At 41.5% G+C, this 72,089-nt stretch overlaps 1 long non-coding RNA gene across 1 annotated transcript; it reads right to left on the reverse strand.

Annotated features, from left to right (window-relative positions):
* Positions 1–20,616: 20,616 nt before the first annotated feature.
* LOC132328062 (uncharacterized) lies at positions 20,617–40,164 on the reverse strand. Its single transcript, XR_009486670.1, has 3 exons — positions 40,067–40,164; positions 24,207–24,290; positions 20,617–20,666 (listed from the first exon to the last, which is right to left on the reverse strand). It is a non-coding gene; the product is annotated as an uncharacterized LOC132328062 (long non-coding RNA).
* Positions 40,165–72,089: the final 31,925 nt, after the last annotated feature.

Here is a 72,089-nt window from a genome sequence, read left to right on the forward strand (position 1 = left end):
GCTTTAAGATTAAAACAGCTGACATGGAGAAAACAGGATTCATCCCAAGTAGAGGTGGTTTTCTGTGCCTTTAGGAAAAAACTCCATAGGAGCTGGTTTTGTGTATTACTTACACTTAATAAAGCTGCAGATGCATTAATTAATAATAATTAATTACTAATATTACTCTATCTGCAGCCATACCAAGCACATTTTTATGCATGTTATTGGACATTTTCATACCTACAGAACTTGTGACTCACCTCAGCCTCACACAAACAATGGCAAATTGCACTAGCAACATCTCATGCCTACTTCAGCAAGTCACACCTATTTATTTTGAACTTTAACAAATCAGTGTTATGATCACTGGATAGCAAAGACTGGATTGCAATATCTGTAACCTGCACTGTTCTCAACTTAACTGCAATTAAAGTTCAAAGATCTTTCCACAGACCACACCTACACTCAACACAAGGTGGACCTTGAGCTAGGTAAAATTTATCCCCATAAAAAAGAAAATTCATATTTTCAGGATTTATGAGGCATTTACATCATAAGGTTTGTGCTGAGCCACTGTACAGGGGTGTGTTTGACCCTTGGTCTGCTTGAGGGTGTGTGCTACAATTCAGAAATCTCAGGTCAGGGGTGGATTTAGTTTAAGGCCTTGAAATCAATGGCAAAATAAAAAGGGAACTCAGGGAAAAACCACATTTGGTCCTACCACAGAAAAAAATGGAAGAGAAGATAAATGATGGGGTTTTTTTCACTGAAGGCTCCTTGCTATGAATATCAATGCTATAAGGAGGAGAGAAAAGAAACAGTACATGGCAAGATTTTGGGACTTTCAGAACAAGGGCTGCAAGCTCTGTTTCAGTCATTCCACAGCCTCTCTTTTGAGGGATACCAAAGCTTGCTCCTATAACTGCTTCACACTTCACATCCTACAGTTCTACACTACAGAAACTCAGCACAGGAGAAAAGAGGGGTCACAGTGAGAGAAGGGAACAGTGCTCAAGGAATTCATTAGTGCTGTGCTGATTTGATTTGCACAGGGTAGCACAAAACCACCTGTACTGCTCATCAGTTCACAAAGGAAATAAGCATTAAACCCAAAGCACTGCTTTGTCAAAAAGAAAAATCAAATGGCAGCAAGGCAGAAGAGTTTTGCAGTATAAAATATTTGTAATGGAACTTGTCATTTTCCAAAGATTTTATTTGCATGTATTCCAGATAGAGACTCTGCAGGAAGATCTACAGCTCCCATCCTTGTGGATTTTCTATGATGAGACAAAAGCAATAAACTGTAGGGATCTGTAGCCTTCTGGGCAGAAAACGTGCACTTGTAGCATTGAGGGAGGATAATTAGCACAGGAATTCTTAACAAGACCAGTCTGGCAAGCTGGGTTGTTGCCAATACATTTGTCCATTTGTTCCCTAAGAGCACAGAATCTGCCTAGTGAAATAATACCCTAAAAAAATCAAGTTTGAAAAAAGTAAACTCTGATTCCCTTACCACATTTTAGATTTAAGAAAAAAAAAAGGAGGATAGCAGAAAAGTGGACATGATTGCTTGCTCTACTTTCTCATTCAGGCTGATGCATTACAGAGCACAAAGAACCAGGAATTGCTCATAGGGATTTGTCTTGACACAGAAAGAAGTAGTTAATCAGTGGTGTTTATTTTGTTGGAGAGAACAGTTAATTGTACACTTAACTGTAAACCAGCCAAACCTCCATTGTGTTCAGCTATAGCAAAGTGTACAAAAAACACACCACAACGTTCAGGCAGAGACGTCAGCAGAACCACTGAGGTGTTATGTGCAATAGAACTGAAAATCAAGAAGGCTGGGAGCAAATTAAGCTTCCACTGAAGGAATGTTCTTTGCTCAGACCTTACAGCCTGACTTTTAGTTGACTTCACAGTACAGCTGGTCAGAGCTGAAATAAAGTGCAAGGAAAATTGAAATATATTATAGAGAGGTTAATAATATATATATTTTTAAAACATTTTTTGCTTCCAAAAGGAAACAAATGATGGTTCCATGAAGAGCCATGCTACAAAATTTTGCTGGTAAGAATCTAAAGAGATGCTTAAAGAACCCTTACAGCATCTTGAAGGATTGTAAGTGTTAAAACTACATGGTTCAGGTACAGTTTGTCCTGCCTCTAATTTTTCTTCAAACACTGAGTTAAGTTTTACTTGCTTCATTAATTAAATCTTATTGGCTTAATATTTAATATACTTGGCCTTATACTCTAGAAGTTTCTAGTGTTTCTCTAATAATGATGTTTAACATCTCCTAAAAGGGAGTTCTACAGGTGTGCAAGCTTTAATGAAGTAAAGATAGTTTCCTATAGCAACAAAAAGCAGGGGCTGACTCCTGCAGAAATAAAAGTGACCCCAAAAACAAGGCTTTTCACTTCTAACACACTTAGATTCAATGCTAGCAGTCTATAGAATATTCCTAAGGTACACAAAATAGCCACAAGTAATTGGTCTAAATCCTGCAGGTTTCTACCTCCACCAGCAACCTAGATTTTAAAAGCTGACAGTTGAAAAAGAATGAAAAATAACAGTTAGTTCCTTTTGACCTTGAAACTCATTGTGTTTCTTTATTTTAAGTTATTAATATCAAATGCCACAAAAAAGAAATACCACTCCAGAAAAGCTGAAGTCTCTCTGTTAAATTGTTGGTTTAACTCCCAAATTTTGGAAAATAAAAAAATTTCAGGAGTAGATATCAAGTCACATATGAAACTGAGCTAAACAGAAACCTTTGAAGCACATAAAGGTAAATCTTATAGAATTATTAAGTTTGTTGACCAGGAGAAAGACTTCCAGAATGAACCCTGGCCAGCTGGCAAAAAACATATTCATTATTCTTGTGATGGGAGGGATGTGTATTGGAAGATATTTATCTCAGATGAGCAGAGACAAGATCAGCTGTGTACTTGTGAGGAGAGAGGGAAGGGTTGCAGTTCACAGCAGATGTGAGCACAGACCTTGAACATTTCTGCCTATTTAAGCTTAGAGATGGCTGCACAAGCAGCCCAAGTGTACTTCTAACAAGGGAATGCTTTAACAATATCACAATAAAAAGGCTTAAAATTGATCATTTAGTCCTGCTTTAATATCACATCAGTTCATACAAACATAACGAGCATCCCATTTAGGGTCCCTTTGCAGGACAGAGCTGGGAGAACTAGAGCCCAGCTCCAAAGGCTGGCTAGCATTCCAGGGGACATTTGGCAGGTTAAGATCATATCACCCAGTAATGAAAGGTGTGAATAAATCACATTCCCAAACTGGGCTGAGACCAGCCACTTCCAGCGTGGATAACAATGTGCTCCAGGGAGAACAGAGCATTTTCTCCAGCATGGGTGCAGGCTGTGCACAGGTTTGATAACAGTGCCAAGGGATTTGGTTTAAAGCCAGGTAAGCCTAAATGAGGTGCCTTCACATCTAACTGCAGCAGACACAAGGGTGCAGAGGAGAAACAAAGCCTGCACAATTCAGTATGTTCAAAGAAACCCAGAACCCCATGGAAATGTACAGTGGTGCCTTTCATGATGGAAGTGTCACTGCTCTAACAGTGAAGAAGCTTGTGAAAGAGAGCCTAAGTGTCAAAGATTAGCTAAAAGCTCTACCATGTCAGCCTCAAGCATAAATCCTCTAGCTCAAAGCCCCACTGAAATCACAGACAAATTGCATTGTTAAGTTGAAATTACTGTTGGACTCGATGGTCAACAATTCCCCATATTCACAGCAGATAAAAGTTTTCCTCTTTCTACAGAAGAGATGCTAGAAATGTGCATTGTGCTGTTTAAATGCTGTTGAAACTGATGCCAAGAAAAACAGTTGTGCCTGGCTGACACTCGAGGTAATTTGGCAAGTTTCAAAAGGTTTTACTGTGTGCCCCAATTTATTGCTGTGGATACAAAGCCACCCCATAAGCCACGCTGAGCTATGACACCCTGGTATTCTCTGCAGAAGAGTAGAAGGTGACAATGAACCAGTGCATTTTTCAGTATTAAAGCAGATGATGAGAAACTGTTTTCCACCAGAGCACAAGCATCGGAATGCTTTTGTGGCAGAGAACTTTTTGTTTTGGTAAGTTTTAAAGCCTGTAGGTCATCTGGAGACTGTTTCCAGCTCAGGAAGTTTTTGAGCATGTGGTTAGACCACAAAGTGATCTAAAACACTTTAAGAAAATGTGGTTTCTTTTTCCTCCTAAATTTCTTTATGTCACATTTGTCAACAAACACATCACAGCACAAAAGGCATGTGATCCCACAGCAAGCTGCCTTCAGGAGCTGGCATTCTCATCCAAGAATCCCCAAAACCCCATCATCATCTTCTCGATGACCCACACATCCCTTACCATGAACCTACATCTGGTTATTACCACACAACTCCAAAACAGTGCAATTAACTCCAGGGTTAATGAGGCAAAGGCAGCAGGGCATTGTTTCATGAAGCTCAAAAATCAGTGAAAGCCTCCTGAACTCACCCACCAGCAGAGTTGCACCAGAAATGTTTCATGAACACAAGGACAAGTAGAATACTTGGTACTGCAGGCAGAGTGAGGGAATTTTTAAATTTATCCCTTGACCAGAACACCTGAATTGCTCTAGGAAAGACTGGCTGTGTTCTAAGCATCATAAGAAGCAGAAAGCAAGGAAACCTTTCCTGTTGTCAAAACAATTTGGACCTCAGAAATATTCTATAATCACTATCCCTGGTGAAAAGCCATTTCGCTAAACTCAGCGACTCCAAAATTATGATCAGGGCTTCTAAAAATTATGGGATTGAAAAATGGCAAGACTGTAAGAAAAACATCACTGAACACTGAGGTCATGGAAGTTGGCATCACCAGTGTTGAAGCATTGCTTTCAAGTCTGAGGGAGGCCAGGCAAGCTGGAGCAGTACAAGTCCCTGCTGCCCTGATCACCATCTGGTTCAGCTTCTGAGATCAAATCTTCTCTACAATTAACTCCTCTACTTAAAAAAAAAAAAAAAAAAAATCAAAATAACTTGCACTTTAACTGTAACATTGAAACTAGTGAGGATAAATAAGATTTCTTTCCTATAACAGATAAACAGAATAATTTTACTTTCTCTTTGCATATCTATTTATACTTATAAGGAGTTACACTATCTGTTGTTTCTCATAATGACTTCTGTTGTTTCTCATACAGACTCAAATTAATGATAGATTCACTTTATAAAATGCAACTTAATTCTCTCCATAACAGAAATTTGGTTAGGATGATGGAAGTTGCCAAACTCAGCTGTACATACAATCCAAATATAGAATATTAAAAATTTGCTTGTTTTAAACAAAGAAAATAAAACACTGCTCACAGAAACAGAAAACACAGACACTGAGTACACAAATGTATTTTACATCTAACCAGCTGTATAATAATTTGATGAATCCCAGATGCTGCAGTAAAGCAAGGCAAGAGCTTAACTATGCAACTTATTTGACACAGATATCTATTATTTAAATTTATTCCTGTAATAACAGGGAAAAGGACAGGTTATGAGTTTCAGCCTGAATTTCCTACATACACCAGAAACCACAGTCCTGTCAGCAAGCCACTTCAGTGGTCAAAAATGAAAGGTGCTCTGGTATTTACTGTGAGAAAGTAAGACTTTCCCAGATAGCCTACAAGAGAAGAAATCCCACCTCTTTTCTTCCAAAGTACAGCAATTATAAAGGGCCCTGAAGGAGGAGCTGAACTCCTGGTTTTGCTCAGGATGCTCTGAGAACTCTCACGGAGCAATCTTCACACTGGAGTTATGTAAACAAATCAAATCCATCAACCACTCCAGGCCTGCCAGGGCTACAGGACAGCAAGGGTTTGAGGTAGGAGGGTCAAAGATTCACTCCCACCTACAGCCTGGTCTAGCAGCAATAAGGCAGGAGAACAGGAAATAGGAGAACATGGAGAGTGGGAATGGGGAAGGAAGAACATCAGATTTCTGAGAAGGGAAATGTTCCACTTTTTCTCCAGGTGACAAAAGTCAGAGACACCTGGCGTGCTCTCTGAACATGGCATGAAATGGATTTACAGAAGTAGAGTAAAGCAAGGTTCCCCTGAGTGGGAAGAAATGCCAAGGAGAACTCACTTCATGATGCCAGAGGGCTAATTAATTACTTTATTATACTATATTATTCTATACTATATTACACTACATCTAATCTGAATCTGCACAAGCACCCAACTCAACCAAATCTCGTGAGTGTCCCAAGAGTCTTGACACACTCACCTGGATTCAATTGGTCAGTGAACCAAAACACTCACACCAGAATCCAATCACCAATTCCCTTCAGCTAAACAGTTCTGCTCAGTGCATTCCACTTGTGAACAAACACAGCACAGCAAATGAGATAAGAATTGGTTTTCCTTTCTCTGAGGTTCCTCACTGCAATTCCCAGAAAATATCCTTGGGAAGTTGTGCCTTGCCTTTCTCTGGGAAGAGAAATGCAGCCACACAGAAGGACCAGGCTTATCTAACATTTGGTGTGACCATGAAGTCCTTCAGACTGCAGTCTGTTTGCTGTAGCATGTCCTGCTATGTGCAGAGTTCTCTTTGTGCTACATCTCTGCACAAATTCCAGTGGGGTTTGCTGAAACTAATCTGGAGGAAAGCACTCAGCTAAGGCAAATCTTAAATCTGTTATAAGATTAATCTGTAGGATCATGTAGCTACAAAATTAAGGGGTCTTCTTCAGGCCACTTGCCCTATGCTGGAAGCAGTGTTGGTAGCACAGGGATGTTTCAGTTCTTGCTCACACAGATCCAAGGTGGGTTGGAATTGTGCAGGGAGCAGTGCTGGTAGCACAGGGATGTTTCAGTTCTTGCTCACAGAGCCAAGGTGGGTTGGAATTGTGCAGGGAGCAGTGCTGGTAGCACAGGGATGTTTCAGTTCTTGCTCACAGATCCAAGGTGGGTTGGAATTGTGCAGGGAGCAGTGTTGGTAGCACAGGGAGGTTTCAGCTCTTGCTCACACAGAGCCAAGGCCTTTCCTGCCCCTCACCCACCTTGGGGGGCTGGGGGTGCACAGGGGTTGGGAGGGGACACAGCCAGGACAGCTGAGCCCAACTGAGCAGAGGGATGTCCCAGACCATATGGATCATGCTCAGCACATAAAACTGGGGAAGAAGGAGGAAGAGAAGATGTTCACAGAGATGGCTTTTGTCTCCCCAAATAGCCATCACACATGGTGGAGCCCTGCTCTCCTGGAGACTGCTGAACTCCTGCCTGCCCTCGGGATGTGGGGAAAGAATTCCTTGTGTGTACAACATTCACTCTAACTCTTAAATCCATGAGTTTTCTCACTTTTACCCTTCCAATTCTCTCCCCTGCCCCCCTGGGAATGAGTGAGCAAGCAGCTGTGTGGTGCTCAGTTGCTGTCTGAGACTAAACCATGACAGGTCTTTTCTCCTTTAGCCTATTTAATTAAATTAAATAATATCACATGACAACAAAAATCTAATACCACACCTCCTTTAGGACTCCCTAGGGGAGCAAAGTGCTTTTAGTTGTGCTCCTTAACAGATACCTGCAGAGTTGTCATTTCCTCAAGTGCAGCTCACAGATGTTCTCAAACTAACTTCAACCCCTTGCATCACATTTGGCATTGGGACAACTACAGAAGTCATCACTCCCTGACTCAGGTTACCATAATCCCAGCAAGGATGAGGCTGAATAGGATATGTGTTCTACTACCAGAGTTCTGGAATTATTAATATTATTTTTGCTGAAACAATGTGGTAAGTCCAAAAGCAAATTGCAGATGCTCAGGTGCAACTTTGTGTGCCAAAAGTGCTGGGTAAGTACCCAATCAGCTGGCACACACCCAGCTCTGCACCAGCACCACTATTGCTTCCACTACTCCACAGTTTAAGACAGCAACTGAATAGCTCTGCATACCCTGCCAAGAGCTGCTCAAGCTATGGATTTCCAGTTCCACAAGAAAAATAAAAAAAAGAAAATGGGAAATTTAGGAGTGAAAATATAGGGAATGGTTAAAACAACACTTCAATTGAATATCAACATTAAAAACACGTGAAAATACCAGTGATTACTCATCATTGCTACATTGTCTAGTTTACAAGGTTTGCTAAAAAGTCTCTAGCTAGTTGAAGACTTCATCCTCATAAGATATAAACCAAGGTCCTGCACATTTGTTAATAAGTTAATCTTGGTTGAGAACTTACATCAAACTTGGTTCAAAAACCCAGAAATTCACCCATAACCCAGGACTCAAAGATTCTTCTGTTTTCCAGATTTGTCATTTTTGATAGGAAACTGTTGCAGCATAAGTCACAGCACATGTCACAGCTGAGATGGCCACAACACACAGAGTGTCACCACACAATTTCAGAAAGCTTCACCCCAAACCCAGTAACACCAAACTCTGCAGAAAGCTTCACCCCAAACCCAGCAACACCAAACTCTGCAGAAGGCTTCACCCCAAACCCAGGAACACCAAACCTCTGCAGAAAGCTTCACCCCAAACCCAGGAACACCAAACCTCTGCAGAAAGCTTCACCCCAAACCCAGTAACACCAAACTCTGCAGAAAGCTTCACCCCAAACCCAGTAACACCAAACCTCATCAGAAGGCTTCAGGCACCTGCCCACACACAGTACCACCACTCCACTCAGCAGGCTGCAGCTTCTGCCCTCCTTGTCCCCCAGCCCAGCCTTTGATGCCCTGCAGCAGCAGCAGGGCCCCTGTGTGCCCTCTGTGCCCTCTGGGGTTGGGCAGTGCCCCTGGGCACTCCAGGGCTCCTTCCCTGCAATGCTGCTCACCTGTCCTGCACACCTGGAGCCAATTGGGGATGGCTGGGCACAGCCCCACCCCAACCACCACTGACTCTGTGCCTACAGGAAACTCATGCTGTCTATTCTTGTCATAATTAATTAGACAGGTTCATAAAATGCTTTTCTTTGTTTCAAAAAGCAGTTTATACATAATTTCTAAACACAAATAATTTTAAATTCAAAGCCTTTCTACACCTAAACTTGTCTGCAATTGTACTCTGAGGCTCTCACAGGAGAGCCTCTGTCAGAAGATCCAAAATCTCATTCCCTCTAGTTATCCCATCAGCAGGATGGGATAACTACAGAGAATAAGATAACATAATATTTGTCGTGTTATACACCCGGTTAAGTCTTTTGTAAAATGTGAAAATCCAACATTAAACCTTTCATGAGAAGTGAAGAAAAGAGATCTCAGGTGAGAATGAAAAAATAGAGGGATTAGCTAAAAGGGTTAGTGGCAATCTGCTGTATATCCCGCTACCATTGTTTGAGAACTTAGTCATGCTGCCATTCCTAAAAATAAAAAATAAATTTCCTTTCCAGAAATCATTAATTTGGAGTCCTCAATGGAGAAGAAAATATTTGTGTATCATTGGCCAATTTTACTGGAATTGTAGCCACAAAATGTAAAAGCTTTTTTAATTCAGCCAGGGCACAGACACTAATCTTACAGGGAATGATTAAGTTGTCAGTTTAAGAATACAATGTGGGGGTTTTACAGTTGTCTTTACATTGTGGCATTTGGTTTAATTCCTTATATGTGCAATTCTGAAAGACTTTTATTGTTGTGGAGTTGGATCTAGGATGTAAAGCACCGTGGCTTTTATGAGCCTGTCTGGGCTATCCAAACAAAAAAATCCTTGTAGTAGGCAAGTTTAAGGCACTACTGCTCATGAATTTTAAAGAAAAGGCATATGTGCCACAGCCCTGTGCTGAATGGGCTCTGAAGTGTTTTAATGTGTTAGCACTGGCTAAACTCTCAGGAAAGGCAGAGTGGCTGGACATGTGCTTTAAATCAGAATGAGGTGCATTTTCTTCTCACATCCACAGCAGCTTGTTCTGGCCATGGTACTGCATGTGGAATACAGGGGATGAGGAAATCAACAGGGCCAAAAATCTAACTGTATGTAGAGATTGTTTTTCACAGTCAAAAAAATTGCCTTTTTTTTATTTCCATATTCCTAAATTCTAACTGAGAAATGACTGATGAAAATGTTCTTTGCTGTGTGCTGCAGCCAAATGAGCTCAAATGAAAATAAATGTCCATACACTGGATGTCACATTCATCTATTTCTTTCAAATGCCAAGCCATCTCTGGTTCCAAAAAAAAAAAAACCAAAAACCCAAAAAAAAAAAAAACCAAGAAAAAGAAATTCCAGCAAATGAAGAAATGAAGTAACTTAAAATCCCATAATTGTTTGTTTTTCAGTGTTTTCAAAAGTTCACATGGACGTATTTTTAGCATCTTCAAAAATACTGTTTGTTATATATCCGTGAAGTTAGATAGCTGTGGAATACTGACTCCTAATTTAAACATCTCCTGTATTACAGAAAAACCCTTCCTTCCTTCCTTCCTTCCTTCCTTCCTTCCTTCCTTCCTTCCTTCCTTCCTTCCTTCCTTCCTTCCTTCCTTCTTTCCTTCCTCCACTTCCTTCCTTCCTTCCTTCCTCCCTCCCTTCCTTCCTTCCTTCCTTCCTTCCTTCCTTCCTTCCTTCCTCCCTTCCTTCTTTCCTTCCTTCCTCCCTCCCTTCCTTCCTTCCTTCCTTCCTTCCTTCCTTCCTTCCTTCTGCCACTTCCTCCACTTCCTTCCTTCCTTCCTTCCTTCCTCCCTTCCTTCCTTCCTCCCTTCCTTCCTTCTTTCCTTCCTTCCTTCCTTCCTTCCGCCACTTCCTTCCTTCCGCCACTTCCTTCCTTCCGCCACTTCCTTCTGCCGCCTCCTTCCTTCCCTTTTCCCCTTTTTTCCCCCTTTTTCCTTTCCTAAGTGTCACCTCACACATCTGCTTCTGGACCGCTATACCCATGTACGGGCACGCTCATTTTCACTGTCCATAAAAGAATTATTTTCTTTATATGAACAGGCCTGAAAATGCAAGCTGTGCCTCACGACTGACCCTGTGTCCTTCTGAAGATGGTCACCAGCCTAGCTAAGATGTGATATTATAATTTCAGTGCTTCTTTCTTCTTGCCTGAAGCCAAGATGTTCTCCCAAGCTACAGAAATTGCCACATGTAGGTAAACCTGAGAATAAAATAAACCAAGTGCCAATGTTTTCTACAGCAATAGAAAATAACAACTCTGCCAGAATTTCCATTAAAAAAATAAAAATTCAAAAGGAAAAAAATTGGTCTGTTTTTTTTTTTTTCTCTGATTTTTTTTCTCTGATTCTAGTCCTATAGCAAAATGTGCAAACTCAAACCTATTTCATGAACACACTTAAATCAGAGCATCCTTCAGGCTTACTGTTGGGTTCATCTGCACAGTCTGACCTGGTTCCAGCCTGCACAGCAGCCTTTGGAGGGGAATGAGCACTCCAGAATCAGGCTGGAATTCAGGAGTGCAGTGATGGGAACTCTCAGGAGTTGACACCATGTCTTGCATGTCAAAGTCTGCTTCAGATCACTCTCCTCATCACTCAAAAAAATGTGTCTGCTGTCTTGGCCCTAAGGAGAAGTCTTGACCCAGTGGAAAGCTGGCCACACCTGTGCAGATCCTATGAACCTGTGTCAAAAGCTGCTTGTCCCAGAAATGAGCAGGGAACTTCCTGTGAGTGAACAAGTTTGGCTGCCATTAGAAAACCTGGGGCAGCACTACACAGCTTAACATAAATCCATTTATTCTCCTAAGTCAGTTCTTGTGCTGCTTCATCTCATCATTAACTGGTTTTGTTGCAGCTTTCCCCACCTCCTCCTTTTCCTGTGGAAACAAGGTCAGGGTCACATCCAACAAGCAGCTGATGCTGAGGGAGCTGTGGGGGAGATGTAACTCAGGCTGAATGTCTCAGGCGGGGGCACAAGAGAGGATACCTACCTTTGTAGCTCATCCATTGAACCCTAAGCACTGTACCATTTAGTCCACATGGCTCACTCCAGCTCTCTGCACCACCATCTGTCATGTCAATTAGTGGGGCAAGACAAGAGAATGCATACAAAGGATGTCAGAAAAATGTATTTTTTGCCTGATATCAGGTGGGAGTAGAGTTTGAGAAAAACTTCAGGGGGTACAGAAACAGCTTCCTGGACAAACCCTTCAGGTTCTTGGGGGAAATTAACTGAAAGCAAGGTAGACATAAGCTCACTGAACTGCCTTCATTTGGTGATTAAGTAATTTGAAATCTCTCAGGAGATTCCCCAGCACCTGAATGCAGCACGATAAACAACAATTAGTGGTTCTCTGAGAGTGTCTGGAGTAGCAAGCAACAATTACTGTCCAACTTCTCTGGGTGCAGAACTCTGTTACAGAAGAGGGAACAGAGATTAGGACCATACTTAGGAAGAGGAGGAATAAGAAGAGGTTTAATTTCCCTTTGTCCCTGGGAAGGAGCATATCAGACCCAGCCCAGGCTGGAAAAGCAGTTTCTGGGGCAGAGTTTCTGACACTGGAAGGGACTCCAGGGTGTTTTGAAGATACTGGACAAGATGAAGCTACAAAGAGTAGGTAACCATGAAACAAACTGTCCCTTAATAAATGAAAGCTTGGCCTGTAGATCCCTTGCCTGGGACATCTCTAAGTGTGGAAGAAGAGGTTGATGGTGAAGGAAAAAGAAACAGGAGAAGATGTCTGCCTAGAAATTCCTCAGCATTTTTAGTTCTAGATAGAGGATGCCTCCAGCAGGCAGTATGCAGTAGCCTAGGTTGACTACAAGCTTTTTCAAAGAGTAAAATCTTGGTAGACAATCCAATCCATATGCACCCTTAACTAACTCAAATTTTCTCTCCACCCTGCTGAACGTTCAATATGAACTGAATTTAAGTTCTGCAATAAATCAAAGCAATTAAAAATAGTTAACAGTTGCGTTTACATGAGAACAAGAATTTTCAGATAATTATTTTGAAAGTTGGAAGTGGAACCAAGCAATCTGTCTAATTAGCTTTAAACCTACTCCTGCTCTTTGGAGTCAGATTGGAAAGGATTTGAGGGATTTGAATTTCAGAAAGTGTTGCTCAAATACTTTAGCTTTAACACTAGTCTGAAAGTTCAATATGTGTCACAAACCACTGCAATAATAATGATGGTGATAATAAAACTTTGATAGCAGCCATCTGCCCATTCCAGACAGCTGAATCATTTCCAGAGCTCCCTGAGAGCCAGCACTGACATGGATTTTTATACACTATATCACAGACAGTATGTGCAGGGGCTGCAGCCGAGACCTTTCTGCAATGACGTCAAAGAGGCTGGGCAGCCAGCTTTTAAAACTGCTGCAGGCTCGTCCTAATGACATTAGGATATAAAAAATGAGGAAAGGAAGATATGTATATCAATGTTACAATAACAAGGAAGGACAGCACACTTAGCTCAGGAGGCAGCACTCGGGTTATCCTCCGCAGAGCTGCTCTCCAAGGTTTGCGTCAGTGCAGGGCTTGGGGTGTGAATTCCATGACTAAGGGGCATAACTCAGCTGGAGAATGTTTTAGTGTGAAGCCTGGGAAAAAAAATGAAGAGAAAAAGACATCAGAGCTGTTAAGGCAAAAGTTAAACATGAAGCTCTAGCTCTAGCAAGTCTGCTGGTAGACACAGGGGTAAAGTGTATGATTTAAAACAGTTTATAACACACAGCTAAGAAGCTTTTTCCAAAAGCAAACAGAAAAAGAAAAAAAAAACTCAAAATAAATTAGTGGAACAAAATATTCAATGATCACTCACAGAGTGCTGGCAGGGATGCACAATGAATCAGTTTGTTTTAGCCCTGGTGATAACCTAGATACAGCCACATCTACACGTGACCCTATCTGAGCTGGAGATTGCTGCTATATAGAAGAGGGAAATGGGTTTTTTTTTCCCCTAGAATCCAAAAGCTGCATCTCTTCTGTGATGCATCTGGACCTGTCAGCCCTCTGGGTAAGCTGGGAAGCTCCCAGCAGGTATTTATATAAAGGCATTTAGAAGGTCTGTTTCTTATCAGAGGGCAGAGAAATCTACCTGGGCTTGTCATCCACCTGGATTTGTGCAAAGTGTCACAGCATCCTTGTCTGGAAACTGCAGAGACATGGATTTGATGGATGGACCTCCCAGTAGATAAGATATTGGCTGGATGGTTGTCCTCAACCAGGTTGTGGTGAGCAGCTCAGCACAAGCATGGGCTGGGCAGATTCAGTGAAATAACTGAGTGAGTTCAGCTGAAGGTGTTGTAGGAATTCATTTAAAACAGGACAGATTTTAGGAAGTTTTAATGGAAATCTTTGTCTTTTTAAAGTTCAAATCAATAAGTGGCGTACAAACTTCTAAAAAATAATAAAAAAGGTAAAAAACCCCACAACAACAGGCTGAATCTCTACCAATGCTTAAGATGTAGGGTGCAGATGAATTCCTAGTACAAGAGATTCATTGCATAGAACACACTTTGTAGAATTTTGCTTTTTACACTCAATAGATACTCATATTTATGTAAATAAGACTACAGGTATTTGTATGAAATACGCAATTAAATATGTTATTTTCTTACCTCTAAAATATCCTGTGATTTAGCCATTCATGTTAATAGTGTAATGTGAACATTTAGAATTTCTTTATGATCTTATTTAATTTTTCCTTCATATTTTCACTCTACTTAGCAGTACTTGCAGTATTCCAGCTGTACCTCTCAGAATAGGTATGCAGTTTAGCATAATTACACTTATCTATAATTATCAACATTTAAAAGCTCAGGTTTTACTCCCTGTACTTTTACTTTTATCTTATTTTCTGGAAGCCATTGAAAAGAACACCTCTGGTTATAGATCTAATTGCATTGTAACAACAGGCTTTCAAAAGTATTTTTATTTACTGTGAATTGTTGGTCTTGAAAGGAGCATTCTGGGGACATTTAAAGGCTTTAGATCTTTAGATCTGAGGAATAAAGAATGAGGCATTACCACACTGGGAGGTACTAAATGTCTCCAGGTCCTATATTTCAGTGTATGGTGCAATAAGACAGGAGTTTCAGGGGGACAGGGAATTATGAATATTCCTCTGAGATGAATTTAGGAGTGAAAAACAAAAGGATCTCTTTTGAGGTAATTGCAGTTATCAAGTGCTATGATTACCTTTGATTTATTACACTTTATAATGACCACGATACCTGATGGAAAGAGAATGTAAAAAGCCCTGCAAAAAGTCAGAAAATAGATAAATAAAACAACCCAAAGGCAAAACCTGCCTAGGATCTAAATACTGTAAGTGTTTCTAGTTAATTTAAATTGTTAGCAGCTGTTCTTTGTGAAGCCATCTCATTCAAACTCTGCCATGCTGCTGACAGGGCTGTGTGGTAGAAGGCAAGCAGCAAAATATCTTCCTTGCCTTGTGATTTTTCTCTGTTTTAGCTGGGCTTAGTCACAATCTGCTGGAAGAGGTAATTCAGGAAAGCCTTAAGGTCCCTAAGTCTGCTATTTTTTGTAAGGCAACAAACCTGGACTGAGTTCTTAGATGAACTAGAGCAGTGGTAAATTTACAGTAAGCAACCACTGTGACGAAGAACAATTTTAAAAGTCATGCAAAGATACAGAGGGATACAATCTAAAAGCATCAGACTTCAGAGTGAGGACTTGAACTGGGCTTTGTTCTGGTGAGAGGTTATGCCTGCACAAGAACTGTGTGTGGGAAAATGAAGAGCTGAGGATCAATGAACACATCCCACATTTGGTGCCTGGGGACAGAGCCACAGCTGGGCATGACCCAAACCAGAAACTCTCCTGTGACAGCATTTCCTGAACCTCTTCCAGCCCTTTGCTCTCCTCAAAGTGACCAAAAGGATGAGCAAATGCTTCTATGATGGTCCTTCTACCTCAAAAAAGTGGTCTCCAAGAGAGAAATCCCCCAGCAGGTGCAGAGGGCTCAGACCACAACCACGGAGCTGCTGGACTCAGCTCTTCCCTGCCAGGTTTCCAGATGTTCTCAGTGTGCCTGAAGCTTTTGCTGTCACAGCTGCCAGACTTTCTTCCTCAAAGGAAAGAGGGAAAAGAACTGAAGGGATTAGGAATTCTGAGCAGGAATATAAACAGAGAGAGTGAATGGTGCAGTTGCTGACCTAAGAAACCTTGAAAAAACCAGGATCACGGGCTTCAATTATATCATTCACATGAAACGCCCTCAGTTCAATGCACAGAAGCCAAATATTATCTCATGAGATGTTACACACTGGAAATACAGGGTATTGGCTATTTTCAAAATTTCCAGAGGAGCAACAAAAAAATAAAGAAAAATCTGATCTTTGAGATACCCCAAACTAAGACTTGAAAGGCTTCTGCATTACTCAGAGGCCAATTTTTTCCAAGCTAGAGAGAACAAGTTGAATATTTGACTAGTCAGATCTTTCATCATTCACTCTTAATATGGACACACACTGCCCATATGGATGGGGAGAATTCTTGAACCCAAAGTCTAATAAAAAAGTGAAATAGTCTCTACAAGACTTTGAACTTTACAACAGAGATCTGGCCTTTTAAGTGTTAATTCAGGGATACCTTGAGAAATAACTATAATTTTTTAGTAAATTTGAATCCAGATGTAATTTTTGTAGCTAAAAGCTGTCTCTAATCATAATTCTCATAAATATTCATGTGATCAGTGTTCTTTTATTTCCCTGCCCATTTAAGATTCTGATCTCTCTCCTGGGATCAACTGCCTGCTAGGATGAATTCCACAAAAGAAATCTAAAAACACTGATAATGGACAGGGGTGGGATTGCTCAGTTGACTTTATTCAGCACATTTCAATATTAGATGAGCAAAATTTTTGTTCACCCTTGTACTCTGTCCAAAAAAACCACATATTAATAAAGATTGCTGATGCAAAAACATAGCTTATTTCCAAATTTCAGAAACACATTATCCAAAGAAGTAATAAATATGAAAAATGAAACTCCTATCAGGTGGAGTTATGACAATTCTTAGACAAACATTTATTTATGAACTTATATAGCTCTTTTTACATGTTGCAAATTTTTTCCATGTAAAATGACAGCCAAACCTCTTTTTGTTCACAGATTTTCAATAAATTTGAATTTCAGTTTGATATCAACACCACATAATTGTCACAAGATTTTTTGCTGAACCCATAACAGCAGGAATGATTCTAGCCTCATTATTCCTCCTCTTTTCATGACCCATTTTATTTTCCTTCCCCTGACCATCCATAAATCATTCCTGCTTGATTTTGCCATTTTCCTGGGACAAAAAAAAAAAAAGAAATAAGGGATATTGGATTGGATTTTTAGAAAGCACATTTCAGATGAAGGAAACTTCTCACATACAGCAATGCAGGACAGAGTTCAACTCATGCAAACAAACCAAGCTTCTTAAAGGTTAATTACACTAAAGGAACCTTGATTTGGTGGGCTGAAGAATCCCACAAAGGGGAAAGGAAACAAATCTCACCTAATACACTTTTTTCCATAATAGTTCCAGCCTGGAGAGCCATACCATATTGTTCCATTAATTGGACAGAAATTTTTGCACAGTGGAAGGCTCGAGTTGTTTATTTGACTGGGAGGCTCTTTTGTTCATTGCCATTTCACAGATCATTTCCAAAACCAAGAAAAGTCTGAGTCCATTCAGGGGACTCATGAAGTACAATTATCTGACTTTACATAATAAACCCAAATATAAGCCTTTGTTAATCCTAAAATTAACAGTTTCAATCTTAGTCATCTTTGTCCTTCAATGCCCAAGAATAAATATGCAATAAGCTTGTTCAGGGAAGGATTTGTTCAGAAGTGAGCTCAGTGGCTGGGAAAGGATGGATGATCCTCTGGAGAGCTGCCTGGCTGAAATGAGGATTTGTCATGTAGCTTATACCAGCAACCCTTAGCTCCAGATGGAAGGAGTGACAGCCACAGGGCAGCTGGGGCACAGAGGGACAAATGTCACATCCAGATTAGGGCACCTGACCTGAGGTGGCCACGGTGTCACTGGAGCCTCCCATGGGCTTGGTTTGCAGGGGTAGTGTGGCATTTCTGGGGCTCCCCAGATGAAGGAGGAAATTATGAATCTGACTCCATGTTCTTAGAAGGCTAAGCTATAATTATATTATATTATGTTATGTTATGTTATGTTATGTTATGTTATGTTATATTTATTATATTGTGAGGATACAGACAGAAGGCTAAAAGAATGATAATGAAAAACTCATGACTCCCTCCTCAGTCTGACACAGCTGGCTGTGATTGGTCATTAAGTTAAAACAATTCACATGAAACCAACAAAACAATGACCAGTTGGTAAACAACGTCCAAACCACATTCCAAAGCAGCAAAACACAGGAGAAGCAATCAGATCATTATTGCTTTCATTTTTCTCTGAGGCTTCTCAGCTTCCCAGTGGAAGAAAGCCTGGCAAAAGGAATTTTCAGAAAATATGACAGTGACAGGTTGGCACTGAGGGCTGCACCCTCTGTGCAGGTGTCACAGTTCAGGCAGTGTCTTACCCAGCTAAGGACAGGATGGTGTCTCTTAAGGAAGAGTTCTCTCTCCACTCCCAAGGCACAGAGCAGGGCACATGCCAAGGCCTTCCAGAGGAGGCCTCTTGCCAAGATGGGATGCTTTGCATTATCAGCTCCCCAAAGGCTCAGCTCCACCCCTGCCTGGCTCCCAGGGATACACAGGGATGTAGTCACTTGCAGTATTAACAAGAAAATAAGGAGTGGATTTAAAAAAAAAAAAATTTGAATTTTTGAACAAGGCTACAAAAAAAGGGGCATCATCATCTTCATCATCATAAGCAGCTGTAGAATGATGGAGTAAAAATCTTTTTCCAGAGCAGGTTATCAATTGTATTTGCAGGGACCCCCATGGAAGGGAGGAATGATGAGGACTCCATCTTACCAGAAGGCTAAATAATTACTTTATCCTACTATACTATTCTATATTATCTTACACTATATTACATCACATCTAAACTGAACCTGCCCAGCACTCAACTCTGCTCACACTGCCCAGTGACAGTCCTGACACACACACACACACCTGGCCCTGACAGGCCAAGGAACCAAACCCCATCCCTGTGGGTAAATAATTTCCAGATTGCATTCTACTTCTGCACAAACACAGCAAATGATGAGAATTGTTTTTCCTTTCTCTGATGTTCAGAGAATGTGAAACCCAGAAATATTCTTGGGAAGAATTGTGCCTTGCTTTTCTCTGTGAAGAGAAATGTGGCTGCAGTTATCTTGAGAACTTCTGCCACTGTGCTGGAGGAAGGGCAAATTCGGAATGACAAAGTGGAGAAATGAAGGTCTGGGAAGACAGGCTAATATTTCACAGGGTTTCACAGTCCCACACAAAACATCTCACAGTTTTCACATTCTACATGGCTCTTCTGCTAAAAAAGCAAAGAGGAGGGAGGAAACACTGCCTGGGTTCTGCAAAGACACAAAGGCTGTCCTTGCTGGTCCAGCTGCATTTCAGCAGGGCAGCACTGCCTTGAAATGGGAATGCAGTGCAGCCAGGTGTGCAATCAGAGCAAAAGCACAGTGACAATCTCACCAGGTATTTTAGGTCCAGCAGCTCTTGTCCAGAGCTGAGCTCCACTCTTCAAGAAAGAGGTGGGAACAAGTGAGGAGGCTGTGGAAAAAAAAACAAAATAGAAACGTAAGAAAATATATATTAAATGGGAAAAAGCTGAAGAAAATGGTGTTGCTCCATCTAGTAGAAAAAAAACCAACCCAAACCCACAGGATTAATTTTTTTCATGGCTCAGATTTATAGGTTTGAATGACAGTGAAAAAGAATATTGGGAAAAATCAGGAAGCAGCATATAACTCTGTGTGGGTATTCCCACCCCTGGAGATCTTTAAAGAACAAGTTAGATAATCTTGAGAGGAGATGAAAAAACAGAGGAGACAATTTTTACAGCATTTCAAGTTATTTATGTCCCTCTGCTTAAAGAAATTTTGTAGTATACAATAGAATTATCTGTACTATGAGGAGCAGGGGTGGTGGGGCAAGGACAGCACAAGGTTTTTTCCCCACCCCCTCTGATTCTACTCCCTAAACTTGTGACCAAGTGGTTTTCTTTCCTTCAGGAGTTATTTGGAGCTGACAGCAGTGAACTGACTGACTGAAACTCCTTCTTGCAGGGCTCATTGCTTAGGGCTATTTTCCAGCATCCCAGCACTGGAATATATCAGATACCATGCAAATAATTCATTTTATCTTATCCAAGTCAATCTGTAACTCATTTTTATCTCTTCACCAGCTAGATAATTGGTTCTGGAAGTGCTTCAAAAGGCCCATTTAATATCTTGGCCCACGTTATGATAAAATCCAGATGAAAACCAGCTCCTTCTCAACACCTTTACTCCTGGGCAAGGAGGAGAGGAAGAGAACAGATGCTCAGCATGCTGCAGCCAGCTCGGAATGATCAGCAGATCTGAGTGACCACCAGGACCCCAGGGCAGCACTTTGGGGCCTCAGTGAGGGTTTAGAGCCCCCCTGGTGTCCTTGATGGCAGCTTTGGCACACAGAGGGATCTTCCTGAGCTTCTTGTCACCACCAGTGAGTCAGTGGCAAAAGTGTGCATGCATAAGAAACTTTCTTATGAAAAACTCACCTGGATTTGTCTGCTTTTGGGTGTCATTTTTGGGTTTTCTTTGTTTTTTGTTTTTTTGTTTTTTTTTTGTTTGTTTTTTTTTTTTTTTACAATTTAAGTATTTACTGGAAAACAAACAAAAAGGAGAAATAATGTTGTATTACAGACTATTAGCAAGACAGCCACAGCAAACAACAGGCCAAAACAATTTTATATAGAAATATCTTTCATTATAAGGAACTTTGCATGACACACATCAAACTGAAAACCAGTAAAAAGTTGGTTGCAACTCTAATTTCATTTTCTTCTATAAAGAAAAAATGAGTTCATTGAAATTTCTGACTTTATTATTTCATTGTTACTTTCATACAGCACAAATTCTCTGGTTTTCTACAAAGAAAAACCACTAATTTATAATTAGAAGCAAAAATCTCATTAACTTGTCCCCATGTTTGCAAAGGCAACAGGGAGCTTCTAAAGTATTCTGAGGTCTCGTGGGCATGTTATGGTAAGACTACATAAACCAGATGTTCACTGTGGCATATGATATTCAGAGGAAAAGATTACCCATAAATTCTCAAAACACTTCTTAGATGAAGATTTGTGAAAAGAAAAATAGAGCTGAGAGATTTGTTACTGTATACTGCATTTCCTGAAAGGCTACAGAGGGATTTTTTTCCTGGTCATAAGAAATCACCAATATAAAAATCCTTTTTTAAAACCACATCATTAAATTAGAAATAATTTAAATTGCTGCATTCTCTGTTTTTGTTCAAGGGGCACTGAGGCAATAAAGATGAATTACTGATTACTGGGGCTGAATTATCAAGAATGGAACTGAGGGGACTTTCCTTCTACAGAGGTAATATTAATTGTTGGCAGCTAATGGCAGAATTCTAGGTTCATTTTGGTTTTATTTTAAAACTTTATTGAATTAATTGAACCACGTGCACTGTGTCATAATGGGAAACATCAATAAACTCGGAGGGAAATTTCATTTCATTTCTGCACTGCAGGTTGTTGTAAGAGCTTGTGCTGCTCAGCTCAGATCCAGCTGCACACATTTGGCTGCTTTGCCTGGGTTTGTTAATCCTCTGCCAGGGAAAAGAGACCATTATCCACTAACATTTTATAGACTGTTTGTACTCCAAATATCCTGTGTCAAAACTAATTTAGCAAGCTCACTTCAGAAGGAGAAGAAAGTGGTTCATGCAAGGAGTGCAGGTAAACTTTTGGGAGGCCTCAGATGTCTGCACAGGGCCAGGGACACCTGACAGGGGATTCCAGAGCCACCAAAATCATCTTCTGGGAGTGAACTGCTGCATTTCTGGGCTCTGAGCTTCTTTCTCCTTCCTGCAAGCCCCAGCAGGAGCCTGACCCTAAGAGTTCTGCTGATCCCATCCTCTGCAAAACCCACCAAAGGCATTAAATGATGAGTTCTATAATTAAATCAAGACAATGCTTGCACATCATCATTCTTCCCATGATATGTTCTCTCTCTTCCCCTATGGCACTAGAGAAGCCTGTCACAGGCTGAGCCACCCACACACGTGAGTGTGGCCTTTGGAGCATCACCAAAATCCATCACAGCTCCAAAAACCCCTGTGAACAAACCCTCCTGAACCTCGGGCTGCTGCTGCAGCAGGAGAGACAGGGAAGAACATTCATTGGCTCATTAGCCTTTTTTTCATCAAGATAAACCCTCCTGCATGTATCAAACAGAGCATCCCAGTTGGTTTCTTGTCCTGTGGTCCCCCTTGCAAACCAAGAGATAACAGAGTTATCTGTCTGTGTGCACTCCTGCTGTGACCTTTAGGGTCCTTGACACTTTGGAAGAGTCTTCCTGCTGGAATAACTCCTACAAGCCTGAGCAAGGTTGCATCAATAAGAGGCAAAGACATTTAATCTGGTCCAGTTTCACAGATTCTTGCAGTTCTGAGTTGGTTTACCCTGCAAACACAAAGGAAGAAAAACAATAGAGGTGACTCCACCCCTTGTTTTGATCTGTATCACAACACTCAGGCAGAAAGGGTTGGCAGATCTGTTGTTTGGCCCGACCTGCCCCAAGCTTAGCTCATCTGGGCTCCCTCCAGCAGTTGGATAAGAGTAACTATGCCAACAAATGAGGAATAAGCCTGTTGTAATCCTATTTAACATCTCTGACTGAGCCATTTGATTCAGCTGCTTCCCTGCAAGAGGCATGAAGCAGTAGGAGCAGTTCAAACCAGGCTGCTTTGGGGAAAACCCTTTAACCTCCCAGAACTGATGGCAGTTCTGACATGAAAAACAGCATTTTCAGTAGTTGTGACATGAAAATAGCTGTGAAAGAGGTGAAGCTGCTGAAATAAATTGTTCGTGGTGACAATAAAAATCACTTCAAGCCAATTTGTAACACACAGCAATTCTTTGCAAGGAGAGGCCAATGGATTTGGTTTGTGACATATCCCAGAGAGCCACTGTGCTTCTTGGTGGCTCACACATTCAGCTGTGACCATCACAGCACTGATCCCACAGCACCCCATGCAACTTCTGGGCAAAGTTTTCAGATGAATTTTATCTGAATTTGCTACAGATTATGTTAGTGAAACAACAACAACAACAAAGTTGATTTCCTGTAAGAACAGCAAAATAAAAAGTTTTCTTCATAAGCAGACAGATCAGATTTTTTGGATAAAAGTTATTTCAACTCTATTCATTTACTCTGTTGGCCAAACTCTTCCTCCCCACCCAGCCAAGGACTCGTGCCCAGCTCTGGATAAATCACTGGCAGCCATTTCCATGACATGGTTGGCTTGAAAAGGCTTGGGAGCAATTCCAGCACTGAGAATTCAGCTGCAGGTGGAGGAGCACAATCTGGACTAGGCAATGGCAGTCAAATCCACACACTGGCATTTGGAATCTTTTTTTCTGGCTCACAAAAACTGGTGCAGTCATTAGCACTTGGGGTAACACTCCATTACTGCTTACAAGCATCTCCATCCCTGCATGCACAGCAATGTGACTGAAGCTATTGGCTTGACTTTGAAGTGGCAAGCCCTTAATCAATTCATATTCTGTTCAGTTGGTGTCAGCATTCCTCAATAGTCAGAAAAAGGTGCTTCAGTTCCATCTCCTAATGATTGGCTGAGGATGGCTCCAAACCCACAAAAATATGCATAGCTCACAATCAGCAAGACCCTCTGTTCATTGTGATGGATGAATGTGGAGTTGGCCAGCAGTTGCTCAATATTTTGGAATGTCTCTGCATGCTGGCAAGCCCCTCTCAGGATCTTCCTTGCTAACAGGCAGCAAGGCATTTTAATTTCTGCTGACTTTTCTGAAGCAGTTTTTGCTGTAGTGGTTAGAGCAAAAGAGGGGAAGGCTCCTGTCCCTCAATCTGCTTCCAGTCTCACCAGTACAACCCAAATACAATTTCCTTGACCTTTTTTGCAAGCTTACACTGTCAAATCCTGCCCAGTTTGTTGCCCACCACGACCCACAGGTTTTTTTGTTGTTGTTGTTTTTGTAAAGCTCCATTGGCCACCAACCTGTACAGTGGCATGAAGCTTTTCTATCTAGATGAAATCAGCATCTTTAAATCAATACAATCCTTGTTTCTCATGTCCTACACCATGGTATTAAGCTCCTGATGTTCTGGGATGTTGGCAGATGAAGATCCTACTTACAGTTTCTAAGGCAGCATTCATCTTTTATCTGCATGCATCATCTTAAAGCATATTCAGGCTGATTCCTTCATTAGGCCCTTTCCTCTGCAAACATAAACATCAGAGAATTGATTTAGCAAAGAGATGACACTGAAATGCTTTGGCTTGATTTTAGCCTCAAAGCACTTCAGTTGAAGTCCTTAGCAACAAAGCACATCTCAGCAGAAAAGGGAATGACGCTGCCTAATTTTCATTTGTGAAACTGAAAACTCTGGACAATGAAAAGTGGTTTAGCCAATAAAGGAGCCTTCAGCAAGATTAAGATTTTGTTCTCAAGCACAGCAGGCCCACAGTGACAGTATAATGGCACTTATATTGGCTTTATGACTGCTTTTTGTTTGGGATTCCCTGTTTTGTTAGCTCCATGATAAAATGAGTGCCCTCGTGGTGAAGATTCCCACAATCCTGGCTAACTGAAGGGACACTCCTTAGCATGTCCCCCTCAATGCTACATGAACTCAGATCACCCACAAAATCTTTTTTTCCAGAAACCTTAGAGCTGCACTCAAAGTGATGACTTAGCCTAGAGCTCATCCACACCCTTCCCATGGCGTGGGTGCTGGGTGTGTGCATCCAGCTGTGAAGGAGCCTGCTTACCACCCCCAATGGGATCAACAGCACAGGGACAGGGCCCTCCTGGGACACCACCACTCTGCTGCCATGCAAAGAGACACTGGGAGCACCTGGGTGTGACACTGTTCACAGGGGTCCCAGGATGAGGGAAGAGATGAGAAAGTTGACTCCATGTTCAGAAGGCTGATTTATTATTTTATGATATTTATTATATTAAAAACTATACTAAAAAAATAGAAGAAAGGATTCCATCAGAAGGTTAAGCTAAGAATAGAAAAGGAATGAATAACAAAGGTTTGTCTCTGACTGAGACAGTCTGGACAGCTGGGCTGGGATTGGCCATTAATTAGAAACAACCAGGTGAGACCAATCCCAGATCCACCTGCTGCATTCCACAGCAGCAGATAAGAATTGTTTTCATTTTGTTCCTGAGGCCTCTCAGCTTCTCAGGAGGGAAAAAATCCTAAGGAAAGGATTTTTCATAGAACATGTCAGTGACACCTGGGTACCACAGAGGGAGGTACAGCACCCTGGGGGCTCAGGGCAGCCTCCCCAGCAAGCTCACCCAGCATGGTGCACACTGAAGGCTTTCCAAGCCTTTGGCTCCTCTTTATTGAGGCCACCAACTAGCTGGGCTTTCACAGGAACAGCAGTTCTTCTGTTTCATGCCCAACTCTCTGAGGTAAAAGCCAGCACATGCAACTGATCATTCTGCAAAGCAGAAAATGTTTGAAAAAGGGCAAAAGGCTACTCTGGATCAAACCTTCCTGTCCTTGGGCTTGTAGCTACTCACCAAAGAAGCCCAGAAACGCAGCTGAGGAAGGAGCTGGTGGCACATTAAGGGCTACACAACCTAGAAAACCAAGTGACTTGGTAGAGGAAGATCTAAGCACAGAAATCAGCCCTTGCCATGAAGGTTTGTCTCAATGGGAGAGATCAGAGAGGAAAAAAACTTGCCAGGTTTCTTCCCACCATCTCTAGCAGTCAGATTGTTGGGACAGAAATCACCAGTAGGGACCTGTCCTTGATTAATCTCTACATGGAAATGTAATAGCAGCAGTGGAAGGTTTTAGTGCAGGAAAAAAAAAAAAAAAAACAAAACCAGTTGGGTTTATGTCTAGACAAACAGAAATACCTTAGGGTTTTTGTTTATTTTTTCTGAATTGTAGAGGATTAGGGAGGACTGTTTCCAAGTAATTTTGGAAATAGCAAATCTTGTCAGATCTTATCTAGACTGCTGGCAAAATCTATAATGCTTGCTGTGCTTAATGTGTAACCTAAGAACTTAAAAAGGGGCAAAAGTGTTTGGAAACTAATGCTAATCTAATACTAAAGTAAAATTGAGTTAACATTGAACAATTTTCAAGTCTCACTAACATCTCAGACCTTAAAGTATCTTCCAAATTAAAAGAACTTTCACTGCACTATGAAGCAAAATGCACAGGAATTTGCTTCTACAATAAAAAAGGTAATTTTTAACTTTTAAGAGAAAATACTGAGACCTAGAAATGATTCAGCAAAGAAATTATGTCACCTCTGATAGGAAGAGCAATCCTAGAGAGGATCCTCAGTACAGTTCATAACCATGACTAAAATAAGCACAAGAAATGGAACATGAGAGACATATTAGTTGTGACACAAAATTGACATGACAGACTAAAGAACAATTCACAAGAACCAATTTCTAACTGCTCAAGACTTCCTGTCTTTGCAGTAACTAATATTTTTATTTCACCTGTTTGCCACGAACCATGACCTTAGCTCTTTCATTGCAATTTCTCACAAATTCCCTCTCTGTACTAGTGATAATCACCTTCCTTCCCAGGAAAAATGGACCCTGTCTTAGGATCATGCAACAGAGACAGGGACAGGTAGCAGTCAAAACACAAAACAAAACCCCATTTTCTCTGCCCCAGACTCAAATACACGACTCAGGATCATGTATTTTCTGATTAATTGTGATTTATACTGCTCAAAGAGCTCATCAATATATAAGAAATAAAACCAAGAAAGAAGCTACAGTAGGCCAAGACCAGGACTCCAAGAACAAATTCCTCCAGATTATTGAGATTCCAATCCCTGAATCATAAACCAGATTCATGGGTTTGGCCCTGGCCTCTGTGCAAACAACGTGGGGGCCCCTCTTCCAGTGAGGTTCAGCTTTTGCCAAAATCTTTAAGGAACAGTATGTCACTTTCTTGAGACTGAGATGAGCGATGAAACTTTCACAAGGAGCAGCTGACCCACGTTGCTCAAGAGGAGCACTGTCCCTGGAGAAGATGAGCAAAGGAAGGACACTCCACCTTGGAAGAGAAATGTCACCAAGAAATTTGCCAAGTTCTTTGACTCACACAAATCAGAATCTGGCCCTGACCTGGCCACCAAACCCACACTCTGACACATGTTTGATGCAGTGCTGCCACTGATCCTACCTTTACACAACACATTCATTGCTTCTGGTTAAGCTATGGCAACACAACTGAGCTGATTCTTTCCCTCGTACGTAAGGTAACAAAAAAATGAGGATGGCAAAAAGAGTCAGAAATATGTTCTGGCTATAAATAGACTCCTTGATTGCTTAGCACGCTTCAATTATTTCATTGCACAATTACAGTTGTCAGTTCTTCACTCCAAAGAATCCTTCTCCACTGCTGATCCAGAGCTATGATTTAAACAGCACAGCATTAGGAATTTCTGCGTGCAGAAAAACACAACCAATTATAATCAGCACTGGCAAATTCTAATTTGACATTAGACATAATTAACTCCATGAGAAATTACCCTTATAATAATATTCAACAGGAAGCAGAGGCATCTTCAGAAACTCATGCTCACTGTTAGGTGTTGTCACAAAGTTCCTGGTTTTGATTAACGGCCTGACACAGAGGCCCAGGGGTTTTGGGTAGCCCAGATATCCATGGTACTAAATTCTTCCAAGCAAAAGACTTCTTCTATCATCTCCTACTTCTGCAGAGCCTAAGAGGATCCAGAAGATTCCTAGAATCTTAGGGGAAGACTGAAGAGAGCCTATGGCACAAAAGAGAGTTTTCATTTTGGACTCCTAAGTCCTTGACATGAAAGAGGAAGGTAAATTCAAGTATGCTCTTGAAGTTCTGGTGACCTTGCAGCTTAGCATCAGGAGCTGAACGTTCTCTTCAGTTCTGAAAACTCTTCTCCAGTCTTAAGGCCATCTTCTGTCTTGCTTTACTTCTGAAATGCTGGTTTAACCCTGGTTCTCTCTGCCTGAGGATGTGGTCACTCAGAGGCATCTTGTCAGAGCAGCTGAACAAATGGCAGCTTCTCAGCCTAGGCTGCTAAATGAGAAAATTGATTTTGTGGAGCAAATAGTCTCTCTAGTGTCCAGGTCTTCTCCCTGTTGTAATCTTAGCTATAACAACACTGGGTTAGAGGTCTCATTTTAGGTGAAAAATGTAGCATGAAATAGGAACTCTTCAGTTGGTTTGCTCTGTTCAGTTCACTAATTGAACAGTTCAGCTGTTCATTCAGCTTTGGAGAGCCAGATAACCCAAATCAAACATCCAACTGTTCATTCAGCTTTGGAAAACCAGATAACCCAAATCAAACATCCAACTGTTCATTCAGCTTTGGAGAGCCAGATAACCCAAATCAAACATCCAACTGTTCATTCAGCTTTGGAGAGCCAGATAACCCAAATCAAACATCCAACTGTTCAATCAGCTTTGGAGAGCCAGATAACCCAAATCAAACAGTCCAACTGTTCATTCAGCTTTGGAAAACCAGATAACCCAAATCAAGCAGTCCAACTGTTCATTCAGCTTTGAAAAATCAGATAAGCCAAATCAAAGCCAGTGGGTATTGTTGCACTTTGTGGCTTGTCCCAGGCAAAACCAGAAAAAGATGGAGAATTACACTGGACAAGGCAACATCTCCTGAAGGGATGCAAGAGGCATTCTGAAACCTGACATGCCAGATTTCACAACTGTCCTTGCTTCAAAGAGTTGAGTGTGATGGAGAAAACCACTCCCACGTGGCAAGCCTGGTGACAGTGACCCTCAGTGACACAGAGAAATCCTTTTGAATTTCATTAAGTACACCGTAGCTCTTGGCACCTCCACTATTGTATAGCACAGATAATAGTATTTCTTCACACTAATGTTCTATAGCTCAAAAAATATTATCAGAAACCTTCAGGATGAAATCCTGGGCCCAATGAGGTTAATTAGAGTTTAGCCATTTGGTTTAGGAGAGCCAGAGCTCATATTTATAATCTTCTCATTTTCTGTTATCATGCATTCTTTTCCAAACTTTCCTTTCTCCACTTAGAAAGTGCTCTTAGGATAACAAAGCAAACATCCCGTGGATATAGTAACCTGACAAGGAATGAGCCTCTTGTGCTAAAAGCAATCCAGACCACTAAATTTTTCATTAATTAGTATTTCTCAGAACGTTTTTGATTAGCCTCCCAGCTGTTTCCAACACTTCAGTCTGAAACAGCCCCATAAATACGAAAACAAGTTTTCACATTTTTAAATGCTAATGGCTCACAGCTTCTAGCTTTTGCTTAGGCCAAGATGACCAGAAATAAACTGGGCAAAAAAAATGAGCAAGGAAAGCAAAGGCAAGTTCCATGAGGAACTGCTTCAGAAACCACAAATGAGAATAAACAAGATAAAAGTTAAAGCACTGTAGAACTGTGTCCATCATCCTTCTTGATGAAGGATTGTTTTTTACTGGCAGCACTAATTTTTCTAAGGTTACAATACTGTTACTACCATATATATATATATATATATATATATATATATATATATATATATATATATGTATGTATGTCCATATGATATCTTCAGTGTGGCTACAAAAGGCAAAAGATAATTTATGATGCAAAAAGCATTTTGGACTCGGATAATTCACTGGTAAGCAGACATGCCTTTCTGTAAGAACAAATGCAGAAAAACAAAACACTAATGGAAGGTGCAAAAAAACCCCTGTGATGTCATATTGCTCCTGCAAAATGAAGTCTCTATGTTAATTTTGCTCACAATACTGTTATTTGTAATCAGGGCTGAGGGAAAAACACATCACAAACACACTCAGTTTTTGGTTCAAAAGTAAGGCCCATTCCCTGACCTCGCCTTCTTTAATAAATACACAACAACATTCTTATTTAAAATAACAAATTAACAGGACACTTCACTGCACACACTTCCATCCCTGGGGAGAAGAAGAGAGTACAAACAACATGTGACAGATGTTAATCACATAACTTAATGCACTATTGAAAGTGGGTCAGCAGTAGCAATGAAGAGCAGCCCAGTGGAACCATAAAAGGATGGAATAGAGCTAGAATAAATTATAAAGACCTGTAATACAATTGAAATGTGACTAATGAATTTGGCTTGTTTCTGATGCATGAGAAAGTTTGTTCTGAACATGTGTTTGCAGTGGAAGGCAGCCTCTCTTATCTGGACAGCTTGTGTCAGAATCAATATTTAACTTTGGCAATGAACTAGACATATCTCACATGGAGATGTGGTTAAAATCAGTTGGAGAGGGAAAGCAAATAAGAAACGAATTGATCTCTCTAATTGCATTTTTTCAAACAAATGCCCTTTGTATGGTCATTTTCATAGTCACAGACCAAAAGCAGGCAGCATCTTTCACAGGGTAAGGAAGACCTTAACCTTAAACAAACATCTAACTTTTCGTAAGGATGAGTTACACGGAGTTTGCTTCTCACTGATTCAGGGACAGGAGTTCATACTAACTACTAAAAGCCTCACAAACACCCCTAAACCCCTTTACTAAGGTATTAACAACAGAGTGTGGTAGGGAGCAGTAGAAGGATGGCGGGTTTATGTCAAGTAATTTTGGTCAAAGTAGAATTCTAAGCAGCACACTTTATACTTGCTAATCTCATCTCCATGATTGCAGCTGCATGGAGATAACTGTGACTTTTGCTCCACTGATTCACTAGGATTTTAATTTCAGGTATCAATCTTGCTTCAGGAATGCTTTTTGTGCTGCCTTTTTGCAGTGAAGATAGAATTCAATCTGTCTGAAAAAGCCTGGGTAAGACATTTTCTTCTCTTTTATCTATTTGCTTTGCCTCCTAAATATAAATTTGCTGAGCAAGATCTGTTTCTATGTATTAAACTAATGCCTAGAAAAACAGGACTAAGGTTTTGACCAGGGCCTCAGACAACTACAGCAGAAATAAGAAACAACCATAACAAGTTCTTTGGAAGAGCCCTTCCTTTTGCAATCTGTCCTGAAGGGAAAGGATTGTGCAATTAGAATGATATTTTATCCTTCATTTCTGTAGAAAGGAAAAAAGAAAAGAATATTGACAGAAGCATTGGCCTCCTAAATAATTTTGATCTGTCTGCAATCTCTCAGAGTCTATACAGCACTAAAATTACAAGGTGGAGATAAGTAAATTCCTGTAAAATTTGACCAAATAAAAATTGCAATTGTTGCAAAGTTCTTCAAACAAATAGGAAAAAAAAAAAAAAGCAATAACCAGGTCTAATTGCAAGAGGACTAAAAAAGAGCAATCTAAACATATCAATTCCATAATGAAATACAAAAAGACAAGTGCATAACTTAGGAAATTAGGAATGCATTTTAGAAATTCTTGTATTTGGAGAATCAATCAACCAGAGACTTAATAAACAAATGATTCCTTCCTCACACAGTGTCCCTTTAATCAATATGTATACAAACCTCTGTGACTTGAACTCAAGGAAAATAGTGTAGATGACAGCAAATCTTATTATATTGCTGATTCCTGCTTTGGTGGACAGTACAACCATTTGCAATCACATGCCTAAATCCCTTTTCTCCTGCAGAAATTCCTGCAGAAATTCCCCTGAGGGGACCACAGAATAATTTAAGGCCAAGAGACCTCTGGGTGTCACCTGGCCCAACATTCTGTTTAAAACTCAGTCGATGGCACTGTTCAAACTGCTCCAGTTTATCAAGATCTCTTTCACAAAGATGGGCCTTGAGCAGGACACAGTGCCTCAGATGGAGCTGCACTAGAGCCAAGCTGAGGTTTGTAACAACCCCCCAAAATAATATCCAAGCAACTTTCCTGAGACTTTAACCATGAAGACCTTTAAATAAGAGGTTAATCTTGCAAACGGATAAAACGGATTGAAGGAGGGCTGTCCACAAGCATCCATTCAGTCTTGCCTTGGATACAGCTCCAAAATCTGTCCATCAGGACATCTGGGCACAGCTCTGTCTTCCCACAGGAAAAGGGATTCAACAGCTGAGGGGTTTTATCACAATTAACACTTTTAACCTAAGTGGTGCAATGCTGCAAGGTCTCAGACCTTGCTGAAGGCAAAGCTGGTGCTCACTGCTCTATCACTGACATGTTTTATGAAAATCTTTTCTTTAGGATTTTTTCCTCTTGAGAAGCGAGAGGCTTCAAGAACAGAAAGCAAAGAATTCTTATCTGCTGCTGTGGAATGCAGCAGGTGGATCTGGGATTGGTCTCACCTGGTTGTTTCTCATTAATGGCCAATCCCAGCCCAGCTGTCCAGACTGTCTCGGTCAGACACAAACCTTTGTTATTCATTCCTCTTCTATTCTTAGCCAGCTTTCTGCTGAAATCTTTTCTTCTATTCTTTTAGTAGAGTTTTTAATATACTATATATCATAAAATAATAAACCAAGCCTTCTGAACATGGAGCCAACTTTGTCATCTCTTCCCTCATCCTGGGACCCCTGTGAACAATGTCACACTGATCAGAGAGATGGAGGTCCAAAAACCAATTTTGGAGATGCAAAAAGCCAGATGTCTTCCCACAGCCACTTTAGGGTGGCAGCTGCTTCCTGCTCCCACATTTGAAGTGCCAGCCCTCCAAAGGCAGGGAATGTTGGAAGTCATGACCAGGAAGCTGCACTGCTTAGGTTGGCTGCACAGCCAGTGAGCCTGGAATGGTTTTGAAAGATTAAGCAAAAAAAAAAGAAGTCTGGGAGAGGGAGATGCTGGGGGGGTAAGAGGGGAAAAGATCCTGGTTCATCTTGTAAAACCAGCAATTGTTTCAGACAGCTTTTCACCAGCAGGGCAGCTGCTGGTCTTCCCCAGAGTAACCTGGTGAGACTGATTTCAGCCTTAGTCCTGAGCAGAGCTGAACGTGGTGGGTCTCCCACGTGGAGAGGAGAGGAGCTGTGCCACAGTGACACTTGTTCTGCCAGAGGAGCTCTTGCAGGAGAGTGGTCATCAAAAAAAGCCCCAGTTTGTTTGTTTTATTGCCTAAGTATCAAAATCAAGCATTTAAGGATGCCTTCTATGTGCAGTACTCTCTGCTTCATGGTGTACAATCATAACTGCTTTGACTAAATGCAGTGTGGTGAAGATGAAGGCAACTTCACTTTGAAAGTGAGCCCCCAAGCTCTCCTGCCATGACATGGTTAAGTATTCACTACATAGCTGTTTATATCATTTAAATCTTTGGTGTATTTTATTTTGTATCACAGTTTTGGAGTGGATTGAAACTACTCATATTAGTCTTGGTAACTATTGAGAAAAATGTCAAAACAAAATGTGCTGGAATTCAAGAGGGATTATAAATACACAGAGGGATAAGATAGGAACTAGTTTAAGCTTCAACTATCATATGTCAAAAGTTATTTTCTAGTGGGTTTGAAATATGCTATTTTTTTTTTTTTCTTTTCTGTTTTAGTCCAGTATTGACACAAGGAAAAAATCAGCTCAGGTTTAATGGCAGCTCTCTACAAGGTTCATAAAGGGAGAGAATGCATCCATTAGTAAATAGCCTGGACCCAAAACTTCAGATGATAACAGGCTGAAATCTGGAGAGCTGGTATGAAATTTAAAAAGCAATTTAAAAGCATGGCACTAATACTGTGAATCCTTCCTCAGAGGGAAGGATTTTTATTGCATTGTGTGCCAAGCCCCTTACCTACCAGTATCAGTGGATGCAAGCTGCCAAATGCCAAACTTAGAAGTTATTAAATTACTACAGATCAAAACTTAAAATGTTTTCTTTCTTGGGATTGTGTGAGAAAGTGCTTAGAGTGTTTGGGCTGATGCAGGCTTTTCCTGCTTGTATCCACCTAAACAAATCCTAGAGAGAACACAGCTCCCATGCAAACTTCCTTGAGTAAAAATCCCTGAAAAGAGCTTCACTGGCTCCAGCACTTTGTGTTGTGAGAGAGGCTGGAGCTCTTGCAGTAAAGCACATTTCCATAATGTTAGCAGAGCAATTTCATAAATCACTTTCTTTAAAATGACATCGAAAAGAAAACCCCTGTGAGAGACTAATTGTGGTTCTGGATGAGTCATTTGGAAGAAGGGGGTCTTAATGGTGAACAAAACATTCCAAGAGGTGATAAAAGCCTCCATTCCCCTCTAAATTAATTGCAAGAAAAGACTCACCCAAGAAGAAATAACTTCTATTGTTATTTCACTCTGTGCTGAAGAAGCAATTTGGGATGAAATCCCGTGGTTCTAGAAGATACCAACACCTTTTACTGATTCAGATATTTCAGTTGCAAAAGATCCTATCCTCTGTTTTTCCTACTCTGGCATTCTTATGAGTGGTGTTGGTAGAGTCCTCAGTCAGTGGTTTTCTATTAATCTCAACCAGTTCAAGGAAAAATGCCCAAAAAAGAAAGAACATTAGAGGTTGGAGGGAGAAACATGAATGTGAGAGTTCAGCATGGAAATAAGTGAGAAAACAACCCCAAAACAATGTCTGAGGTGACAGCAGGGGGTTTGTTCCTAGGTCTTGACTCTCTGCTTGCATCAAGAAATCACAGTGGGAGGGATTGATAAAGTAAGGGGCAAACTGAGCTGGAATGATGAGCTTGGTTATAAAAACATGTAGTGGGTATGCCTGAGCACAATCAAATCTCCTCTGTTCTCAAAACAGCAAAAAAATTGTGGAAACAATGAAAATATGTTTTCCCTGAACGTGCCAGCTCATAAGAACCCAAGTGAATCACAGTGCCTCATTTTACACATTAACAGGCAATATTTCTACCATATCTTAAGCATTTCTTTTGCCTCAAATATCACATAAACTTACCAACCACCTAATAATGAATACTCCCTGAGCCAGCTTTGTGAGGTGTTACGAGCAATTCTCTTTCCCTCCTCTTATCACATGACCCTCTTTCTTACTACATCTGAAAATATCAGTTCTTAAGAATGATTTTCCAATTCTCCCTCAAAAAAGAAAAGATACAGAGAATTGTCTGCAGCTCAGGTAAGTCAGATTGTTGCAAGTTTAAACAAATTAGCTCCAGGACCATAAATGTAAATACTTGGAAGACAAGAATCATCAGCAGTGCCTGCACATTCATGTTTACCCAAAGCCTTCAAATGGAGGAACTATTACATGAATAATATAATATATAATGTTATATATAATATATAAATATATAAATGTTATATAAATATATATTATAATAATCAAATAGGAATAATTAAATATAAATATTGCTATAAATATTGCTATAAATAACACTATAACTATTTGTATTAATAATGTGCTTTGTAAATATGCCTTCAAGTTATAAGGAAAAAAAAATCAAAATATGTGGCTGTTCTATGACAGCAATGAATGCAACAGAAACTTACCTAGACAGCCTAGATGAAGCATCTGAATTGGCAATTTTAATACATCAAAAGGCAACAAGATTTTGGAAATAAGGATATGAACACAGGATTTCTCCACTAGATTATTTCTTCACCAGTTTCCTATATCTGTAGGTACTCTTGCCCATACCATGTTTTAATTCATGCAAAGCCCTTGATTCAAATTCTGCAGAAGGGATTAAAGGCTACCAGCCCCAGTCTGCAAAAAGACACAGTATGGTCACTCTCTGTCAAAGGACACCTCCAGCTTGAATGGCCTTTGTTCCATTCAGCTCTCAAATTTGTCTTGTGTCCTGCAGAGTCCTGGTTCAGTTTCCATGTCTGAGTCCAACTTTTGCTTATCTGGGAGCTACCCTCATTTTGCTTTTTTCCAAAAGGTATTGGATCCAAACTCCTTGGAATGCAGCAGAGTCCCTAGTGAAACCTATGGAAGGCTTATCAATTAAAATAGAGCATCAATTAAAATAGTGCATCATTTGGCTTTACATTTTTAACTCAATAATGAAAAATTATACAATACCAGTTTAAAATGTACTGTTGGGCTAACTCTGCTGTTGACCTTTTATCTTTTCTTCTGTGAGGAGATTTTAGTGACCATCTCCATGGAGAAACTGAATGACAGAGATAAGAATCACATAACTGAAAGGCAAATGTCCAGACTTTGGCCCCAATTTGTTTTATTTTAATACAGTGATTGCATAATTGCTTGCAAATATCTTTTCAGTTCTCACAGCTCTAAGATTTATATCACCCTGGTTAGCTGACATTCACAAGACACTCAATGCTCATAAAAACTGATAACAATATGAACAAAAAAAAATTGCTGGGGGAAAAGATGATTTGCAGACACTATCTGAAACTATTGATTCATATCTCTGTGTTGATATCCTAATATTCAAGAAATCTGCAAATTCTGCACAGCCAGGAAATGGCAGGTTTATTTTTAAAGCAATAATGGTTTCTGTGTTCAAAGCTCTTCTCTCTCACAGCTCGCAGGTGAGCTCTGAGCCCCAGCTGGGGAGCAGCACAGTCTGGTGATGCTGAACAAGGTGTACTTTCTTTCCTTTCCAGATACAAGATGTTTGCTGCCCTTCATCCTCTCTACCTGCTGATTTGAAAAGCACTGGCTGCTTTTCAGCCCGTGCAGAGGTACTGGCTCTTCCTTTGCATCCTAGACATGGAGTGTGTGCACCTTGGACTCAGAGGAGCTGAATGCCTGAGGCTTTCTGAGCAAAGCCCTCTGTGGGCTCGTGTCTGAATGGGAACCAAACTGTTCTGAAGATAAGACTGCAAATAAACAGCTTGGATCTTTTGGCACCAGCAATGGCCAAGTGTGCCTAGTGTGGCCTTTTGAAGGAAGGCAGTTTCTCCACAATGGGCTTTGATCAAATTTGTAACTATTATGTGCAAAGTAAAACCATTAAACTTGTTCTTTCAGACTAATGCTAGAGGATTCCAGCTTTCACCTATGTCCATTTATGAGGTAATTTATCAAGGTGAAAGCCATCAGGGCGAAATTCATTTTAGAAAAAGTCCGACAAAGTTACAACCACGTGTTTAACCAAGCTCAGACGGCCTGATGGCAATAAAATAAAATAAAATGTGCCATGATTGAAAAGCTCTGCTATAATTTTAAGAACACCAGAGTGGGGAAATCCGAGCTGCATCTCCCACAGCTGCAGGAGCTCAGCTCTGTTCCACACAAGGGAGCACAACTCCCTCTGAACTGAGCTGAGTTGCACTTTCCATCTCTGCCTGTGACAGGTCAGATTCCCAACTGCTATAAATCAGCCCATTCCATTAAAGTCCATGACAAGCTGGACAGATTTACACCAGCAGAATACTTGGTCTGACCTCCTCCCTGTCCTGCAGCCATTGCATGAGCAACTTATAATGGCTCCTGGAAACCAGCTGCATTTGTGCCTTCAGCTTCTGGGCACTTGTGGGGTCCCTCTGCCCATGGAGGCAATGGAGAAACAGGTCTTGGAAGGGGAATAGAGGCAATTTGTGGCCCAGGTCTGTGCTCAGACCCAAGAGAAGGCCCATGGAGAGTATAGAAGCTCCCCATCAAAGAGCAGAGGCACTGCAAGACTAAACAAATAAACATGTGGTACCCTCCACCCCCTCTACAGCTCTGTTTTCTGGTGCTCAGATAAACAAAGGGCTGCAAGAAAAGTGGAGCCATCTCCTGCCATTTACAGTTTGCAGCTCCTTAAATACAGTGCAGAGCCATTTGTAATGCACAAGCTGTTTTGGGTCATGAATCATTAATTGACAAAGTAAACACAGCATTACTATAAGTATGCTGGAAATGTTTTTGCTCATGTTCAGCATCCTTTGGGAACTTCTTGTACTTTGCTCAAGATTGCATCTCGGGAGGATTATTTTTTTCCCCCCTTAAAAAAATTGGAAAAAACCAGTCATTTATTTTGAAAGCTACACTTTGTTGTGTAGCTGCTAGAGAGGAGAACACTGTCCCTTTTCCTTCTTTCCTGTCTCTTTCACATAAAGAGCAAACAGCAGCATTAGCACCGGAAGTGCAACCACCACTAATTCCCTCTCCCTGAGCACGAGTCACAGCCATTGGCACTGTCTGATGGGAGCTCAGATCCCCTGGCATCACACGGGGATGAAGGGGATGCTGAGAGGCTGCTCTGGAAATGTGAGCACCCAAAACCCCACCATGTGGCAATGCCTCCACACTCAAGGCAGCCTTTTCTTCTGACTTGAATAAGTTTTACATGTAAGAGACACATCTGTTCATCCCCAGTCATCTTTCTTCATTGTCACTGCTTTTGATGAAGGGATGGGACCTCTTTGGGCTGAGAAGGATTCACTGCTCAGATAAACTTCACTCTCAGAGATTTTAGAGGAGCAAGCAGTTGGTTATAGCTCAAAGCAGTCACAAGTTCTTTGTTACAAGACAGCACAGAACTTTCTAATGTAATAGACAGTCACCACAGGGTGTATTTTGCTTTTCTAAGCTATCACCTTCACTTATTTCTGCTGCACTGTGGATACTTTTACCCAATGGCCATTGGGTATTATCACACATACACACAGATGCTTCTGGTGTAACTCCTAAACTCTTTGCTTATTCCATACAACCACATTATAAACCCTTCACCATCTTATCAGTTCAGTTTCTCACTCACTTAAAGCAGATTTTCACTTACAACTATAGAAACATAAATTGATTCTTTTTCTGCTTAATGTCTGTGAGATTTATGTTTAAGGCATATTTTCACTTACAGCTACAGAAACACAAGTTTATGGTTTTTCTGCTTAATGCCTGTGTATTTTATTTTTACCTCCATCCAAGCTGCAGATCAAACCCTCCTGCCTCTGTAGGAGTTTCTGCCTTTCCATTTCCCACAATCTTTCATGCTGTGTTACAACAAAAGGAAGTTTACATGTGCAACAAATCCATTGTAAGGGAAAAAATATTCAGGACGTGACCAAATCTTCCTGACCATACCCTACAGGGGCATCCTTCACTATCCATGCTTATCCTGCCTTTCCCCCCAGTGTTTTCTGGCTGTTACCCAAGGTGTGTTTGCAGACATGAGTGACACACCAAAGCTCATCATGAGCTGCCCCTGCTCTTGGCACAGCCCTCTCCTCCTGCCAAAAAACTTCTGAGCTTTGGCATTAAAGGTTATATAGGGAGGCAAGGAAATGCAGACAGGAAATTAAGCCCAGCCATCTTCCTCAGAGTGTGTCACACAATTTTAAATGCTGTTCTTTATCACAGGGGTGGCTAAAGTGGAGGGCTGGAAGAAGAGAGAGGGTAGAGAAGGGAGGCAGGGTTTTATTTTTTGTGAAAATTGCCTAATCAGTTTCTCTCTTACAGCTTGCAGATCATTCTTCACAGCTGTACTGCAGCACCTGCCTCTAAGGGCAGGGGGATCTCCCTTGAAACAAGTCCTTTAAGTATATTTTAAAAATATAATGCTTGGTAATATCTAAGTGCTAAAGAGGATTAGGGCTGAATTTCTTTTTATTCAATAAATAAAAATTATTTTCTGTTAAACGGATTTCCCTTTTTATATGGGAATGGGACAAGTGAATTAAAAAATCCACCTGAATTTGCTCATATCCTCTTACAAATCATATTGTAATGTGACAAATCATATTGTAATTAATCAAATTATATTGTAATTAATGTGATAGACTGATCAGATGCAGTCATTTTAAAGTATTATTTTAAAGTCAAAATTTCCTTTGTTGCATGTTTGTTACTTTTTTAAGATTAATTGAACTGATTTAAATTAAAGCACTGTGCTTTCAGAAGGGATAGAATGAATTTCAAAACGCTTTTGGAAATAATTTTGAGATTTACAAAAGATCTTCTTAGAATACCTGCAGTGAAAACAAATACACTTCTTTCTTGAAATCCTTTACACCCCTGTTCTCTTTTTGTGGAAATTTTAAAAGTTAAAATTTGTATTTCCATGCTGAAGATTTAAACTCTATTACCAGTCCAAGTTAAAAAGAACAACCTGATTATCAAATCTCTGCAGGGAACCAGGGCCATCTACTCTGACACCATCTGGAGCCCAAGTTCTGTTCACTGGGATACATCACTGCCATGGAGCCATGCTGCCAAAATATCTCATCAGCTTACCTTTCACAGGTGTTTTCCTTGAGATTGTGAAATGGGGAATTATTTACTTCCCTTCAAAACCACCACAAGCCAGGGAAGAGTTACTAGAGTGTTTTCTCTGCCTGTAAAAAAAAGAAATTATTTGGGATTACTTTTAGCACAGAATGGGTTCCAGTAGACTGACTCCAAAAATAGGAGGTAGCTGCAGCTGGCCTGCTTCTCCTCTCAGTTTGTCCCTGAAGCAGAAAACCTGAACTAGGAGTGGTGATAAAGCATCCAACCCTTTGGAAGAGGTGCTGAGCACAGCACAGCTGTGCTAGGGACTCACCCAAAAACTGCCTGAAAAACACAGAGGGAAGGATGCACGAGCTCCATCACTCAGACCCAGCAGCTCTGCAGATGTCTGAGCAGAGCAGCAGAGCTGGGCTAGAGGAACTTTGTGGCTGCTCAGAATCTTCTCTAAATCAGATGGAAATGTGAAGACTGAATTTTCCCCGTCCTGACTTTTAAAGAAAGTCTGGGCTAAGATGCTCTACCCCTGCCATGTCACAGGAAAACTTTTAGACCTCAATCTGCAGTTTCTTAGAATTTATAGCATTTTATCAGAGTACTTCACTGAGAGAAAGCACTGCTGGTGCACTGACCAAGCAGCACAGCAACTCTCTAAAACAGAGAAGATATTTCTTTGATCCTTGTGTGAACATGGGGAGAACTTGGAAGAGATATGTGCAGATTCTCTTGCTCAGTCAGCTAACAGAAAATAGAATTTCTGCCCCAGAATCAGCATTCAGCCCTTACAGGAACATAACAATGCACAACAATGACAAAGAGATTCAAATTATTGTACAACAGTACAAATAATTGTGGAAAGTACAAGACTGGTTAACATTTGGCAACAGTAAATTAACACTATTGTTTTAATTAGATTCCTTTTCAGTTCATGAGTTGACTTCATAAAGCTGTTACTCTGTTTTGATAGACAAAAACGTTCACAAATGCTCACATTCTGCAAAAGCAACAGAACATTGAAAGTCTTTTCTCTTAAAAAAGATGAGTTTATTCATCTAGCTATAAACCAGCCCATTAGTTTAAAAATAACCTAGGAAACTATGTCTTTCTGAATTGTGATTTTGCCAACACAAAGAAATAGCTCATATATTTATCTATCATTACAGCCTGGTTATGGGAACTAGGAAAAGGAATGCAATGATAGGAACATTAACCTTTAACAATGGTTGAGCCATAAGCCACTCTCGTTCCAAGAGTCCAGTTGCACAATGGGCCTTTTTTATGATAGTTTAAAATGTCTTTTCTGATAGCAGTGTTTATAGAACCAGCTTGAGATGACATCTTCTTTTCTATTTCTCAGGGCCCTAGTAAAGCAGGGGAAAGAATGTCTCTGCATGGGGAAAACCAGACAGGAGTGAGCTCCATGGCTATCAGAGACACGAGCTGCCCAGACATTTTGTCAGCATTTCCACTGAGCAGGGCAGCATTCCCTGTCACCTCTTTTACAAATACAAACACTCACTGCACAGCCTTTGCTTCCCCACTCCCTGGGGCAGGAAGAGCTTGGATGTTTTTCCATCCCACTTCCCACTGCACTTTCCCCATTTTGCTCTTCATGAACCTTGCCCTTCACACTTTTACCTCACTTTCTTTCCACACCCACTAAGAATTATACAGCAAGCTCTGATTTGCCATCCTCCTACTGAATCTACATGCTTTATATGTGTTTTCAAACATGGCAACCTGGAGAACTCATTGTTGAAGCAACAGCTCTTCATTCCCAAAAGGCTGAGTTGTAAATATTTCAGGAGAAAAAAAAAAAAAAAATCTATGCTTGTTGCAATAGGGAATGAAGTAAATTGCACAAAGTTAAACAAAAAGTGGTATCAGTTATGCCAATTAAAAAAATTCTTTGCCTGTATGATCATTTGCATTCATAAAAATAAACTAATTTGAAGACATGTAAGTTTTTCACATTTAGGTAGATCTCATGATTGCATTTACAGATGAGGGCACATTTGAGATTAATTGCAAAAGTTTTCCTTTTTTAATGTTTTTTGGTCCTAGGATTTAGCTGGGAAAACCTGATGTGTCCAGAGTTAGGATTCCCCTATCTAGCCTATGAATCCATGAAAACAAATGCTGGTTTTCAAATTACCTATGCAATATTGCCTGCAAAAACAATTCTTGTTTTTAGTCCTGAAGACAGAACTTCCTTACCAAGGTACCAATGCAAAGCTCAGTAGAGGAGAGAAGGTATGAACCCTCCCTTTGTTCTGGTTCAGAGCTGTGCTGCAGTTTTGAGTTAAATTCCCCAGCCATGGCCACTTGCTGGGTATTAGCTGGAATTCCACTGAGCTATTTCACCACACATGGACTGAATTCCTTAGGAGGAAACTGAACGTGGTTGCAGATGTGCACCAAATGTCCACACCAGCTTCTATCATGCCCTGGAGGACACTGGTCCTGTGAATTGGTCCTGTCAACAGATTCAGGTGGAGCTCAGCTGCTTTCTGCACAAAATGTTAAGATGTTCTTCCTTCTAACAAATCATAATTTTTATACAAAACAGCACCAACATGCTGGAGAGCTTCTTTCTCAGGATCAAGTCTCTAAGAAAAGGGGGTTGAACACCTTGATTTCAGACAGCCATGGAGCTCTGTGGACTCATAATTACTGACAACCATAAACTCCTACCTTACAAAAGCATGTTAGACAAAATAATTTTTATATAATACAGGACTTAATATTTTATTTGTAATACTGTAGCTAATGTTCTAGGATTGATTTACCACATTCAAGGAGCATAGAGAGATGTTTGGGATAGATGTTTAGAAATCCAGAAAAAAAACACACAAAAAATAAAATAATATGGCTCTTAAGTACAAAATGAAATATTAAATAGCTCGAGCCCCCTTTTTGTTGGTTCTTATATTAATCTTTTCTTGATGGCTGGACTTTTTCAGTGCAATGTGTCCTGCTGTGGAACATGTTACCTAATGATCTTTGTTCTCCCTGTATTCATCAAAGGGTTCAGAAATTAATGGCATTCCTAACCATGCTGAGGTCTGTTAGTAGTGGCAAACCTGGAAATTAATTTTGAGGTACAAGGCTCTTTTCTAACTGGATTCTAACTTTTCTAACTAGATGGGACCAAAAGAAATTTGCAGTTGCTGGAAACCTGCATTTAAATATTTCAAACAAAGTACTGTGTTGATTTTAAGAGTTGAAAGAATAGTTTCAAATGGCAAAAAATGTTCATAATAGGTCACAAGGTATATTTTGCCAAACTATAACGTGGGTTTGACAAAGTCCTTAGCAGTGTCCTGTATTTAATCACACTTTATACCATTATGCAGAATAGATGTATTCAGACACTGAAAACCACATTGTATCTTGAATTCTAGATCAAGTTATCATTTAGGGTATTCTGACTGTGAAATCAGACTTCCTCTTACTTTTCACAACATTTAATTGGACTTGTTTGGAAATATGTCAGTTCCTTCACTCCTATGGTGGGGAAAGCTGTGCAGAAAGAAAATAACCCACTTCCAAGCATAAATAAACAACCAGCCTGAGCTCCTCCTCACATGGACCTAAATAAATGATGCTGTGCTATTACAAGGTGCTGCTGTGAGAGCCAGGAAAAGCCTGAAATAGTAAAGAGAGAACCATACCATCCATTACACCAGCAGCCCAGCAAATGGAAACTTCCTGCTGCTAAATCCTTCTCCAGTGGAGCTCTAAAAGCAAACCCAGTCTCATAAGCAGGGCCAGGCCTGGTGACAGCTGCTTGGACAAGGCTCCTGTTGTCCTGCCCAAGTCAAAGTCAGCTTTATAAATTTGGTGCATAATGTATTGAGCTGAACTGCTCGTTCCCATCCCCTCAGAGCTCTGCCTCATCTCACACCCTGGGACACAGTCTCACCTCTCCTAGAGGAAAGGTTCCCAAAATTAATTGTCAAGTTATTTTATGGGAAGAACAGACATATAATCTGTCTAATGACCTGAGGTGAAGCAGGAAGAAAACAAAGTTTTAATCAGCTAAAATATATTTCTGTTTCATTTTGTTTGCAGTAAATTTTTTTCTCCCAATTTGATCTCAAAGCTTCAGGCAAATAAAATAATTTGATTATTTTATATGTAAAATTATATCTTTCTCTCATTTAAACAGCATCAAAACAGATTTTTGACTGTCTTTGAGATCATCTTCCTTACAGTCCAAGGATGATTATGTTGGTTTATGCCTTACATTGTGGGAGATGAAAACAGAGGCAGAAAAGGAGCAATGGCCAAGCAAACCCAAACTTGTAAATCTCTCTATGTCTTCAGACTTTTTAAATACAGGGAAAAAAATGGTCGTAGGCTCTGAGCCAAGTTAAAAAACTGTAATACAAATTTTTTGTGAGGCTCTCTGACACGTCCAAAATAAAATTTAGGAAGCAGGGCATATTTAAAAGCTTCATCAGGCAAAATGGTAACTAAGGTTTAAGTGACACTAAAAGGCTTTGATGTGCAATTTTAGTGGATTGGTCAGTGCTAGCACCAAGGCACGAGGCTTAGCAGGATTGCCTCACCACGTGATACAGACATCTGGCAGGATGAATTTAGGTAGCATAAGCACCTGCCAGACTAATCCAAGAGCTATGAAATCGGTGAGTGGGGCATGATCCCATCTTGATATTTGCATCATGATGCTTACCCAGAAAATCAGCCAGAAGAACAGTGCTTTTGACAGTGCAGGTTGCACAATTCTTGGGGCAGGAGGATGGCTGGCTATTTCTACAAAAAAAAAAAAAAAAAACACAACAACCCCTTGATCTCTTCCAGGCTCTTCCCTGTGGCTCCCCTGATGTTATAATACATGGTAAGAGAAAATCCTTGAAGCCCAGACTTCTGGATTTGCTGCCTGCAGGCTCCCACAACAATAACACCCAGCACCCCCCAGATATTTGCTCACTTGATCACCTGCTGCTGAGGAAGCAGCAAGCACTCCTCCTCATCAGTCCTTCTCCAGAACATTCAGAAATTTAACAGAACCAGCCCCAAAACTGTTTGGGGCTTACAGCTGCTCATCAATTCAGATGCAGAGCATCAAGCTTTTGTATCCCCTCATCCTATGAATGTTGTGTTTAAAAAAATGGTGTGTCAAACGGTGTACCAAAGCTACTTGCAGAACTGAAATCTAGGTCCATGAGTATCTCACCTACCACCCAAACAAAACAAAGCTCAAGAATTTTTGGGCTCTGGATCCTTGCATGGTATGTTCTCAGAGAAAGAACCCATTGCTCGCCATTACGGAAATGTAAATTGCATCAGATAAAATGCTTTCCCATTCAACACGCAGAAAAGGCCTGAAGGAACAAAACAAAAGCTTAATAAAAAGCATAAAGAAAATTAACAGGAATTCCTCCAGGCTGAATGTTAGAATACAGCCAAAACCATTGAAATGCCCGGAACCCAGGCAGCGCCCAAGTAGTTCACGAGTTCACTCAGGGTAGGGAAAGGGGGAAATGTGGTCAGATGCTTCTGTCAGTTTGAAGAATATCTGTGGGGCTTTGACAAACAAGATGAATGTTCTCATTCAAATGCACCACCAGTTATTTAACTTACTTCCCCTGAATGTCTGGACTTCAACTGCCTGAAAGACTGAAATATTTGGTCCCACGAGCATTTCTGGTTTACTGATTTATTTGTATTCTGTCCTGACCCCTTCTCAAAGAAGGATTCCTGTTTTGAGCATCCACATCCATGCACAAAACAGGATTTCAAAGCATGCTTTCCTCAGAGCCCTTGCCATCAGGTATTTCTCCATGTCATCAGGCTGGTTTATATTGTTTGTGGGGCTGTTGGTTCTCTCTTTGGGGAAGTTCTGAACTGTGGGCTTTGCTGAAGAGCAACCTAAGCAAAGCTTCCACTAGGCTGTCTCTCCTCTTCGATTTTAGCTGTTAAACACAAACCATCTAAAAAGAACCTAAATGTTTTCCTTACATTGATGTGTAATTCAGTCTTTTACTGACACAAAGACAACTGAATGTAGAAAAGAGCAGAAAGAATTATAAAGCTTCAGAAAGAAACGTTTCTAATAAATGATGTCTCATGGTAAGATTAATCCCCTAACTTTTTAGGGATATTAAATATTTCCATTCTAACCTAGAAGCAATTTTACTAACACAAGACTGATAAATGGCACTGTCTGTCCTTTTGGCAATGCATCCTTCTCTTAGGAAGGTCTGTCCTGCACGGATCTAGATTCAAGGCTCATTTTTAGGTACCTGTCACATCACAGACCAGTGAATTCCCTTGCAATGACAGACTGACAGAACAGGTCACACCATTAATCCACAGCACAGCCCATGATGGGACAGAAAACAGGCTCCCTGGCTGAACTTAGCCACGAAGTTGGGCTTGGCACAAAAATCCTGGTTTTAATCTCCACAGAGGAAAGCCGACACCATCTTTCACATGGGCTCAGTGTTGTGAGAGTTCTCTATTTATAAATGCCCAGAGTCACTTCAGGGATGGTGCTAAATAAAGCAGGCAGCAAAAATGTAAACTACTGGCTGATGTTTTGTTTTGCTCCATATAGCCACCAGGAAAAAGTGAAATGTTTCAGAATCCCCAGAGTACAAGTGGAAAAGAGTCTGCACTGCAGCTCTGTCTTATTTTGGCTGTGCAATAAAATGAACCATTAACCATTCTCAGAGTGCACATCAGCACTCCTCAGCCAGTAGCTGTGTGACCTGCCATCAATTTCACCTCTGAACTTATTACGAGGCTCAGAATTTTCCAGGGAACTGAGAGAGCAGGAAAAGCTCAGCTGGTGTATACCATTCCATTCACTGAGGAAAGCCACTAGCTGAACTTATTTGCTGCAATTCCTAAAGTCTAAACTTTAGAAATATTACATTCTAGCTTTGATTGTAAAGGGAAAGTGTGAGGGATAAGAAATTCCCTCCCTTTCTGTGTCACGTATTAACTGCAGCAAGCCCAAAGCTCCAGTGGCTGCTAGGATCCTGCCATGCAGCTTCCAAATTTTCCAGTTCTAGTGCTCTCCTTGCACTCTGGGCTCATCACTTCCAGTTTCCTCTCCAACAAACAGGGTCAGAATCTCCTCTCATTCCCAGTGACATTAGTCTGCAGCTACTTCATAGATCTCCGTGACGTTCTGACAAGCTCCTACCACGCTGACCAAGAAGAAAAAACTCCCTCCTGTAAATGATGTGAAAACATAATTCACAGAGAAATAGAGCATTAATTCTGGGTTCTGTTGAGGTCAATGGGAGTTCTGTCACTGGTTTCAGCAAAAGCAGGATTTGGTCCCCATGCAGTGAGTAATCCCAGTGAAATCAGTACGTATCCATTTGGCAGGAGAACAAACCAACCTCTGCTCCCAGCTACTGCTACACCAATCCTGTTATTTCAATGTTATCACACACTCCCTAATTCATTCTCAAGAGGTCTCCTACACAAGATTTTTTTTGGAAGGTAGTGCTTAGTGATACCTCATGCTCATGACTGGAACACACTAATACTTTCATCCATTTCAGCATTGGATTCACCTACTGCATTTCGTGTGAGGAAGGAAAAATAATTTTAACCGGGCATCCTCTCCCTTCCTCTTTTCAGCTGTAAGTTCTTGCAAATCTAAATGGAAAGACTAATGCATTTAACATAGTCCTGTGCTGTATCAGTCATGGCAGTGCTGTCAGCAGCACCACGTGAGATCTGAGAGAGCTTCAGTGCTATTATGCTAATGGTTCTGCAGTTTTTGCACAGAAAAAGATGTTATCCACAAAGAGTCATTTACTGGAGAAACTGACTCTCTTTCTTGAGCAAAACTCCCAAAATTGCTAGTTTTATATTCCCTTCAATGAATCTAGAAATTTATCTGGACTCTGAAGTTTAACATCGTTAACTATTCTGATAAAGCAGCGTTCTTCAACTGTGCTGGGAAAAATATATTAATGGATAAAAGCATTTGGCTAAAAGTGCTCAGCTAGTCACTAATTGATTGTCCTGTTTCTCTAGAACAGCTCTTGTTCTATTTGACAACTGATCTTCTCCTGAAAGGAAATGAGCCTTGAAGCAACACTTCAAATTTAATTGTGCTATTCAGTGACTCCTGGCAAAATCCTAGTGGCAAATTGTTAACATCACTGACTTCTCAGTTTTAAGAGGTGCCCATAGCAGAGCCTTAAATGATCTGTTAGCTACACAAATATTTACTTGAACACATCACAAATTTAAGGCTGGTAGATAACAAGAAAACACTTTTTTCCTTTGTGTTCTGTTGGTGCCACCAGCTGCACTGTGACCTGCATCGTGCCCTGAGACCAGGATCAGCATGATGAGAGCTCCCCCCTTGACACCATGTGCAACACTTGATGTATTCATTCTAAAGAAAAAGACTGATTTCTGGAGTGAGGGCAAAATGGGTAGAATGAGAAGCAGAAAATGGAGTCACCTGCTGCATTCATTGCTGGTTCAATCTACCCTGTGAAAAATTTGAGTTAGATGATGTAAAAACCGTCTTAATTCTCTATTCCATCTTTTTTCTTCTTGATGTATTTATTTAAATTTCAGAATAATACACTAATATCTCTAAGGGGGTTGCAGAGAGACTGTTCTACAAAGAGTTTAAAGTCAGTCTTGTAGAACCCCAGTTTGCTAATATCCATCATTTTGGGATCTGAATCTCACTAGGCTCAAGACATCAAGTCCTGGTTTAAGTTCAAGAACATCACACAGGAATATTTGCTTTAATTCTCTGTATGCTGCAGTGAACATGGAATGCAAGGATGTAATGCCAGGTAAGCTCAATTCCAAGCTCAATGGAATTCAATGCCAAGTAAGCTCATTTCCAAGCATGAGAAGGTACCCACATATTGAAAAGGCCTAGAAGGTTTTGGTCTTTTCAATAATGGGAAAGAGGACAAAAACTTCATTTGAAATCTCTTAATGGAGATAATGCAAGTTGCATAGGCATTCAGCCCAAGTTTATCAAAATCCATGTCTTTATGTGTTGAAGGGGAATTCTGAGGAGAAAAGAAAACATTGGAGTGCTAGAAAGCAACAAAAATTATTAGATCAATATGCTGTCAGAGTTAATTCTGTCAAAAAACCCCAGCTGACTGCATACCATAGTAGTTCTGTGGACAAAAGGACAAGCTTTGTAGTTTAGTGCTTTTCTGAGAAAAAAAAAATAAATAAATGCTGTGTCTGATGATGATTAATACCTACCATATATTTGGCAGACTAATCTTGGTCGTTTTTCCTCCAGCAGCTCACAATCATCTCCCTCAGGGATGTGAATGTCAGCACATTACCTAATGATAATCTGATAGCTGACTCTGCTGTTAAATAAAATCTGTAACATGACAAAGTGCCCACTTTTTACATGTTTATGCATCTGTAAGTGTTACAGGGGGCAGAACAAGTAGGTTCAGGAAAAGGAGGAGCTAGAGAATACTGGGTGATGAGTAGAAATAAAATGGACACAGAGTAGTGAATAATGGAATTGAACAACGTGGGAGAGTTGTCCTCATAAGCTGGTCCTTCCAAGAAACAGAGGGGGAGAGGGTTGGGAATCAGCGAGGACATCGGAAAATTCAACTTCCAAATGGTCTTGGATGCTTCTCAAGGGAAATAAGGAGCTGCAAATAGATGTGAGGACAAATGGCCACAAGTCTACAGGACTTTTTTCCCTGTCAGGAAATGATGGAATATTATTTTTGGGCAGCAGGCCAGAACAGTTCTTACCACAGCTAGCTCTAATCAGCTGAGGTATAGGGTTGGGAGAGTAAATGCAGAGATGTCCAAAAAATTGAAGAAAATTGTCAACATGGACAAGTGCAGGTCAGCCTCCTCTCCTGAATATCCAGGAATGAACAAGGGAAGGTGGTCTTCTGCACCCCACACTCACCACCAAGGAAGAGCTGCTCCGGGGTGTGAGGGTCAGGGTCAACCTTGCTGCAGTGCCCACAGGTGATGGAGTTCAAGGTCCTGTGAGAAGGAAACAAGGCAAAAAGCAGGACTTCAGGTGAGCACGTGATTTTCCTCCAGGATCTGCCTGAGGGAATGCCATGGCAGGCAGTCCTGGAGAGAGGGGAGAGCTGGGAGTAACTCCTCCAAGCCTTGGTCTGTCCTGGCAGAGAACCATCAAGGATGGATCCTGCATGGATCAACAAGAGGATCCTGATGACTGCAACAGGTGAGGAAAATCAAAACACCAAGCTGAACATGAGACAGGAATGTGACCTTGCAGCAAAAAAAGCCAACAATACCCTGGGTTACACAAACAAAATAGTGAAGAGAAGTGATCCTTCCCCTCCACTGAGGCCACATCTGCAGTGCTGCACCCAGTTCTGGTTTATTGGCACAAGAGAGACATTCTGAGTTCATCAAACTCCGTGAAAAATTGGAGCACTTGTCATACAAAAAGGATGAGATAACTGGAACTGTTCAGCCTGGAAGAAAAGGATTTTTCAGGAGATTGCCAATATGGGAGATAATAAAGGAGACTGGTCTGACTCTCTCACACAGAAAATTCCATTTAAATAGAGGTTTTTACTGTAAGACAAATCATTCACTGGTTGCCCAGAGAGGCTGGTGAGTCTCTTTCCTTGAAGACACTAAACTCTACTGGAGACATCCCTGAGCCACATCCTGTGGCTGACCTTACGTTGAACAGAAAGTTCTGGATCATCTCCAGAAGTGCCTTCCAACCTGACCTGTTCTGTCATTCTGTGAAGGTTTTTCTGTTCTATAATTCTGTTGTAGCAAACATTTAAATTTTTTTTTTCAAGTTTTGAATCACTATTTATCACAGGTACTGCAAAAGAGATTGAAATACAGAGAAAATAAGCAGAAAATTATGCATTAACAAAAAAATAAATAGCAAACCAGAATGGATTTCTATTTAATAATGAAATGAATCAGCACCACTCTCTGAAGCAAATTTGAGTGATTTTATAACACAATAAAATGAAGTAGAAAAATCTAGAACATTCAAAATCCATCAAATCAAGAAACTGTCAAATGTAATTTCTGGAGACTGATCAATAAAATTCTGAAAATGAACCATGTCTTGTACAAAGGGGTATAAACAGGGAGAGAGATTAGAAGGGAATGAGGCATCTCCAGTTGCACAGAGTGCTCGTGCTCAGGGGACAGATCCAAATGACTCTCAATGAAGGAGAGAAGCCAAGCTGCTGGAAGAGTGATGCACGTCCTCTGGCACAAGAAACACTCCACAGAAAGCACTTGCTTCTATTGCTGCCTGATGAGAATGGACAATCAGAGCATCACTCAGCACACTGAGAACAGCCCCACGGCACCAATCAGCACCAGGAAAATCCAGGCTCTTGTCACCAAGCACAAAGGCATGGGGAGAGTTTGCAGAAAGATTTTATGGAGCTAAACAAAACGTGGCCTGACGCAACATTAATCAACCACTGAATGTCATCGCCAAGGGAAAGAACAAAACCCAACAAGAAAATGGGTTTCTTTGATTGTTTGGTTGGAGGGTATTCCTTTCTTCTTCCTTTTTAATATTTGTGGAGTAATTTTTCATACAACATCAGTTTGTCTTACATTTTGCTTTCAAATCATTGGGAAAAGATGTTTTTTTTCTATTCGGCTGTGATAATCCAGATCCTCCTGACAAAAACATTGAAGCAAAACAAAATTGCAATCAGAAGAGAAAATCTTTTTGATCTCCTTCCAAAGCACAACTCTTCAGATAAAATCTTGGTTCTATATACCATATACCATATTCAGGAAAATTATATGTAGTGCAGCTAGGTACTGTTTGCTTATAGCTGAACAGATTTGGCTATTGTAAGTTTAATGTTTGGAAAACTACTTAAGAAATGCACTTTAGAAGCTGTTGCTTTCAGAAACAAAAAGGTACTGATCCACCTACCTATAAAATCTAATATTAGAAAAGGCTTGGACAGTTTGAAGCTGTTTCTTGGTCCTGAAATAGCTTAGGAAGTTAAAAATGCTAAATTGTTTCTTCAGAACAAACCCCAAAATGTTAAAGCTTCTCACAGAAATGTAGAGCACCTCATACTGGGATAGGTCCAAGTGGACAGGATATTTGTCTAGATGGAAAGTTCTCCCATTTGAGGTTAGGGCATGAATGACATTAAAAATTACTGTTCCACAGTACTTTGATGTTTCTCCCTCTTTCCAGAACTGAGAGATGCTCGGGAATACAAATAAATGAGATACTGACAAATAAAATATTTAAACTTTTTGGCATCTCCTGGACAGCTTTTGCCTGGAGTCCCCTCTGAAAATAAAAACCTCTTTTGGCTATTGGTTATCTATTTATAAGATCAGGTAAAGCACAGGGGACAGAAAAAAGAGTGAAAAACTATGGACATTCCATTATTTTAGAAACTTTCTAACATACTCATGACTGTGGTATTTGTCTGGACCAGAAAAAGGAAAAAAAAGAAAAGAGACCTCAGTGAAGGGGAAAAAAGCAGTGGTAGAACTCCACATGAAAATAAGAGTTGCAGTATGGGTGGCTTAACCATGCATCTTCCATTACAATTCATGGAAAATTCTATGGCAAAATCTTAAACTTTCACTTAAAACCTTCATTACTGAAAAAAGTCTTTCACAGAGTCATTCTTGTTTTCTCACTTATGCCTTGCAATGCATCTAGCCCTAAGAATTTACAAAGGTATTTCTCTAGGCATGAGAACAGGCTTGGTTGTTAAACCATTACTGGATTTAGACATAAAGAAAAATGTTTAGAATTTATTTTTCTTAAAATATAAATTTCTCTGTTTCACTGAGCAGCAAACATTTGTTCTTTCTCAGGTGCTGCACATTTTCTGACTGGAACACACAGCTTATTCAGACAATCTTACACAAGAGTGTCTTTCTTTAGAGAACCTCAGGCCCCATGAAAACCTGACTTCCCTGTGGATTAAACATTGGATTCATTTACCAAGCAGTGAACACATGAAAAACAAGGGGTGACAAGCCATTTATCAGCATCCTGGTAAGTTTTGCAAATCAGGAAACATCTTGTTTACAAGACAATCAGATACAATTTCATTATTTTTGAGAAACACCTTGAAGTTTTCCTGGCATTCAAGGTGGGGTTTTGCTGCAGAATAAGACTCAACCCTGATTACAGCCCAGGGCAGGGAAATGATTGAACTGAGCTTTGAGAGATCTCACCAAAGCAGCTCATTCATGCCAGCTGATCCCAAAGCAGGCATCTAAGGCTCAAACTGGACACTCATGCAAGAGTTTTAGAACAGTGGTTTTCTCTCTGCCTCACTGTGCAGAGATTTAAATATTTCCATATCAAACTACACCAAGTTTACAGCTCTCACAATGGAACTTGGAACAGTGCTTTTCCCAGGTGGAGAATTGTACACAGCAAAAATTAAATGACCTTTTCTAAAGTACAAGATCAAAGAAACCTCTGGCGAGCCTCCACTGAAACTGTAAATAAGTGGTTTTGGGGACAGAAAATTATTAGACTGAAAATTAGAGCAGTACATCAAAATCAAATTTAAGAAGCCATTATTTTTTATTTTGATTCAAAAACAAGTTCAGGAGCATTTGTGCAAATCTAAAACCCCAAACAAATTCCTCAGATACACCTAGAGAGATTTTCCAGGGGATTAGCCTAGCAATACTCTTCCCAGTTTCACAAAACTCTTAAACTGGCCAAGACATGGGACAGGCCATGGGACACAAACCTCCTAGAGACTTTCACACTGCAAAGAGAAGGGACTGAGAACACAAAACAGGAACAGATGCTGCCCTGGAGGAGGGAGGCTCTGTCTCCTGGATCTCAGGACCAGCACACCAAGAAAAGGAAGATTGTTTCTTCCTCTCCAAGTAGGATCTGCACCTCCCCAAGAGATGGAGGCAGTGAAGTTTCCCTGTCCAACAGCTTCTCCCTCAGATGAGCAAAGAAAAGGCCAGATTCTCTCCAAAGGCAGAGGGCTCAATCTACAACAAACTGCTTCTCATGCCTTCCTGAACCAGCTCTGGGCCTCTCTCCTGAACAATTCCATGGCATGTTGCTGTGAGATTTGTGGAGAGCAAGGAGAGCCTTGCTGAATGCCTCCTTCCCCTGTAACTCAAGCCAGGAGGGAGTACAGAGCTGATTATTGATTGGGTGATGTGTTGAAAACACATTTTTTATCCTCTTCCATAAGTACCATTTGGGAACTTGCAGGGACAAAAAACCCCTCTGCTTTCCCACAGCAGGTCATGCTTTAGGTGAGGGGGTTTTCCAAGGCTCAGAATGAGTCACACAAGCAGTGAGGGACTGTGAGGCTGTGCATGTGCCTCACACCCACTGTATTCCTTTCCCTTCAGAAAAAATCCCTGTATTTTCACTGGTGAATTCTAAGGAGTATGAGGGCAGGGAAAGGCATAGCAGTTTATCTCCCAAAGTCTTGTTCTTTCCCAGTATTCAGGAGAGGGTTAGAGACAAGCACTGCATTGATTCACTGTAGTTTTTATGCACATTAGTCTTGATTAGAGGCATCAACAGTGAGCAAAATGAATATGTAATTTATCAGAAAACCTCATTCTTCCTGTTACATGCACTCAGAGAGCAGCAGCACAACTATTAAATCTTGCTCTGAACACGTGCACTGGATCATGCTTTCCTAACCACAGCAGGACATCAATTTGTGACCTCAAAAAACAAGTTACCTTCCTTATCTTAGCTTGAACATCCTACAGCCTTATGGATGATCTTAATTACCCAGCTCTCTTTACACAGGGGTTCATGAATAGGAAAATCCTCTGATGAGAGCAGCTCTGGGGTTCCATGCACATTCATCTATGGATGAGGCAGCTCCATCTCAGTTAATGGCCCTGCAGCAGGGCTCAGCTCTGCCTCACACCGTGCTCACAGCCAACAATTAGGTGATGAAGAGATGTGGTGGAGAGCAGAGTCAGCCTTCTGGGGTGAAGCAGGGTGAGTGTCCTGTTACAGCTGCCAAGAGCCCTGCCAGGGTGGCTGGAGGGAGAGCAGTGGCACTGGAACAAAGCAGCCCTGCTTTCTCTGAGCCTGGAGTCCCAGCCACTCTTTATTCCACATTTCCTCCTTAAGCAGCTCAGTGATTATCCTGCACATCTTGCCAGCCTCAGAGGGGGGCATGCCAGGACCCCATCCAGAGTGGCACCAGGACTCCTCCGGGCTGTGAGTCACAGGCAGTTCTGCTGCCTCATTGTCCCAGAACAACCTTCTGGCTGATGGGATCATGCCTGCCCTGCCCAGTGCTGCAGCAAGTGAGAAAGAGCAGAGAGGACGTGGCAGATCACCACCTGTGGCCAAAAGGTAATGGTTTTGACATAGAAATAATTCATTTTTTTAGAGGTGACAAGGATAAGAACTGCCCTTCTGCCAGCAAGCTTCCAGGGAGCAGCTGTGGTGGGACAAAGCAGGAAACCAGGATTTGATGTGAGCTACAGACAACTAAAGAGCAAAAAAGGAAGGCAAAAGTTCAGGCTATCATTTTTGGTGGCAGCAGCTTCACAGTGAACAAGAGTCAGAATGAACTTAGTCACAGCAACCAAGAGAGGGCCATAAACTCTCCCACAAAACAACAAAAATGGCCTTGCTGGGTATGGGAAGAAGCAAACCTAACCAGGAACACAATATTCTGTTACTGAGTGACAGAGAGAGCAAAGGCAGATGTCTGAGGATCAAGTGTTAGATCTTCCAGCAAATCTGGCAAGTTTGTTAAATGGATTGTTATGACTCTTGATTTTGGCAGCCAATTTTATCTGATTTTTGCAGTAAGCCAAAGACCTCCCAAGTGCAAAGGCTGAGGAAGAGATCAGATATGAAATGGTTTTTTTCCCCAAACTAAACTTCAACACCAATCACTTTTATATGTTCTACTTTCAAGTGCCAAAAAATTTTTAACACACCAGTAAGCCAGGGCTCCAACAGCAAACTCAGCTCTGGGTACTGAAATGGGGAGTTTCTTATGTGAAAAAGAAACCCCTGGATCCTGGGGATTGGGAAGCCTTCTCATCAAAGAAAAATCTTCTCCAAATGTCATTTCTGTGGAATAATTATATTACATTACTCTTCATTTATGTTATTGATAACAGCTACTTAACACTGTCAAAATGGAAAATAAATGGAGTTATGACTCTGTGTGTCCTAATGAGGAAATGCAGAGACTTGTATTTGTCATGTACCCAAAAAGCAGCTGACCTGAAAGAGAAGAATTCTCATCTTTATCTTCATTAAAAGCATGGCTTTTAACCTCTGGGAAAGTGATGAACCATATCTAAAATAAAAAGTTATTATTAAAGTCAATATTTGGTAATAAAATCTATCTCCAGGAAGAGCAGAGCAACTTGTTCTGAATTATTGTTTCCCTGCTTCTTTAGCATTTTGCATCACGTGAAGTGAGTCCTAATTCCACCAAAAGTGTTATCTGTTTGTATAAAAGGGATGGGGAGAAAATAGTATTACACATGCCTCAAAAATCTGAAACTGCCATGCCCAATAAATCACAGAGTTTCTGAAATTGATTACTATTGTTCCAAACATACCCCCATTCTCCTTTCTGTAATGAGAAATGTACTTGTACTTGGGATTTTCATAGCTGAGCAAGTGCCTTGGGGACACGTACAACTTCCCTACTTACTTATTTATGTTTTAACACCAAGAAAAGTTAATAATCTTTTGACAGAACAATGACCTGCCATAACATTACTGGAAAGGGCTCAGCTTCAGGCCTTATGAAGGGATTAGATTTTCACTGGCCCTGGAATCAATTGTTTACTTTTGAAATGAAGAAAGTAAAGACTGCTTCCTAAGGTTAAAAAAAATGCAACAAAGTAAAACTGAATAAAATCAAATATGAGATGAACAAGCTTAGAGCACCCTAAATTCCCTGACACTGATCTGATGCTCTGAACAGTGCCAAAGAGGGGATGGAGAAAGGTGAATTTGTCTTTTCCTGCCAGCTGGTGGGGCTGGGCACTGCACCACATCCAGCACAGGTACTAATCCAAGGAGCAGCTCCCCAGTGGCCTGAGAAAGCCCAGAACCATTTCCCATGGGGAACTCCTCAAACACCACACTCCAGAGGAACACATTCCCATGGGGAGCTCCTCAAACACCACACTCCAGAGGAACACATTCCCATGGGGATCTCCTCAAACACCACACTCTAGAAGAACACATTCCCATGGGGAGCTCCTCAAACACTACACTCTAGAGGAACACATTCCTGTGGGGATCTCCTCAAACACCACACTCTAGAGGAACACATTCCCATGGGGAGCTCCTCAAACACTACACTCTAGAGGAACACATTCCCATGGGGAGCTCCTCAAACACTACACTCTAGAGGAACACATTCCCATGGGGAGCTCCTCAAACACCACACTCTAGAGGAACACATTTCCCATGGGGAGCTCCTCAAACACCACACTCTAGAGGAACACATTCCCATGGGGAACTCCTCAAACACTACACTCTAGAGGAACACATTCCCATGGGGAACTCCTCAAACACCACACTCTAGAGGAACACATTCCCATGGGGAGCTCCTCAAACACTACACTCTAGAGGAACACATTTCCCATGGGGAGCTCCTCAAACACTACACTCTAGAGGAACACATTCCCATGGGGAACTCCTCAAACACCACACTCTAGAGGAACACATTCCCATGGGGAACTCCTCAAACACCACACTCTAGAGGAACACATTCCCATGGGGAGCTCCTCAAACACCACACTCTAGAGGAACACATTCCCATGGGGAACTCCTCAAACACTACACTCCAGAGGAACACATTTCCCATGGAGAACTCCTCAAACACCACACTTTAGAGGAACACATTCCCATGGGGAGCTGCTCAAACACCACACCCTAGAGGAACACATTCCCATGGGGAACTCCTCAAACACTACACTCTAGAGGAGCACATTCCCATGGGGAGCTCCTCAAACACCACACTCTAGAGGAGCACATTCCCATGGGGAGCTCCTCAAACACCACACTCTAGAGGAACACATTTCCCATGGGGAGCTCCTCAAACACCACACTCTAGAGGAACACATTCCCATGGGGAACTCCTCAAACACCACACTTTAGAGGTACACATTCCCATGGGGAACTCCTCAAACTCCACACTCTAGAGGAACACATTTCCCATGGGGAGCTCCTCAAACACCACACTTTAGAGGAACACATTCCCATGGGGGAGTTCCTCAAACACCACACTCTGGAGGAACACATTCCCATGGGGAGCTCCTCAAACACTACACTCTAGAGGAACACATTTCTCATGGGGAGCTCCTCAAACACCACACTCTAGAGGAACACATTCCCATGGGGAGCTCCTCAAACACCACACTCTAGAGGAACACATTCCCATGGGGAGCTCCTCAAACACCACACCCTAGAGGAACACATTCCCATGGGGAACTCCTCAAACACCACACTCTAGAGGAACACATTTCTCATGGGGAGCTCCTCAAACACCACACTCTAGAGGAACACATTCCCATGGGGAACTCCTCAAACACTACACTCTAGAGGAACACATTTCTCATGGGGAGCTCCTCAAACACTACACTCTAGAGGAACACATTCCCATGGGGAGCTCCTCAAACACCACACTCTAGAGGAACACATTCCCATGGGGAGCTCCTCAAACACCACACTCTAGAGGAACACATTCCCATGGGGAACTCCTCAAACACCACACTCTAGAGGAACACATTCCCATGGGGAGCTCCTCAAACACCACACTCTAGAGGAACACATTCCCATGGGGAGCTCCTCAAACACTACACTCTAGAGGAACACATTCCCATGGGGAACTCCTCAAACACCACACTCCAGAGGAACACATTCCCATGGGGAACTCCTCAAACACTACACTCCAGAGGAACATATTCCCATGGGGAACTCCTCAAACACCACACTCTAGAGGAACACATTCCCATGGGGAACTCCTCAAACACTACACTCTAGAGGAACACATTCCCATGGGGAGCTCCTCAAACACCACACTCTAGAGGAACACATTCCCATGGGGAGCTCCTCAAACACCACACTCTAGAGGAACACATTCCCATGGGGAACTCCTCAAACACTACACTCTAGAGGAACACATTCCCATGGGGAGCTCCTCAAACACCACACTCTAGAGGAACACATTCCCATGGGGAGCTCCTCAAACACCACACTCTAGAGGAACACATTCCCATGGGGAACTCCTCAAACACTACACTCCAGAGGAACACATTCCCATGGGGAGCTCCTCAAACACTACACTCCAGAGGAACATATTCCCATGGGGAACTCCTCAAACACCACACTCTAGAGGAACACATTCCCATGGGGAGCTCCTCAAACACCACACTCTAGAGGAACACATTCCCATGGGGAACTCCTCAAACACTACACTCTAGAGGAACACATTCCCATGGGGAGCTCCTCTAACACCACACTCTAGAGGAACACACTCCCATGGGGAGCTCCTCAAACACTACACTCTAGAGGAACACATTCCCATGGGGAACTCCTCAAACACCACACTCTAGAGGAACACATTCCCATGGGGAGCTCCTCAAACACTACACTCTAGAGGAACACATTTCCCATGGGGAGCTCCTCAAACACCACACTTTAGAGGAACACATTTCCCATAGGGAGCTCCTCAAACACTACACTCTAGAGGAACACATTCCCATGGGGAGCTCCTCAAACACTACACTCTAGAGGAACACATTCCCATGGGGAACTCCTCAAACACTACACTCTAGAGGAACACATTTCCCATAGGGAGCTCCTCAAACACTACACTCCAGAGGAACACATTCCCATGGGGAGCTCCTCAAACACTACACTCTAGAGGAACACATTCCCATGGGGAGCTCCTCAAACACTACACTCTAGAGGAACACACAGCTGCCACAGGGACACATCAGAGACAAAGAGAAAGGCAAGAAACTGTGAGAAGAGAAGGGGAGCACAGAGTCTGGGTGCAAGCTCAGAATCTGTCCAGATGTTCAGAACTGACAGTGGACTGGGATCTGCAGCTAGTTTGCATTCCCACAGAAAGGGAATAAATCAGCTCCAGCACTCAAACAATTCATCCTTCCTCCTCCCAGCACTCCTCTCACAGTTGTCACGTTTCCATGCTCCCTGTGCTTCACCAGCCTGCCTTTCCCCTCCCTCTATCTAATCTGCTGCCAGGCTCTTTCCCTGTGTCTCCCTGTCTGCTGGTGTGAGTGAGGAGCTTGTATCCATCTCCTGCCTCATCCTCCAGCCTCTGTGTCTCACTGCTGCACACAGAGCTCGAGACATCCCTCACAAACCCAGAACATGAAACAGAAACTTGAGATCTGTGGAGGCCTGTTTGTTTTGGCTGTCACTGTGCCTTTATTAATAAATGCCTCCTGGTAGACTAGACTCCATTTATCATGACATATGTTATCTAGCTTATGTTCTTATACAGTATTTATTACAAAACTTAAGTTGAGCACAGAACTATTCCTCTCTCTTCCCAGGCAGTGAGAAGGGGGGTTATGTTATTTTAATGAATTTGCTTGTCTTATGTTATTATTGAGAAGCCTTGCTTAAGGAAGTGATCCTTGTGTTTCATACTGCAAATGTGAATTTTGTGGTTGCTGTGGTCCTTTCCCATAGGAGAAGAATTTCTAATCCATCTGCACATTAATAATTCCCCAACCTCTTTTTTGCTGAGATCTCCCCATTGTGAATTTTTCCCAGACCTCTTTAGCTACTTCCCTTTCCAGCCTTTGGTTTGATGCTTGCTTTCACCCACCATATGCTGTAATCAAGAGACTGGCTAGATCAGCCCAGCCAAAAAGAGGAAACATCCATTTCCATAGCTTGCCAGCACCTCCTCCAATATTGCAGCTGACCCCAAACTCTTGAGAAAACCTGTTTAGGATTACAGTGAAGTCTTGGGAGAAAACACACATCTAATCTAATTTGAGGGCATGAAAAACTCAGACTAGCTTCAGAAAGAGGAGCCAAATATTGTGGTGGTTATCCAAACGAAGCCTCTGCTTCTAAATAAAACAGAATGCATTTCTTAGATGCAGTCTGCTATCTCACAGATATCTCAATCCTCTGATATCTCACAGGCTTCTATCAAGCAGATGTGTGAACTGCTCAGCACAAAGCCCAGATTTCTGCACAGCTTCACCTCTGCTGGCTAAAGCACATCTGAAGTACAAACACATCTTACGATGACCTAACAGGAACAAAATGAAGGTGAAATGCAAATTTGGTAGTCTCAGAAAGACCTGCATTTATAGAATGGTAAGGCCTAGATTTGGTTAGAATGGGCAAAACTTAAAGGTTTTACACATGGAGTGTATGGCACCTTCTCTTCACACGAAGCTTTGAACCACCTTGCTCTTTTCCCATCTCAGGAGAGCTTTGGTAGAAGTATTGTGCAAAATATTGTCTTGAGGGAGCTCTACTGTGCTGAGCCAGCTTGATAATTTTAGTGTTTACTGTCTCGCTTCACAGGTCCTTACATTCACAGTGATTTATACAAAGTGTTCTGGTTTGTATCTCTCACAAAACTGTTTCAATACTGCTCTAGGTAAACAGAATGTCATCAGATTTCCAGTCCTTCCTGGGTAATTTTCCCCAGTTATGTAAATGTTTATCTTAAATCAACTTCTTCCTTTGCACTTTTAAAAATGTTTTTGCTCCTTCCCCATGCTGAGGCAGTGTGATAACCACGATGCAGAATGGAGACAAAAGAATACCAGGGCTGGATGCCAAGGAGCAGGGCTGTGAGTACCCAGCCCACTGCCCAGCTTGGATTGCCAGCTTTCCAAGAAGGCACAAAGAAGGGATCCTCTTTGAGCATTATTACCCAAAAACCTCCAAGTGCTCCTGTTGGAAAGCATCAGTGAGGTGTTTCAGCAGCCCTGGTGTTTAGGCAGTTGCCACAGTTATATTTTCTGGAAAAATCCCCTTCGTCAGGATTCTTCTCCTGGGAAGCTGAGACACCTCAGAGAAAATGAAAACAGTAATTATCTGATTGCTTCTGCTGTGTTTTGCTGCTTTGGAATGTGGTTGGACATTGTTTCATTGGTTTCACATGAATTGTTTTGACTTAATGACCAATCACCCTCAGTCTGTGTCAGGACTCTGGAAGGAGTCAGGAATTTTCATTATTATCTTTTAGCCTTCCATCTGTATCCTTTCTGTTTTCTTTAGTACAGTTTAATATAGCATTCCTTAATATAATATAGTATCATAAAATAACAAATTAGCCTTCTAAGAATACAGAGTCAGATTCATCATTCCTGCCTTTGTCTGGGAGCCCCACAAATACAAGAGACAGTAAAACTGCTCGCTCCTGTAAATATCTTCACAGGTGTGCCAGTGCCAAGCATGTACATGGCAGCAGAAGTTTAGATCAAGGCTTGACTCCCCTTGATTGATTTTCCCACCATGTAACCTGTGTTGTGTTTGGCAAACCATCTTCTGGGGAAAGGGAGCTGCATGTAAAGTGCTGGCAACAGCATTCAGTTTGATATGCATAAGTTAATTAATAGAAAACAGCTCATGTCAACAATATTTACATTTCTCATGCTTTCTCTCTTTAACCACTTGAACTGAGCTACACAAAAAGCGCTTTAGAATCTACTGCATGTATTTAAAAAAAAAAAAAAAAATCAGTACTCTTGTAATAAATTTGTCAGTGTTGTTGATGGGTTGGGGATCCTTTCCACAGCCAAAAAGTGAATCTAACTCTCAGTAGAGGACATTGAAACTTGAGTACAAGCTTCCTTCCAGACAAGCCCTGCTTTCTTTCCAGCTCCCAAAAAAATATAAGATGGGAGCAGATAACTACAGGAACCCACAGATTTCAGTGGGTGGAATTCTAGAGATAACCATCTCATTTCAGCAGACTTTGAAAATAAACACAAAACAAACAATTCATCTTGTTTGGGGTTGACACATTCATTTTTCTGCTTGGAAAACCAAAATGCTACTTGCTTCTACTCCAAGTGATCCTTGTATCATCCCTTTGTTTGGGTACCCCCATCTGCTGCCAGCTCCAAACTTGGTCAGCAAAATGCACTGAGCTAAATGGGCACAGGTTTTAGTAGCACAGATAAATTCCTCCTTAAATGTTCACCCTTTCTATGCTGAATCTCTAAATATGGATATATAAGCCAGAAGCCTTCTCTGGTTTGGTAGGATTTGATGGGTTTTTTCCTTCAAAAAGGCAAAACATGAACTTACCTCTCCTATGACTATATAAGGAGCATAAAGAAAAAAGACCAATTCCTAAGCCAAGCTTCTACACAGTTCAGATGTTTAATTTAATTTTGTGAATACCCAAACCCACTTCATCATCCAAAATTTAGAGCAGGTACCACAGCACTTAATGCTGGCTCATCAAGCAGCAGCTGGGAGAGATAACAGTGCTGTATTTACTGATTTATGGGATCAGGGACTCTGTGTATGACTTGTGCTAATGTAAAGCAAATGAACTGCTCAGCCTGGATGAACTCAACATCCCCGTGGTTTGGTTTACACAGAGGTAAACCAGAAATAACAATAGCCAAGCAGAGCCAAGTTACACAGCAAAGCTGTGTGGGCCAGAACAGCACACAGACATCCCAAGCTGGAGGGCAGCACACAGTGCCACATCCCTTTCCCAGGACAGAGCTGCACCCACACCAGTGGGGGCTTCTCCTTGATGAGTGCCCTCAGAAATGCAGCCATGCAGAGCAAGAAGCAATTATAAACCATAATTAGAGAGGGCACTTCCCTCTGTAGTTACCCTGCACATCCTGGCACTCCCAAGCAGTCCTGTAGTTCCAGCAGATTCAGTGGTTTTGTCTTTTACTAGTAGCAACCATAGAAAATGGGAAATGAGGTGTGGGGTTGACTTTCCCAGGTAAAATTGTGGCTGAAGCAGAAGCCAAAGGTTTTTGTTACCCCATCCACAAGGTCAAGAAAAAGTTTTCTGAAAATGCAGGGCTGAAGTAAATCCATATTTTGTTTCCTCCAGCTGCAAGTGGATCAGCCATGCTGCTGCCACAAAACAGGCTTTGGCCGAGGGAGAAATGGCAAGAAGAGCTGGCAAGGTCAAGGACAGAGAGGCAGAAGGAAACAGACTTAATTTCACACCAGGTCATTGCCAAAATTGTAGAAATGGTAAAGAAAACACCAGCAGGATTTCCACTCAGTATGATATGGAACTCTTTTGGACTATCTCTTAGAGGGGAAAACATCCAAGACACCTTTAGTTAAGAAAAAACCCCTTACAATATGCACGTTTTCTACTTGTTGCCAAAAGGAATCAGCTACTGCTAAACTATGAACACACAGATATTTAGTTTACAATCTCAGCCTGTTTCACCTCCTGCACCTGGCTCAGTCCCTTCTAGGCACAGTAGATTTTCATTCTTCCTGTCTTAGCCAGAACCATGCTGATTTCTGGTATTCAATGGGCACGAAAGTGGAGGAGCAGTGCTTGAAATGAGCAGAGCCAACACCTGGGGCTGCCAGCTGAACTTGCTTTTCCTTTCTTCCCACAGAAGCATTTACAACACTTCTGGCTCATGCAAGGAAGGTCCTAAGGAATGGGATCAAACCTTCTGATTCAGGTTAAACCTCCTGATTAAGGTTAAAAGGCAACACTCCTCAAAGGCAACTTGCATTTTCAACTCTTTACAAACAAAAGAAAAATTGCTATGTTTTGCCTGGGTTTACATCCACAAAATGTACAGAGGAACATCATCCTCTGCAGTTTTCTCCCCAGGATACCAATTTCTAGATCAAGCATACCTTGGATCATGCTCTGTAGCAAAGGACCAAGAAGAATTTCTCTCTCAGATGTCCCAGCAATGCAGACTATAAGTGATGTTTGAGGAAACATTCATTGGTCCAGTTAGTTGAAAACAGAAGAAAAGAAACAGGTAGAACAGCACCTCTAAGTTTTCACTATTGCTTTCACTAAACAAAATCAAAACCAGCACCAGCATTCCTCTTTCACAAGAGCAAAATTGAGTTATTCATGTCAACTCCTTATGCTCCAAAAAGTCCAACTTAGTTGAGGGTTTACCAGATTGAGACAGAAAGCAGAAATGCTTATTTAGACCCCTACTGCCTCTTCTTCCACACTTGCTCAAGGGGCTTCCCCTCAGGGAATGTTTTAAGGACAAGGAATTTATGTCTAAAGTTGAGTGACTGGATTCTGTGTGGGTTCTTTCCTTAAAGCTGCTTGTGACTTATCTGAAACTGCTGTTCTGTCATGCATAAAAAGGGAAGGCAGTACAAATAAACTAAAACCAAAAATGAAATAGCTTATATGGGGTATGTACTTACCTTGATTTCCAAACATCAAGTTTTAGAATTGAAATGCAATAATTATTTCATTCACAGTTTGTTTTCTAAATGAATCTGTGCTTTTCTTCATAAAAAGAAAAACTTAGCATTTCATATGCAAAATGCTTTTGACTGGGTAATTATTTTTACCTCCAGTTTTAGGGGAAAAAAGGGATCTCAAATGCATTTTAGCCTAACAGTGGGGAGCACAAGAGTCTGGCTAGATAAACAATAGGAAAAGGTAGCAAACTTAAAAAATTCTTTTACCTCTGTTCAGCTTAAAATAAATCTTTTGCCTCTGGACTCCCAGACCTGATATGGGCAACCTATTTAAAACCAGCTCCTGTCACCCCCTGGCCCTTCCTGATGGTGTAAATCATCTGTGTCAGCTGGGAGGAGGAGGAAGGAGGCAGGGAGGGCACCCCTGCTGCCAGTGGCTTCCCTGGCAGCGTGGGACCTCTCGCGCAGCTCTCCTGGTGCCTCTCCTGCTCTGGTTCCCAGTGTGACAGAGGCTGGGGGAGCATGGCCAGAGCCTTGCTCTGTTTCAGCTATTCTTGGCCCTTGTGCCAACCCCTAGGGGCCACAGAAGTGTAAATAAGGCTGGTCTGAATTTATGGCCCAGCCTGGACCAAGGTTAGGTGAAGTTTTTAGGTCTCCCACTCTGTTTTCAGCTTTGTTTCCTGGGGCAGGGGAAAGGAGAAATACTGACTGGAGAGTTAAATCAGTTTAACCTGAAGGAGGCAGAAGGTTTGGATCTCCCCAGCAGCATGTTAAAAGATTGGTTCTTACCAGGATGTTTTTCCTTTTAGCAGAAGTTTCAGCATTCACTTCAACCTCTATCTCCAAGACACTTCTCTCCCACCTTGCTCCTTCTGCTGCTGAATAAATCCATTCCCAAGATCACAGAGGACATGCAGCTCTGAGAACAGAGGATGTCACAGTGACACCAATCCAATGAAATTATGTGGGTTCAACAAGATCAGCACAAATATATATATATATGAACTAAACAAGTCTTTATCTCCCCACAGCTCTAAGCAAGAAAACATGAAATTCAAGGTGAAGCAACTCTGCATGCTGCTTGGAAAGCTTAATTGTGAGAAAATATTATTTATGACCAACAGGCACTTACTCTCTCAACATCGATGCTGTTTAAGTCAAAAGGAATTGCTTCAAGCTGGGACCTGGAGAATCCCAATAAAAAAAGTGCTTACACATTGTGGATTTCCCATCCTATTGTCCCTGATCAGGCTCTGGAACCTGAATATTCACAACATACTTGGAGAAGTTAATATGGGCCAGGCTTTATACAGCCCCAGAGAGGATCCAGACATGTATGTTTAACAATGTAATGAAGTTTGAAATTTACTGTAACCTTAATATTGAAGGATTGAAAAAGCAATTAAGCTGCTTTAAAATAGCATAGAGCTGATGGGAATGCAATATGGATGGGAACAAACAGGCCTAAATCAACACTGGTTTGGAAGTCTAGTAAGGACTAAAAACTATGGGAGGTAATTCAGGAACAGATGCATCAAATTAATTCCAGTAATACTGGAGTGTTAAAAATGGCAACAGAAGCCAGCTTTGTTCAACAGAATGGAAAAATCATCATCCTTTCTCTCCCCTTCCGCCCCCAAGGAGTCGGATCTTCCCGGCACAGCCATTCAGTGGGGGCAGCAGATGCACCAAAATGTTTGACACCAGCAAACTGAGGGCAAATAGAAAACATACATGGGGGAAACAGAGGAAAAAAGAGAAACCCACAACATGAAGAAAATCCAAAAAACCCAAGAGTGCGTGTAATGCAGAGAGGTGAAGCTGCAAACACACGGCAGGGCTACGAGGCTGCTTAGGGAGAAATGAAAGAACCAAATCTCAGAGCCTTCCTTCCAGTGCACCAGTTACTCACAGCCATTTCCAGTCACAACTGGAAGTGGATGGGCAAGTCACAGCTTTTTCAGGAAATTTATCACTTTTCTCAAGAATTGTCTGCGAACAGACTGTGACTTTTATTAATTTGCCTCCAGCTGGCAAGGGTACACCAAATATTTTCTGTGAATGAATGCTGGCCAATGGATTGCTCACAGACTCACAGGCTGCTCTAATTGCTTCAATATTCCTGCTCTGACGTTCAAGATGAGCAGGCTTTGATGGAGTCCCAGTTACAACAGTTTCATTCCTAAAGGAATGGGAAGTTTACCTTTCAGACAGAAGATAGCCAGAGAAATCTTCCTCTCGTTTAAAGCAAAGCAAAGCAAATCAGAAACAGGTCTCTGGCACTACCAGAAAGGCAGGGAGGAAATAGAGAAAATATTGATTAATGAGATTTCTTTGTGCTGCGGATGGTGATCAAAGGGGAGTGAATGCAATGTGCAGCACTCACCATTGCTTTTAAAACCAAAATTCCTTTGATGTGCAGCTCAGTATCCGGCCATTATGGGAATTAAAAGAAAAAGCCATGAGAACATTATTAATAAAGGTTTAAACTGAACAGCTTCAGGCATCAGGCTCGTACTCACCAAGGTTTTTGGTTTTTAAATGACCAGCTGGTGAATAATTAGGATAAATAATGTTTTACAACTATTTGGTTTAGTCACCATTTCCTCTTGATGCATACAGTAGCACCATTTCCATACAGAGCAGCCCACATTTTTGGAGTGGACAAGTCTTTAAGCACAGAGAAAAGGAGCTCCAGAACAAAGAAAAGGGTCCCTAACAGAGAGAAGGACCTCCAGACCAAAGAAAAGGGTCATTAACAGAGAAAAGAACCTACAGAGCCAAGAAAGGGGTCCCTAACAGAGAAAAGGAGCTCTAGAACAAAGAAAAGGGTCCCTAACCAAGAAAAGGAGCTCCAGAACAAAGAAAAGGGTCCCTAACAGAGAAAAGGAGCTCTAGAACAAAGAAAAGGGTCCCTAACCAAGAAAAGGAGCTCCAGAACAAAGAAAAAGGTCCCTAACAGAGAAAAGGAGCTCCAGAAAAAAGAAAAGGGTCCCTAACAGAGAAGAGAACCTCCAGAACAAAGAAAAGGGTCCCTACCAGTGAGTGGCTGTGGGGACTGTTCTCAGCAGTCCCAGGGAAGCTCCATCACACTCAGCAAGGAAGCAGAAGTGTCCCAACACCATGGGGGTGGGAAGGATTCCCAGCTTGGCACCCTACTCCCCAAATTCCTGCTTGCACATCTCTGCTGGCCTCTCCTCTCAAGCTTTGTGTGAAGCTCTGCTGGAGGCTGGGCTCCCCTCTGAGGCTTCTTAGCCCACCAAACCCAGCTCCAGCCCCCTCTGGTGTCCCCACCTAGCCTGTCCCACTGCAGGCAGTGCTGACAAGGTGGGTTTTTGAAAAATATGAGAGATTAAGAGGAAATTGTAGAACTTCCATATAAAACCATCTCTGTATTTTTAATGACTTATCTAAGAGGAGCTGTACATGTGAAATGAATACTGTAATAAGATCAAAGCTTAAGACTGATGGGCATCTTCCCACCTTTAGAACTACTGGATGCCACCTTAAGTCTTGCCTCCTTGACTGCTAATCAGATAAACTTTGCCTACAGAAAAATAAGCTCCTTTTATGCTACCTCCCTTGCAAAACATCAGACTTCATCTCACAAAAAGAAAGTGACAAGTTTTGAAGAGGACCCATCCTTTTTGTCCAGCAATATCACACCTTTGCCACATATAATATTTTTTATCACAAAAATAGGATTTCAAAAGCAAGTAAAGAGTAGTGGTACATTTGTAAACCAAACCCACTTTTAAGTTTGGTTTTTGGTTGGGTTTTTTTCTTTCACAAAGACAATCTCACAGCTCATTTGAGAGATTGATTTGGTCAATGTTGTCACAATAGCAGTGCTTTATGCTAGGACTAATGCTTATTGCAGCACTAAGATTATTATAAGTGGAAGGGGACAAGTAATGAACTAAATACAATTCATTACAACTCATTTCACTGCATAGTAAAATGCAGAGAGAGCATCCAAAAGCTACAAAATCAGTTCTTGGACTGAAACACAATGAAACCCCAATTAAACTACCAGCTTAATCCAAAGTAATATTTTGACTATATCAAGCAGGGTGGCACCAAGTGGTTTTTGTTCAGCACTTGAATCAAAACTGCATTTTGAAAAATGTAGTCATGATGCAAGTGTAGAAAACACTTGGAGTATCTTCAGAGGTCGGGTGGGGGAGAGTTGGTGGGGAGAGACAGAGAGGGAAATCTGGTTTGTGTCAAATGAAGCATTCCATACAGTTGAATAAGGAGCTTCTTCTTTGAGGACCAAGAAAAATCAAAGCAAATTAAGAGTTGGAATTGAAGTTCTCATGGCTCCTTTGCTGTCACACAGGAACAGAGGTTCTAGAGGATACTGAGGTTTGTGCCTCTGTTTTCCTGATCAGGTGTGAGTGCTCTCTTCTCACTTTCTTATCTAAGCAGAGGTTACTACTTAATGCTACTAAAACACAGACTTTTGCTTCTCCCAAGAATTCAATTTTGTTTTGTCTAATTAATTAAATATTTATTGTGGCAAGAGAATATATCATAAATGGAATACACTTGGCTTCCTCTTGCAGGGAAGCTCTGCCATTGACTCACTCAGGGAGTACATAATGGGGGATATTCAAATATTAAAGAGGGATATAAAAATATTAAAGAGGGATGTCTCTAGCAGGATGACCCACCACTAAAAATCAGACATCCCATGAGGTAAAGCTGTAACTGATGGGAGTCCTCCCTTCACTGTGTCCTTCTGTCTCCAGGTTAGTGACACAACTGTTGCCACCCTAGGTTTCTTTCCCTGCCAAGATTAATTTCCAAGAGGTAGAAAAGGTGCATCATTTTCCTTCATGATTTAATTATTTCTTGTCCTTTCCCTCAGAAAAGAGATCCTGATGTCAATAATCCTAATGCAAGCTCATTAGTCACTTCAGAGGAGTCAGTGCTAATTTTCCTGGGAGCCATCAGAGGCAGATAAGTGACACACAGAGGGAGTGTTTTCTCCTCACAAAGTGCATGAGCAGAACATCCTGAACCCCCACAGCAATCAAGGGACCTTATTTCCCTTGGAAAACCCCGACCATGACCACCCTGCAGCCTGTCCCTCACAGAGAATTGAAGAACAAGACCCTGCTCCTCTACCCATGGCTTTTAAAACCCATGAGATCCCCCAGCAGCCTGGGCAACCAGAAAAGGCCCTAGATCATGTCACGGCTTGAAAGAGCCTGGGGAGGCAACAGGAAATTACACACACATTAGCTGAAGCTGATTTTATAACAAAACAAGCTATTTGAGCAGCTTGATTGATGATGGCCAAGCAGGCTGCAGGAAAAGGAGCTCACGTCTCGCTCGCTGGCCGGAGCTCTCACGGGGGATGTCAGCCAGGGTACACACACAGGGGGAGAGCATTTCCTCAGAGACTCACAAAACATGGCCCAAACTTCACTGCAGAGTCATGCCTCAGTGCAACCAACAGCTCAGACAGTGGGGGCAAGAGAAAGAAGGTATTTCTCCATCAGCTGAAAGCTGGCTGTGGTGCAGGAAAGGGAGCCATGCTACGGCAGATAATCACTGGCACCAAAAAAAAAGGCAAATAATCACTGGCACCAAAAAAAAAAGGCAGAGTAGCTGTTTGCAGTGGATCTGCCATTTCATGAGTCTCCCTGGAATGCCTTTCAAAGCAGCTGATGGCTGCTAGGGGCAGACAGAGCTGTGGAAAAGGTCAGTGTGTCAGCCCTCGATTATTTTAGTTCAGGAACACTGTTATTCGTGAGGTAACTGTGACATATTCTTCCCTCTCATTCTCCCTCATGGACAGAAACAAATGGGAAAAGCAGTTCAGAGCAAGGCAGAGGTGGTAGTACAGAAAAGGCACAAGGCTGCAAAGGGATAGACTGAGGAGGAAAGAAACATAGGCAAAAGAGGCACCAGTCTAACTGGCCTGCTTAAAATTATCAGTCAGAGGATGAGTGGTAGACTGAGAGAGTTGAAGAAAGTGGTACAAACATGCTTTCATATGATGGGTTAAGTCCTGCTGCTCCTCACACACACATGTGTTTGCCACAAAACACTTCCTTCTCTCTCTCCAGTTCTGTCCTCTGCTCCTGGTCTGCCTCTCAGGGGTGATGAGACTCCCTAACCCTGGGGAATCCCCACACCTGGTATGGAGAGGTGGAAATCTGTCTGCTCTGACCCTCTTCAGCAGCTGATGGGCTGCTCCTGTGGAGCAGGACAGCTGAGCACTGCTGTGTGATCCCCAAAGTCTGCTGCCACCCAGCTGGAGTGAGAGCAAGGGTCAGAATCAGCTTTACATGGTTACCTCCTGGTCCCTGCCATACATCTGAACATCTAGTTATGGCTGTAAAACCACATTTTTTAAACACTAATTGAGCATGCTGCTCCTCCAGTTCAGTTCTCTGCTGACACTGTATGTTCCCTCCATTCCACATGGAAATCACCAATAATGGATTTTGGCTTTCTGGTGGGAACCTGACTCAGCAGGCACAGACCAGTTTTTCTTCTCTCCCTCTTAGTTCATCTCATTTCAGGCCTCACTAAGTGGGATTTCTCCTTTGATTTCAGAGCCTCAGCCCAGTCTTCACACTTCACTAGCTACCCTTGTATTTCCAGTCTCAACTAATTCCCTGTCTATCAGGATATTTTTCAGCTTTT

The sequence above is a fragment of the Haemorhous mexicanus genome, chromosome 5, assembly GCF_027477595.1.
Source record: "Haemorhous mexicanus isolate bHaeMex1 chromosome 5, bHaeMex1.pri, whole genome shotgun sequence".
Taxonomy (NCBI): Eukaryota; Metazoa; Chordata; class Aves; order Passeriformes; family Fringillidae; genus Haemorhous; species Haemorhous mexicanus.